Consider the following 65,841-nt stretch of genomic DNA (forward strand, 5'->3'; position numbering starts at 1 on the left):
TTTTCAGTATATTCATACCAGTCTATTCACTTTTCTGCCATTTGAAAAAAGGATCTTTAATACCTTCAAATATGGATTTAATTAACTGGAGTAGACACTTTTCTGAATTCTCCATGTGTGTAGAAAATGATCTGCTGAGAAGAATACATTCTTATATTAAGGAGTAATAAGATTTCACACCTCAAAGCTGTTTATTAAAAAAAGTTGTTATATTGTTCCAAGAAAAAAAAAATCTATTATATTTATTTCCACTTTTCCATGAGACAATTGTTAGGAAAGGAGTTAGAAATTATCTCTTGTCTTTAGGAAACAAAGAATAAATGGATCTCGAATGAGGCATAACAATTTTTCAATTCACAGAATAGTTTAAATCCAATTCATTAGCATAAGTGTTTCGAGTAAAAATATAAAAAATAATTATGTTATTACCACTCTTCATGCCACAGTTTGCAGGGATGAAAAAGAATGAATGTGTGGTATTTTCCTTCTGTTTTCCAGATGATTCTTCCTAATTATTTAACTTGGTCACCAGAGTCCACCACAACTTTGTTGTTACTACTTTGGGGTGGTTTTGTGGTATCTTTTTACTCTGAGTATCTAACAAAACTTTCCCAGACTTGCCTATAACAGCCCAAACAGTTCTTACCGACATACAGTTGATACATTTGAACTAGGGTTTTCTGTTCTGTACTATTAAAACAAAACCAGCAAGCTCATATAGAGCCTAGCCATAAAATGAGTTCAGATCAGTAGTGTAACTACATACCTGTTTATAATTTTGTTTTTTAATATCTTCTCTGTCTGACATTATACCTGATGTTATTCGTACAGACTTTGAGGATCTCAAATACCAGGTGGAGATTTAATGTTCTTAGGACAGGATTCATCTTGAAAGGAAAGGTACTTTTAAAACTGCCTTTGAAAAGCAGAACAAGTCAACACATATGTCTAAACTAAGGTCCTGAGTTGTTCTTGTATGCATGACATTGGACAGATTAATTCATAAGTGCTGCCGCTTTCCAATAGCAGATGTATGATGGGCTCTATGACAATATACTAGAGTTAACAGCAGAGAAAAGAATGTGACAAGAGGTCACAGATCAGAAGAAATCCCACAAAATAGATGTCGAGAGAATCCTCGTAGTCAGCCTCCCAGGCCACCCACCCACAGGGGTGAGCAGCAACAGGGCTGGCCCCAGCGTGGTACACTTTCCCTCCTTCCAGAAAAGCAGCTGGACACTGTTTCTCCATTCTAGGAAATCAGTGTGCTCTTTGGGACATGTGGAGCACTTACAGTCCAGAAGAGAACGTCATACCTGCCTCATAACATCAGCCAGTAAGAACTGGCCTGACACTAGTCCTGAAGACAGCTATTTCATTTTTAATTTCAGACTGGGATTTCATTTTTAGTGGAAGACTCTCCTATTGCCATGTTCTCTGACCTTCTTGCACATCTCCAGTGGCCTTCTTTTAGAATATTTTTTTTCCAAACATTCAATTGTTTTGCCTTGGTATTTCTTTCGCTTCCAATCATTTAATACTGGAAAGATCAAGAGTTAAAACATTTAATCCTGCGTTCTTCTGTTTTCTGTTTTTTCTGAAGGATGAGTCATATGAGTACGGATCGCCTTTTGTTATTCTTTAGTAAACTCAAACAAGAATATTTATTCCTCCATTAGAAAAACAATAAATCAGCAAACAGAAAAAAGTGAAACAATAATTTTTAAAAAACCTCGCTGTGTCTTGCATCCATTGTTCTTTTTTTATTTAAAAAAGACCAAAAAAAAAGTGTTCACAAAATGTGCTCGTTTGCTAGTGCTGAAGCCTAAACCTGGGAGCTTTCTATGCTGAGGTCCCATATGAACCAATAGCTGAAATACAGTACACTTGAGCCCTTCTGGGAACTACATGTACTGTCTGGAGCAATGTTGATTTGAGCAGAGACAACAGATACAGCAATTGGTCCCTGAGTAGAGCCAACAGAGTGACTGTTTGATTTGTGTGATGCACCCCCACTTTCTACACAAACCCTGTGGTAGAAAGGATAGCCTACTTTTTAAGATAATTTGTTCTTGGACTGCTCTTCTGATGGATTTAACAGGTTTTTGTTGCTTAGAGATATAGCAAAAAATTATTTTTTGTGATTATGTAAAACTAAACATAGGCACCAATTCACAATCAAGTTTATTCTTAAATTTATAAATATTTTCTGCCATTTAATGTTATTTTGATGTCCAACAACCACAAGTTGTAGAGCACAAAAGCCTTTACAAGACACTCTCCTGCCACAAAATCTCATTTCCATTTTATTAAGTACTTCCTTAGATGGATAAGAGTGTGGTATTTCTTTAAAAAGTGAATGTCTGGGTTTTTTTCAGTTGTACAGTGGAAATCTGAATTAGAGGCAAGAAGAAAGGATTCCTTGCAAAATAATTTTGACACCTCAGTGAAAAGGAGGAGCATCCTCACAAAGGCATTGGGCCAGTGTTCTAAATTAACAGATTCCATCACTGGCGACAAGAGTAGGTGCGTGTTCAGTGCAGAACCACGCCCTGGCCATAGATTTTGAATTCCCCAGAATTTGGTACACCCAAAGGTCATTAAACTAGTTTGGCTTGTGTCCCTCCTGCTGCGAAGAGAAAATGCTGTGGGTGCTGTCTGCTTCACCCGTATGCAGTCATAATGTTGGCTCTGCCTTAAGAGCCTTCACAGCTGTGCTGTAACACAGTTAGTTCCCAACATGACTCAGATGAAGGATTTTATTTAATCTGCACAGGACTTTTGCAAAAAAAGAGAATTTTTGTTTGTGAAAACTACTGAAGCTGTGTGAAGCTGAAAACAGAGCTCATGTGAACAAGAGACTGCATCTCAAAAGCTTATTTCCCATTGTCTTAGGAAATAATTTCAGTGAAAATGGAAAGATAGAAGAAGAATGAAACAATTTCATTGCCTTGGCCACCTTAATTCCTGTAATTGTCTGTTAACACATCAGTTGTAATTTGCATTACTTCTAGTTCATAAACAGCAATGTTTAAAGAAGTGCATGCAGGTTTTTTGTTTAGTGGCTCTAGATTCAGCTTTTCTTGTAGGTCAAGTGTTTTAAAAAAGTAGGCTTTAAGAGAAAAGAATGCCATAGATGCATCTTAGCAGCGTGTGTTGGTTCACTAAGTACAATTTGGAGGAAAAAAAAAAGTTTCTTTACTTGACTAAATGCAGCCTTTTTGTTTTCTTTCCCTTCCCCACCTGTGCTTTTGGTCATTATTTGCACTATTTGCAGTGTTTTATTTCTGTGAAACTATACACTCCTTTTTCAATTCCAAGATTCTTTACTATCATTAAAATCCATGCAAAACAAAAAATAAATATCTTGTTCCTGACATAGGGGTAATTCCAATGACAAAACCTGAAGATTCTCAGTTCAGATTAAGCTCTCTTGGAAACAGGGGATAGCTGCCAGCCTGTTCGACAGGTCAGAACTTTGGGAACATTTAAAGTGACACTTAGATCATTTGCTTAAGGACTGACCTTTTGGGGAGGTGGACCTGAAGTCACCTAATAAATATGTAAGAGCATGTCACTCATTTGTCATTCTGAGGCAGAATGTCACTAACCACAAGCCTCAAATATACACAAGGGTTCCCCAATTGTATGAACAGCATAAATACTCCAGTCATCTGACATAGTGGCTGGTCAGTAGTTGTGGTCTACACATCTTTCATGGTATCAGCAGTAAAACGCAAATATGTTCAACAACTTTTACAAGTAATTATTCCAGGTGCCCCCATGCAAAAATGCTCTGATTCCGATATGAGTACCTTTTTCCAGTTTAGTCCAGGTGCCAAGACATTACATCCCTCGGAAGGTGAGTGCTAACCAAGAGCTACTTACTAAATACTCCAAAACTGCCTGCAAGACTCAAGAATCAAGTCAGCTGAGTTTCCAGAGGGCCTGTTTCTGTGCAGAGGATGTGAAAAGGAAGGCTTTGATCATAAAGTGTCCATCAATGTTCAGGGAAAGTTGTTGTGCCACAGTCTGTTCAGGCCAGGTAATTAAAATAAAACAAAATGGTGAATGCCCAGTCAAAAGGAATTGACTCATGACAGCAAATGGCAACTGCCTCATGGTTTTACACTAGAATTATAAAATCAATTCTACAACCACTGTTATGTGAAGGTAGCACTAATGAGAAATTCCAGTGCAGCTGAGCATTGCCATTCATTATTTGCTGAACCACAGCAAATATACTGCAGAACTCAAGGAAGATAAGGTCCATAGGTTATTTTGTTTTTTATGGGATGTAATCATTCAGTGATATTGGTTATGCTTCTATACAGAAACCTCAGGATTCATTTCTGTACAAATTCAATAACACAGATACTCCAAGGCCTATGGGAAATAGTAGGTGTTGTGGATAAATCTGGGTTCTTAATCTAGTTAGAGACTAGTTTAATATCCAAGGTGAACAATCCAGAACTGTTCTTAGGATTTAAATTTTACTTGAACAGTCAAGTGTTGTTCTGTAAAAATTGAAGTGTTAGTGAAAATAAGGGAGTCACCAAGGATGTTCTCTTTTTTTGAAAGGATGAACTTAAGAAATATATAGAGATGTTTATTGTGGTCAAATGGGCTGAAAAATTTGTAGAATTCAGTATGAGAGTGGCTTTAAGTCAAAGACCATGATAAAATTTCTCTTCTTTTTCCCTTGGCTATTTAAATGTGAAAACCTACCATGTAACATTCATTAAGTTTCATCTAAATTAAACAATTACTGTGACAAACATATAGGCATTAATACAGAAAACAGAGTGGCAATAAAAAACTGATCTGCATGCAATTATGATAAACAGTTAGTTTAGTTTAAATCTCATAGCTGAGAATGGTTTGGATCCAGTGTTTGGTCTGTTTGTACATTTCTATTGAAAAGAGCCAGACAAATCAATCCAGGTATTGTTAGATACTGTGGCTCTAATTTACGTCCTGAGCATAAAAATTTGAAGCATTTTGTCTTACATTCTAGGATAGCTCAACAGGAGGTGGTTATCTGTTTGTTGATTGTAACTACTTGAAGTTTATAAACCAAATAACCTAACCTGTTAAGTAAAATGATACTGGATGTGAAAACCCAAACTTGCATGAAATAATTCCGCCATCCCAACTCAGACAACGTGGAAAATTGGGGGGTATTTAATTCATGCGGAAAAGTGGTGTGTAATTCCTTTTAAATGTATCAAGCCATTCATACCTTATGAGTGTATAATACACAGAAGAGACTCTCAGGGTATGTTGAAAGTGGCATCAAATTAATTAAGATCTCTTCATACTTGCTTCAACCTCTTCCACCTCAGGTGACCACAGCAGAAGAGGACTTTCCAGTTTAAGTGCAAATGTGTTTCAGATAAATAGGTTTTGAAATGAGACTGAATACCTATCAGATTAAAAGGTAATCTCAAGCTGCTCTTATTTTGTTACGCATACACAGATATGGGTCCCTTTTTTGGGATGACAGTTCATTACATTAATGAATCATTGCTGGGAAGGATGGTTTCCTGGGTCGCTGTAATCTCAGCAACACTTAAGAACAAATGAATGAGCAGTCCTGCAGTTAATGACCTGGATGAAATTAATTGACTGAGAGTAGCAATTAGTTTGGTCATTGTTTTAGCAGAGATGCACACTGTGACAACTTTCTGCATTCACTTCGGAGTCTTCCAAACTTGGACTTAAAGCTACATTCCCAGCAAAACTACATTTGTAATAAAAGCTGCCTAAGACATCTTATTTGGAAAATAAGTTTGTCTGTTCTGATCCTATTCTCAGTAAAGTTTTGCATGGAATAAATGGATTAGTAGTCTCAAGATTTTTTTTTTTCTTTTTTTTTTTGTCTGCTGTACCTTCTTGTTTGAGGAGCAAACAGTAAAGAAAAAGGTGGTGCTTGTTCTGCATTCCTTTCACATGTTGTAGTGACAGCATCAAACTGAATTATTTGAAAAGTTTTAGTTTGAGAGATTGGTGCTTCTGATTTGGGAACTTGTTTTCTTCATAATTTTTTTTTGTGTGTTTGCTTTCTCCCCAGGTCACACAAAATTATGGTCTGAGGCAGAGATGGTGAGAAAAACACTGGAACAGAACTGTTGCAATTTTCAGGTCTTCCTTTCATTAACTCTGATTGCTCATCAGCAGAAATACCCAGGTTTGCTCTTCCACTTCTGGGATTCTTTCAGTTTATGTGGCCACATCAGGTACTTACCTTTTATTTTTGTTAGGGAGCACTAAGAATTAAAAATCCTCTTTGGGCTGTACCCATTGACTCCTAATTAACATGAAAAAATGCTTTACCACAGAAGCTTTACCACAGGACTTCTTTTTTCACATGCATATATCTCACATACAGCGCACACTAACTATTCATATATAGTCTCAGTGTGCATTTTGTATGCACACAAAAGTTCCAGATGTGCTGTGTAGCTTGTTTAGTTGACTTTATTCTTCTGTAAAGCCAAGAGAAATATTAATCATTCATTTACTGTTAGGGGATGGGTCTTCTTCTCATATTTCAGTGAAGGGGGTGGAAAAGTAAAGTAAGCCAATTTTTTTCCTATTTAAGGCCAAAGCTGGGGAATGCTTGTGGCTGAGTTCTGTACATGGCCCGGTGCTGGAAGGGCAAGGAACAACCGATGTTGCTATTTTGAATAGATTTTTATTCCCCCCCCCATTTTTATTTTTGCACAGAGAGTCTCATGTCTAATATTTAGACATGATGAGCTTTGTGCAAAAAGTAACTTTGCTCATTCTTGCCGCATTTCAACCCTCAGTTATTTTGGCACAACAGGACGGTGAGTAATTCAAGCTTCTTATGATTTAATGTTTTAATTTTATTTTTATTTTCACCAATGATTTTAATAGCTTGTAAGAAATGTGTGTTCACAAATCTCACCAGAACACTTTTCCTTCACTAATTCAGCAGAGTCAGATATTTAATGCAGAAGCTGAAAGCTGCAGGAGTTTGCATTAACATCCCAAAGGTTTCTGTTTGCTTTGCTTTCTTCTGTGGTTAAAAGGACTGTACAGTGTTGTCTGCCTTAGCTGTGTTTGTTCTTGTTCTTACTTGTTTTCCTATTACAGACACCAGAGAGTTTTTTAACTATTTCTTTTAACTCTTAGAATAACATTTTAACTGTTAGCTCTGTGCTGCCTGGAAGTTACTTGTCACAAGCAGCTTTTTTATTTGGAGTTCTCCTTTGTACTTGTGTGTTTTCCACTAGCAGCGTAGGGGTTTGTTTGAACAATTTGGGTGTGGAAAACTGCCTTAAAATTCTAACCAGTTTTGATGAAACAGTTTTTAAGAGCGTTATATGAAAATATGTTGGCTTATGGGATTTTTACTTTGACATAAAGCAGGAGGGTAAATTAATTCCCTCAGCTGAAGTAGTTTGAATTGTGCATCTGCAGGCTGTTTCAGTCCCTCACGAGACTGATTAGCAGCTGATGGTATCTGGGAGTCCATGCGAGTGTGTGCGTGTTTACAAAGAGCGAGAACACCAAAAATCAAATGGGCATGGAATTTAGATGGGAAAAAAAATACTTTGTATGCAGTAATTCAACTTTGAGTGAAGATAAGTGTGGTACGAGTATTTAAGTTAAACAGATGACATTCCATGAGTACAGCTGACCTTTTTTGGATGTGCTCTGTTCCTGCTTGCCAGACATTGTAAACCAGACCTTCCTTAAGATAAAACATTTTTCTTTCTTGTAAAGATAAAAGATCTGCAATGTATTTATTCCTGCATTGAGGCAACGGATAACTTTACAAATAACTTGATAAGCAGCAGCCAAATAAACTGTAGTGCAATAAAGGAAAGGCAAATGCCTTTAAAACCACACCCTACCCTACTCTATGTGATACAAATAATGAAAACGATTACTTTAGCCATTTCATGGCAAATCTATCTGCCTCAGCGTACCTGGAAAGGCACCTCTGCCAATGGGGGGTGACTGTGAGTCCACCAGCAGGGTGTTGGCAGTGGAGCAGTTGGAGCTCAGGGGGCTCTGTGCATGAGCAAATCAGGTAACACCATCTGCAACAGCAGCATGCCCAAATACCAGCCTCCCTCACCAAGCACAGACACAGGCTAAGCCTTGTAAAGTATCTTAAGAAAACCCCAATGCGTATAAAGATGTTCTGTAGATAATAAACATAATATACTGTGAACTGATGCTTTTCTGTTTCTGCTTTTCCAGTATATAAACTATCTCTTCAATAATCTTCAGTGAAGAAAATATTATAAAATTTGAGCAATCGTATGCTTTGAGTTTTCTCTGCTTACAGCAGCAAATAATAAACATATTGCATATATTTAATATGCATTATATATATTTATATATATATATATCTTCAGAGGGATAAGGAATAAGGGAACATCCAATATAAAAAGAAGGAACATGATTTTTATTTCTCCCAATAAACAAATCCCCCCTGAGTACCAGGTCTCTTTCCCTCACTCTGGTCTTATCCCTGGACATTTCTGAGGTGCTACACATATTTGACTCAAGAAATGGTAAATTTTGGGTGGAAGAACAATATACAAATGAAGTGTGAGGGAGTATTCTCATTTCTCTGCCACATTCCTGTTTCATGTTGTAGTAACATTTCCTTACTGGGCTAACTTCCATACTACTTACAGGGATGAGGTTACACAGAGAGGCTGATAAAACACTACTTATCCCTTAAAATATCGAATTCTGTCCTCCCTGTCAAATGTTCCTTTCCACACATTTGAATATGCTTTACTCACAGAAAATAATAATTGAAGTAGTTGATTATTAGCTTCGCTAATTCATGTGCAGGGCAGCGGATGGACTAGGAAACCAAATTTTCCACGATTCAAAAGAGAATTTCCAGACATGCTAAAATGCTCTCTCTTGTCAAGAAAAATGTTTATATGGTTAGTATCAAATGTAAGTCAATATAAAATTTTCCTTGGGAAAGCCTGCCAGCGGACCAGACTTGGCAAGATTATAAGGAAACTGCTCAGTATACACTAAGTCTGGGATAGTCAGATGTACCTCTGGGCTATGTTTCTTTGTCTTGCTGTAAGAGGTAGGAATGGAGAATTGAATACAGCCTCAGGTTGAACCTCTTCAAAAGCTTGGGATCTGGGTATTGTGGAAAAAAGAATTTTCTGACTTCCATGGACAAAAGCTGTATGTCCTGATAACCCACTGGGATGCTTTTAGCCTGCAAATGAAGTCACCTTGACATAGTTCCGGTTTTCTGATGTGTGTCAAGTTAGTGTAAGGTGTTTACAAGCCCTGACCACGTTCAAGATAAAGTGCCTCCTCGTGGCTGACATGACATGAAGCTGGTGCTTCAGACATGACAGGTGATTCAGATTCCAGCAATGTATATTCAGTTCCACCATTTGAAGGCATCTTTACATCCTGCATATTAAGCTACCAAAAAGCGTAAGAACTTAGAATGTTTCTTTAGGAAAGAAATCTATCCTCTACACAGCCAGCATGATTTGTGCAAGCATTTGCCAGCCTTACAGCCTACATTCATCCCATTTATGCTGAGTTTGTAGTCAATCAAGACAGCTACTTCCAGAAGACAGCATAAATTGTAGCTAGATAGACTGGAGGTATTTGGCAGTTTCCACTGACTATGAAGGAAGCACATGGACAGCCCCACTCACATCAATGCCAAAAGGGAGGTCAGATGGATTTGGGCCTGTCTCAGCTGCATCTGAGATGGTAAAGGACATCTCAGTCACCTGGAGTGTGACACTTCTCATACATATACCCGTAGTTCTTCAGGAACTTCACTGACGTCATCAGGAAAACTCTACTGCTCTAAAAAGCAGTGTGAAAGCAGAGCCAGAAGCCCTTCATTATTATTCCAAATATTTTTTTGCTCTAATTTGTTTAGTGTTTTCCTTGTCATGTAAGTATTATCTTGGATGTTTGGTCCAGGAAGCCCATTTCTGAGGTAATGACTGAATCCTAAAATATCTCTGAGAAGACTTATTGACCTTTCATATTACTTTCAGTCACAAATTACAGTTTTAAAAATAAATAAAACAATTACATATAGGTTTCAGGAAGCACCATGCAAAGAACTTTTTATGCTGAGCACCTGCTTCTGATCCCCCAGAAAAGAAGGGTTGTATTTTGGGAAAACTTGCAAACAGCTTGGTTTAGCCATTTTGCTTTCTTTTATTAATTGGAAAGGAATAGGTAATGAAGTAGATGGGTACTGCATAGATGCAGTGTATTTGTGAGACTGCCAGACTGATATTTTTAGCACTTAACCTATATGCAACATTGCACACATGCATTTTGTTGATAAATTAGCTAGTTTAAGGGTAATGCTAATGACAGTCAGAACTATCTTTCCTCAAAGGTTTTGGTTAACACAGAAAAGCCCACCTCCAGAGTTTTGAAGGTAAAACCAGATGATGCCTGTCTGTGTGCCAATAGATAATTACACCATCATAAGTAACCTGGACTATGTGAAGGTATGAAAGATCAGGGATCTACTGCTCTTCTTCCATTTTTCCTAACTGCTTTTTACCAAGCACACGGCAGGCAAGGTTATGCCTAGGAAAATTGAAACATTCCTTTCTGGTCTGGAAAAGTCATGCTAAATGAAAGCCTGGGGAATCCACCCCCTCTAATCATTATATATATGTTCTTGGAAATATGACAAATTTCATAAACGCATTTTAGATCACACATCCCTGGAAGACATTAGCCTTAGGAAAATGAGACCATTATATATCCCTTTCATTATTTTCCAGATTTGTTTTTGATTTGAGACCAAATCTACGTAGACTGATTTTTTAAAAGAGGAGGTGGAGTTGGAAACATCCACTGCTTTATTACAGGGGGAAGAGGCAGAGGTAGAAGGGTGTTGTCTCTGGCACAAACATTACTGTTGATGCCTCAGTCAGAGTCAATACATGTGCTCCCTTCTTAGTGCTGCAGATTACAAGCAGATCTATTTCCTCTTCCAGCTTCTGCCAAAGTTTTGAGGTTTGAAATAGGCAGCCAGGTGTCACTTACAAACTCTTAGCTGATGCCAGCCTTACACAACAGCTGGGTGTTAGTTTTAATTAATGCTTTTCAAGAGAAAGGAAGGAGTGAATTACTATCTCTTTTTTGTTTCACAGACTGGCTGATAAACCAGACTGACATGGATCTATTAGTCATTGTCCCATTTATGTGCTAATATTGTTCAAACCTTGTTTTAATCAGAAATGTGCAGAAAATGGGACATACCTGGCTTCATAATTGGGAAAGCATGCTGTAGGTCAGTAACATAAATGATGCAGACTGTGAGCATTTTGGATTAAAAGCAATCTCTTCAGAGTTGAAAGGTTCAGCCTGCCAGTAGGGGGAAACAATAACAAAGCATGCTTTCCCAGGCTAGCGGGCACCATGAAAACTATATTGCTCTTGATGTTTTTACGGTAGGTTAGTAGTCTGGAGAAAAGCACAAGCCACAGCTGTTGTAACAGTTGCAAGTTTTAATTTGTTGGCTTAAAGTAATAATTTGTCAGACCCCACAAAAGTGGAAATTAGTGCAATGGTCGTGTCCATTAATACTCCAGATTATGCTGTCTTTTAGTCGTGCTTGTTTAAGAAATTAGGCAAAAGATCTCAGCCTAGAAAAGAAAAACTGTTGGCAATGGCAAAGATACATTGTTAACAGAATGGGGTTTTTTGGTCTTGAAGTAAATGGATTAGATTCACAAATCATTGCAGAAATTCGATGTGATAGAGCAAAATTCAATTTATTATTGGCAACACCCACAAAAATAAAACTCAAACTTGAAAAGGGTATAATAAAATCTTTTCTGATTCAACATGAGAACTGTTAGCTAATTCTCGTTGTTGTAGCTTGGTAAATTGTAGATTGCACAATTTCAACGTGGTTTAGAGTTCGGTACCTACCACCTGTATGTCTACAGTTTTGAGACATTCTGATTTTGGTTTTTAGCAGATGGTAAATAACCTTCAACCCAAAATGGAACAAAAATTTTAGTGTCATTATTTTACCTGCTGCAATATTTTACCAGCCTGCCCCTCCTTTGACACATCCATGATGATATACCCTGTACAGGAGGAGAACTGGGCACAGATGCAATTCTGTCTCCAGGATTGATGCAAGAAACGTTATTTTGTTTCTGTACCCTCAGGTCAGGCTGTTGAGGGGAGCATGGATGGGTGCAGAAGAATGCTGCAGCCCCTGGCCCTCAGCCTGCTGCCCATTTCCAGCCCAGGGGAACCAGTGGATTCCTCCTGGAGAGAAGGCTGTTTGGGGCTGTGCTGCTCACAGTGATGTTCTCTCTGTTACTGAGATGCTGTATGGTGACTCACTGCAGTTGGCTTCCCAGGGCCATGCTGCTACTAGATACGGGAGCCAGTGCTCTGGCTTAGTTACTGCTGCAGGACAGCTACTCCTCTGTGGATTGTCTTTCTTCCATTGAATCTTTCAATGCACAGGGTTTGTGAACCTTTACTTTCTGTCCTCTCTATGGCTTCCCTGACAATAGATGCTTTGTCCCTGAAAAAATCTATAAGGAATTCCCACAGAATTTCCTGATTTTTTCCATTCAGCACAGTCAGACACTTTGTGTTTCAGGGGAATAAGAGTCCCATATTTATGTGTAGGGGCTATGCCATTAATATTTCTGACATTGCTTTGAGACTGTATAACAATTTTAAAGATTAACCCTTACATTGCTCCTGGCTGTGGTTAATGAATTGATAATCTCCACAGGCAGTAAAAAAATTATATATTACAGGAGTCAGCAAGTCTCTTCTGTAAGCATAACAGAGAGAGAGGTGTGCTTATCCTATCTTAAATGCTGGAAGGGTGCAAGGAGCAATGAGTTCCATCATTGAGTGTAGAGCAATACATCTTTCACGCACAGGTATAGTAAATTTTATTTTTAATTTATATTTTCAAGCAGTCATCATTTTTTCTCATCTTGTATTTCATAGGAAAGGTTCTCTCCATTTTGCTTTGAGAAAACCTAACCCACTTCCAACCACTGCTTTTATTTATTTTCACTTCAGAGCCAGTCTTGTCTCCGAGTTTACAAAGTGGAAGCCTCTGCCTGTTTCATGTCAAAATGACAATGGAAAACATGATATAACCCCCTCCAACAACAACCATTTGTTGGCTTTAGTAACTTCAGCTCTGTGACTTCTGGCTTTGTTTAGTGAAAGTACAGCAGAAGAGATTCCTTTCAGATTAGCTAAGAGACTACTTCCATTTTCCCTCATTTACATCAAACCCTTAATTTAAACATGAACTATTAGAATGAGGATGAAAATGGCACCTCCTTTAACAATGTCTGCACATTTTTGTCTTGCTTTGATTCACACAAGTACTCCGTGAAGAGATGGCTGCCAGAGAGGAGAAAGCAGGAAGAATGTGATCATAATGGAAAGATACATATTTTAAGGCTGAATGTGTTTTGTTATTTTGAAAGCTTAGGCCTTCTCTTACAGCTAAAGGGGCACCCAAGTGACTCTCAAGAAATGGGGGATGTGACTTGTAGATTTAAGACTTTAGCTGAGTTGGTACCAGAATGGCCTGCAGCTTAACATAAAGCTTTCCACGGCCACAGGAGACCCATCCCTTTCTGCTGCTGGTTTTCTCTTTCAGTCACTGTGCATTCCACCCTGGAGGGTGGCACAGACACCTCTGCTCTCCTGCTAGGCAGCAAAAGATTTCCTTCCATGTGCAAAACTTCTGTGGCTTCAGGTGCTGCTTTATTCCCAGCCCCAGCACTGTGAAGGGCAGCAGAGTTGCAGGATCATCCCATGTACGTTTGCAGCAGTAGATATGAAAGGATGATCTGTGTCTGGAAAATACTTCCCACAGCAGTTCGACACTGGCAGTTCTTGGAAAACTTCTGGACATAATTAGTTCCCACTGAAATTCCCCACAATTCATGCCCAGTGACCAGTCGGTGCATTAGCAGGCTGTCTGCTGCAAATATCTGTTTTCCTCTATTCTGTCCCTTTGTGCTTCTTTTCTTTTCCTGCTTTCCATTTTCTTTTAGGAAAAGAGGCAAAAGCAAAATTGCAGCTCCTTTTTCAGACACGAGAGAAACAATTGCTCAGCCAAACACAGCTAATGGAAAATGTGGGAAGCATTGCTCATTGTTCCTTTGATGTTCAGTGTAATAGCGATGCTGAGCATCAGAGGAGAATGAACTATATCCCCCATGCTTTCCTTCAGCTATAAGCAGCGAAAATAGAATTCATATTATCTTGGAAAACACTTCTATGTTCATGAGAGGCTCTTTTAAAAAAATGTATTTTTTTTCCTGTGTGTGGCTTTAATTCTACTGTATGGTGTTTGCTTGTTTCCCTACAGAGCAGTAGTCATTCTGTGCCAGCTGTTTAAGAGAAGAATGTCCTAGTGAAAGCAAACAATAGGCTGTGTAGTGGGAATTGCAAATCTTTGAAAAGAGTAATTGAAATCTGCTCAGACATTTTGAAGATTCTTTGCACAATATTCTAAGCCTGTTGGTGGCTTAGTCATTGGCAGGGTGGTCCTCTTTGTAGATCTCTCTTTTTTGTATGAACAGAATAGCATAAATATGGGTGGGGAGCGGGGGGAGAAAAAGGAAAGAAGAGAGTCATTGAAGTCCAACTGATTATTTTCCTGTTAGAGCAACTGAAGAGAGAAAGAGCATTGTAAAGAAGTGAAGAATCAAAAAAAAGTACAAAGCGTCTTAATTTATCAGGTGTTCTCTGGCTCAGGCTCTTCCACTCATACCTTTTAAGGACTCCAGCAGATAAACTCTGGTGGATCTGGCTCTGTCTGCTGAAGATATTCTAGCCCTCCTCTGCTACAAGGCGCTGTTTATTCTCACCCTGTGCCAGCAGATGCTGTTGCTGCACAGAGCAGGGAGGGCTAAATGTATGCCAGGCTTCAGGCAGCCACTTCAACTGCAATGCTTCTGACCTCTGATATTAATAAAGTCAGCTCTGTGCTTGCAGGGTCTTCACTGCACCAGGAGTGTGGCTTTTCACCTGATGAGGGAGTTAGGAAGATCCTTAGGTCCTCATGCTTGAAAAATAAGCATAGAATTTGACACTTAAAAGTGGCCCCAAAATTAAGAAAGTTGTCTTTGGTACCCTGAGAAAACCCTCACAATACCCACTTTAGTAGCCTTAGGAAGTTGACAATAAGAATGTTGTATCCAGTGTACAAATAGCCATTTAATATCCTCTATGAGGCAGATTAAGAAGAATTTCAAATACTGCCATCTGTATCCAACAAACTGTCCAAAATGGATGTGGGGTGAATTAGTACAAACTGGAATAAGGAATGAATGAATACAAACTGTTTTGCAGATGAAACTAGGTTAATGATGGTCTATGCATTCAGAATTCCCCCTCGACCTTCTGAATTACAAATACCTTTAATTTATTGGCAGCCAAAGATATGATTCTTTTCTTTAGACAGTACACCAGAGTTCCTTAATCCATCACTGGAATATGAAATACAAGAATCAAACCCTTCATTTACTTCCAACTTCTGAAATTACGGGGAAATCAATAAAATTGTGCAGGGAGTTATGTTAGTGTAGAATTTGACCTCCTGCTGCTTTACTCATCTCTGATGTAAATTCACTATGGCCATGGAGTTATATTGGGGCTGACTTTGTCCAATGTATCTGAAAATATAAATGATGTTACCATATGTACTATACTGTATTGTAACATTTCCCATCTGTTTCAGTCTCAGGAGAGAAGCATTGAATCAAGCTGATTTCTTCCAAGGCAAACCACAGAAACAGCATTGCATGAAATTGTTAGCCCTCTCACTGAGCTAAGGGGAAAGAGAAGATCATGTCCCACTTGAAACTTTAATCACCTGATAAAAATGGTTTTAATTACAAAGTTAGGCAATGCAAAACAAAAAGCATACATTTTTCTTCCCACACAGCCTTTATGTTTTATCTTGTGAGAAGCTTGAAGTGTTCTGCATTAAGTAGTTGTAGTTCAATGTTTTATAGGAGGTGCTATGTAGAGCAAGCTGTAATGATCACCCATTTCCAATAATTCCCTTTCACTTAGCAGCTCAGAAGCTGAATCTCACTTTCCTGATGCTTTGGATCTGTCAGACTGGTTGTACAGTCTCAGAAACCTGCTTATACACAATGACTTTTCCAGTTTTTCTTTATTCTTGCCAGGACAGACCTACTGCAAGAAATGTTGCGAAGAATACTCCAATGTTATAAACTATTTCTGTTCCTAGCTAAAATCACAAATGCAGAAGTGTGTCTTTGAGATATACCTTGGGGGGTGATTTTTGTTTTGAAAGTTCTGACAGAATGTTGTGCTGGATTTTGGTAAATTTTTCCACTTAATTGATCCTAATAATGTTGAGCATGAAGCCGTTGCTGTTCTTTAGAAGTATGTTAGGCCAGCTTCTTATGGAATAAGATTGGAAATGTTCATGTGTTCAAGTGTTCAAAATTAAGATTACCTTGACACTTGGACTCTGACTGTAGAAGTCTTCATTGACTGCCCAAGGAGTGGGCAGGATGTATGTTTAAAGAAATTAATAAATCCATAAAATCATCAGTAATCACATCAGACCTTGAATTTATGTCAGTTTCTGCTTGGTTTAAGACACAAGTCTTTGTGCCATTTGGCATCATTCACTATAAAGACAAGAAGCACATTAAAATCAGATTACTGCAGAGCAGTGAGAATTTATGGCAGCACTACAACTAAATAGCCACAAATAAAGTGATTACAGCCTGCTGCTTATTTTTAGAGTGACACCAAATGACACAAAAGTGATGTGCCAAAAAACATTGTAATATAAGAACAAAGGGGATGGAAAAATCTCATAGGCGTTTTACCAATAATTGGAAGAGTGACTGAAAAATTATGCAATGGTCCCTCTAAAAGGCATTAAATGCACTGAATTAAGATTAAATTCTTGTTTATTGTGTGTCCTGCTCTAATGCAAACGCTTACCCTTATTAAAAGGTTTGATCGGTCAGGCAGTGAAGACCTTCAGTTCCCACCAGAATAATTAGAAATTTATGTTCTTTAGGTCTGATCCAAAGCCCAGTAAAATCAAGGGAGGTTCTAATCAGGCAGTGTTTACCCTTAACCAGGAATGAATGATAAACATTCTGCAGAGTATAGCAAAAGATGTTTATCTCTACTAAAAAGACAGAAGTATAAATATAATTGTCTGAGTTAGAGTCAACCTGTTGAGAGAGTACTTTGGAGAGGAAATCTCAGAATAACATGTCAATGGTCATTCAGGAATATCTTCCTCCCTTAAAAAAACAATTTAGGCCATAATGTTGTCAAGGAATAGCTAACAACAAAAAGAGTATAACCATCTCTTGCATCCATCAGATGTTTTTCTCAAAATGACTTTTATAAGTTCAGAAACAGGTATAACAATTCTCTGGGCAACACCAAAAAAGCAGCAATGTGATAGATAGACAGCAGTCTGCTCTATCCTGCCCCTTGTATGACTCAGTTTGAAATGACAGTTCTGCCAAAAAAACCCCACCAACTAAACAAACAAAAATACCCTTCTTGCACTTTGTTTTCCTATTAGTGGTTTTGAAACAAGAAAACCCTTCTGCCATTGTTTTTCATGCCGGACACCAGCAAAAGCCAGTGGGGCTGTTGTGTAACAATATCACCGATGGAATATCCTTGTCCCTATTTCAAAGCAATGCTTATGTGGCAGGATGATCTTTAGAAATTACATGAAAAACATCATTCAAGTATGTCAACATATGTGCCTGAATAGAGTAATTCGTGAAACATAAATGTTGAGACAGAATGATGTGACAGATTCAGTCATTTTAGACCACATTACCTTTGAGAAGAACAATAGCTCTCTGACGATAAAGGAGAAAAATTAGAGTTCTTAACAGAAGTCACACTTTGAAAGATTAGGAAAAAGCCAATAATCTGCAAGGAAAATAGAGGCATTTTGTGTTTTACTTGGTAGCAAATATGCCATAAGGATATTTTTTAATACTGATATTTCTAAAATTTCTAAAAGCTGTAAAAAGCTTGCAGCATTTGGAGCTTATAAAGACGAATGAAGGGAACAAGCAATGATTTGTTTAAAATGCAAATACTTGTTTGTACCAGTGCAGGCCTGGGTTTTTTTTCCATTTTGTAATCTGAAAGACAGATTGGTGGGTGGGTCTCAGAGCAAGGACAGTTTGGCGACATGACATAAGAATCCTTTGCCTGAGAATCCAGCCTCTTCTATACATTGCCAGTGAAACAGTGTGTGTCTCCTTTCAGCAATACCTCTGACAGACAAGTACAGTATTTTGATTAACGGCATTATTTTGTGCTGCTTTCCCTTTCTTGCTCTGCATCTGAGTAGGGAGGAAAATGTCTGGGACTGGCGCAGTGGCAGAACTGTTCAAATGCCAGCTTTTTTGGCAGACGAGCATCCCTACAAGTAAGAAAGCTTCGGTTTCAGTCTGAAAGCACAGGATGTAGCTGTCCTTTTTGGTGTGAAGCTTGGGAAATCTGAACCATTCATTCATACTCCTTTTCCATTCTACCCAACAGCAGTTCTTCCTCCTACAGGACATGGAGCAGGAAAGGATTTTTAACATGGAACTGCTCTGATTTTTCACAGCCTGCATTTGTTTTATCAATTGAGGTTTCAATCCTGATACCTCCCATCACGTAGTGGACAAGCCTTACAAAATATTACGTCAGTACCATTAAATCTGAAAATGTCCTAATAGGTAGGTATGCTCAAGTTGGCCCTTAAGTCCTCATGCACTGTGTGAAATGGATTCCATTAATTAGCTGGTTGTTCTAAGGCAATTCTAGCTCAGAGAATGTCTGCAGGCCTTGCAGTTGAAAAAAAAATCTTGTTAAACCATTTCTTTTCTTATATTTCCACCTCTTTTCCTGACTTCTGTGAAACAGACAATATTTCAGACTTTGCGAGTACTCAGCACTTACCTGACAGGAGAACATGCAGGCAAACCAGACCATTCTGGCTCAGCAAGCCAATTAGTTAATTATGAGAGTCCATTTGTTTCCATTACTAATCTTGGGATGGAATGAGAATGTTTGATTTTCTTATAAACGTCATCATAATACCAGACAGGGAGCCCAAACCGTTTGCTTTGAAGTAGACAGCGTGGCATTCTTTTCTGCTCGGTAGATGGAAGGCAGCAATGCTGCAGACATGGGGATGGATTCCTCCATCTACTCTACTGTAGGGGAGAATTACAGCATTTGCCATTGAAAATGAACAATATGTCTCCTTTCTACTTTGTCCTTCGGTTAAACAATGTATAAAACAGTGCTGGAATACACAAGAAATGTATTTACTATAGAGGAAACATAAAACACTTTTTGAAGTAGCCATCCTGTAAAGCAGATGACCAAAACTGAGTCGGGGTAAGGAGGGACAGGCTTTGTACAGTTAAAAGTCCATAGAAAGCAAAAGAAAGACCCTTCTTAGTGTCAGCAGACTTTGAATCTGGTCAAATTTAGAGGCAAGCCCTCCTTCATCTCAGTGCTTTAGCCTTTACCGGATTCACTTTAAATAACAGCAAAAACCTGTTTGCTTGACTCATTGTGTTTGTGATCAGATTCTCACAGATCAAAGCTCCTCAAAGTTTTGCTTCCCAAGCCATCATCGAGCGGCTGCTGGAGGATCGTGAGTCACCTCTGTGTGGACTATTGCCCTTTCTGAGGCAGAACCAGACAAGTTCAAGATGTTCTTTAATATCTAACCAATTAGTCATATCTTTGCAAATGGGATATATGAGTCTGCTACTAATACAATAGCTGGACATTTGTGTTGTCCAAAGTGGAAAAACCTGTGTTATTTGAGGAAACTATTAGGAGGTTTTTTCTTTTGCCATATAAATGTGGTTAAGTAAGTCATGATCACAGCGCTTGCACAAATACAAAGCCAAAAGCAACTACAAAACAGGTCAGCTTCTCAGGTCATAGCACTCTATAACAAATTCCCATTCACCTCACTGGAATCAGGATTATGTCCCATAGGACATCTGTCATCCTTCAGGCCTACAATGACCATGTTTGTTTTCCCCTGTACACATTAGAGCTCTTCTATGTACCACACTTACAGGTCCTCTGAGACTAAATGGTGATTTTCCTTTCAGCTTTCCCTATTGGTCTGCTTATATACAGCTGCTAGTCTGCTTAGAAAATGGGAAATAATTCAAAACCAGCATATGATGAAGATTGCGTTGCTTTTTTTTCTTTGCTTTGCTTTTTAGGCTGGCCCAGAGAAATCCTACTCACAGCAAAATCTTCAAAAATGTGAATGCACAGTAAACAGCATAAATGCAAAGTTATTCAGGCTTTCAAATATTAAACTTTGATGTTCTGTACAATGAATATGAGATTGACACAGCTTCCAACAAACCACTGCAATAACGGCCATAGGAGTGAAGTGCTGTATAGCCATCACATTTTAGGGCTTTGGGAAGAAGAATAAGATTATGCATTGCCATAGGTGAATACTGTTGAGTTCTAATATTTTTTTTAAATCTTAGGCTAATATATATGTTTAGGAATCAATAAGAAAAGCTGGCTAAGGCAAGTATGTGACTGTTTTACCACAAGTCTAGAAGTAGGCAAGTCAGCTTTTTTATAACCTTATTATTCTTATATGTTACTTGCCAGTGCTTTAGCACAAATCAGCTTTCCAAAGGATTTTGGAGCTAATGGTTAATCTTTATGAGCAATGCAAAATGCATTATGTCATAACATTCTGACACACAGATCTACATCTGAGCACAGAGGGGGTGTCTTGAACAGACTAAGTCTTCCCAGATGTAAGTTTCCTTTGGAAACCTATTTAATACTTTCATTCTGCCAAAGGCTGCAACGATTTTCATTGCAGCTCTCCTAGCTTGTTTCTTAATTCATTTAACAATGTCCAGAAAGTTAGATGCAATATGAATGTCATCATATCCACATGTCTTCGACTTTTCTCTTTTCTTTCTGTTAAATGATGCCCTCTACTGTAGAATAACTGAATGACAACCTTGTAAAAATGCAGAGAAATCTGCTTTATTTCCTTATTGCTGTAGAATTGTGTCAGTCGTTTTGTGGTACATTGTTAATTTCCATAATTGTCATCGATATTGTTCCCTAAAATATGGAAAGGTGAGTATTCTCAGTGTGAAAAAAATCAGAAAAGAGCAGCTGTCTTGAAAACAGAATCTTTTCTAACCAGCAGTGCAAAAATATGGGAAAACCAGCCCTTTTCTACTCCCCATTCAAATTCTCCTCCTCACTGTAAGGCAGCAGGATCAAATCCCTGGAAATAACAAAGCAACATACAAATCAATGAAAATGAAGTAAGGATGAAGAAAAAATTGGCATATGAAAATTCAAATTCTTGGATATGAATATACTAGTGAGTAAGAACCTTGCTGTCTTAAACACATAGTTAAAAAAAAAAAGTCGTGGTTTTGAAAGGATAAGAGTGATACTAAGAGCTGAAAATCTGAATATTAATCAAATACATCTTATGGGTACAGAAGTGTGTGTACACTATGCATTTTTTTATATGTGTATGCTGTTAATATAACCGTACATTACCTGTGCACACAGTAACAGTATTAAATTCTTTTAGATCTGTATCAGGGTATTTTTATTTAACAATTATGTATAAACTATGTTTCACTCTAAACAAAAGAAAAATCATCTCTTCCCTTCCTCATTATGTTTGTAAATGAGAAGGATGTTTTAACCTGTGGAACTGGGAAGTGCTCAAGCGGAGTGACAGCTGAGTACATCGCTCTCAGGTGAAATGGATCTATGCCCACCTGTGCTCTCTAGGGGGTATCCAGCCAGATCTTAGATGGATAACAAGCTCTAACCTCCCCCATAGCTTTGATGTTATTCTGCCTCCCACAGTATACTGCTTTTGAGGTATTCTTGTGTACAGTGAACCACTCGTACACTGAGCCACTCGGCTTTTGCCACTTTATAATTAAGGGGGGGTTGTGAGTCATAGAGAGATTATAAAGATGATTTCATTCATAACACTACACTTCTCATTTTTAAAATGCATTTCAGCCTTCTTGTTTGTCAGGGAACATTTGTCATTACTCTTGTCACGGCTAGGTAGTTTGGTTTTTTCCCAAGTGCCCACAGTGAAATCCTGGTTTGTTGAAGGAGGAAAATGTTTCTTTCAGAAACAGTCAGCAATTAATTAAGCAGAGAATCAGCTTATTTACCTGGGATCCACTGACATGATTCTGTGGTGTGAGAGCTGTGAAACCAAGCAACTGGTTTAGAAATGAAATCTAGCTTGGTAGGCTAAGGAAGGATGTCTAGATCCTCTTCAGAGGTAGTGGTTGTTAGGTGATATCCTTGGAAGCAGCATCCTCTGATGCCGTACCCTGTGTCATGGTGGGTGTGAAGAAGATGCTGTCCTGGAAATAAGCAGTTCTTCTCCACTCCTCTTCTGCAGATTGTGAAGTTTCTGGTGAGGCCCAAAAGGTGGAGAAGCAAATGGAAAAGGAAAAAGTGAATTTCTAAGTGATAGAAAATGTCTGAGGGGGATTAGTTTTCATATGCCACTGGAATGTTTTAGATTTTTAAGATTTTGTTGTTGTTGTCAAAGGAAGGCAAAATGCTGGCTCCCAGCCAAATACCAGGCAAATTAAAAATTACTGGCTTGAAAATGTCTGAAAAGTATTTTTTAAGCTTTTTGCATCTTCTTGTGGTTCTAATCAAGCTGGTGGTCAAACCCAACTCTTAACCGTAAATAGTGTCAGCCTTGACAAGTCAACGTTTTCCTGTTTTGATTCTTTTATAGTTGATGTGCAGAAATAACATAAGCTGGTGTATGCAGAAAGCCTGTGGAGGGGTTGAATAGGGAAAAGAGACCACCTGTGCCATGCTGTACCCTGCTCGGAGATCCCCACTCTGGTTCTCCACTCAAGGAGCTAGGTGGTCTTGGTTGTATTCCCCACCGCCCTTACAGAGCTCATACAAGGAGGTGGTGGATTTCATGGGGGACAGAGAGGAAAAAGGTTATTATGGACAAGGAAAAGCTGCTGAGTGAGACACTGGGAAGGGAGCAGAATCTGAAAAACTAAGCTCAGTTAAGTACATGGCAATAAAGAAGGTGAACTGTTCAGGTACAAAAGAGAGAGGATTCAGGGAAGATGAAAAGGGAAGTTACATGTTATGGGAAAGATGAAACAGAATAGAGAAAAAAAAGACTGAAGCAGAAGCATGAGAAGAGAGGAGACGCGTCCAAGTGTGTACCATGCCAAAGAGTGTGGGCATGGGCATGGAAGCAGATACCCACAAATACAGAAAGAAAAACAACAAATGTAAAGAGGAAAAAAAGAGACCAGTGTGCCAACGTCGTAGTGGAAAAGAGAAAAAACAGATGAAAGATGCCATGTGAGAAAAGAAAAAGGGACTGCATAACCCATAGGAGTGGACTGAACTATAAATCTGGACTCAGTCTCATACTACATAATCATGACCATTAGAACAATTTGATGGCATTTGGAATTTTCTTTCTGGAGCCAGCGGCAATTTTAATGTCAGAGCTTTGAATTGCATCTTCTGGCATTTTTCTTCTTTTTGAAGGGTGATGTGTAGTAGGTAACTTATTCTGATATTAAAGTTTTAAGGTACACCAGTAGCTCTTTCTCCAGAATTTTGTGTTTGTAAACTGAATTAGTGTTAATTATTCATGGAAAAAATCTTATTCCATTATTCAAAGCATTCACTGATATTTATATTTGCAATCTGAAACTTTTAATAACTTCTACAAAACTTCCAAGGAGTTTGTCTAACTTTGTGGTGTTATTTTCATATTGGTTTCTTGAATGACTGGGCTTTCTGGATCTTGTTTCTCTAAGAAAATACAACCCCAAACTTTAATGTTTGAAGCTGGTTTTCATCAGTCTCTTCAACTTCATTATCTACAACAAATTTGTTTAGTAGAATAGCTGTTGGAAGGAATTCACAAAGCCATGAATATTGCAGATGAACAATGTTTTTTCTGAAAATACAGACACCTGTAACATTTGAGCGGGCCAGATGACACTTTAATTGCAAACCATTTGGGCAATTAATTTGAACATTCTTTTAGATCTATTGCATACGTTGGCTTTCAAAAAACACTTGGAAAACACTTGGTGCTAATTATTAATGCAAGACCTTGTGCTGGACAGACGGCTTATTCTGCATCCGTGTGCAAGTGCTCGTGTTCGCACATGGGGTCAAATGATACACTTGAGAGGTTTGGCACATTTCCTTTTTAGCTGCAGCAGAGAGTTCAATTGCTAATTACACAGTAACTCAGTCTGACACTAAAATTACTCAAGATAGAAGATTTTCACAGATTTAATTGGGTTTTGGATCAGCTCCAGCAGGTTTCCATTGATGTCTATTTATAGATTCAGAGCAGACTCTGCAATTAATGTAACAGATCCTCCCAGTGTCTGAAGAGAAGTATTTAGCCCTTTACTTCACATGCATAAACCTTATTACAGTAGAAAACAAAACAGACTATCCAACAGCTTTCATGTTATTTATCTTTGATTTGGAAAACACATTTGAAATAATATTGAACACTATTTTGTCTTTCTTTCCAGTTGCAGGATGTACCCATCTTGGGCAGGTTTACGCTGACAGGGATGTTTGGAAGCCAGAGCCATGCCAAATCTGTGTGTGCGACTCGGGATCTGTTCTCTGTGATGACATCATCTGTGATGATCAGGAGCTGGACTGTCCCAACCCAGAGATTCCCTTTGGAGAGTGCTGTCCAGTTTGTCCACAAACAACACCACAACCTACAAGAGTAAGTCTGTCCTCAATGTTGTTACTTTGGTGTTGCCACCTTCTTAATCCATGTCAACCTCAATTCATTTTCTTCTAGGTGCTCTTAAACACTTTTCTTGTAAATACTAGGCTTGTCACTTTCTGACTCTAGGCAAATACTTAGGATGGGCACATTTTGCCAAATTAAATTAAATTTAAAAAAGCAGCTTGAACTTTCACAGAGTTTTATCTTTTTTGTTAAATTCAAGAATACTTCTGTACTCTATCAGATAATTGGTACCAGATCTGATAAAATAGTTGTTAGTCCTTTGAGCTATGCAGCTGAAAGCATGAGGTCCTTCAACCCAGTTTTACGTAGAGAACAGGCACAGATAAATAGTAGAAAGGGACAGAGGGCAACAAGTAGCCATTACATTTTCATTTTATGGAGAAGCATAGGAAAAATGCAAACAGCTTATTTGTTGACTGCATGTTCAATCAATATCCATGAAACTAATGCCAACACAGAGTTAAAGAAAGTTAGACAATTTTCACAGCATACTGCAAGTCTGCATTTCTTATCAACTCACAGAGTGAATTTCCTTTAGCAGAGTTTTTGCTGACTTAATGCCCTGTAAAGGAAAGGTGATTCAAACCCTACATCCCTAATATATCATCATCTTGTTTATAGACACCAACATTATCTAAACCAGTTGCAGCACCTTAACCTCAGGAAAATTGAGAATGTTAGTGCATGCCAAGTCCCCTGCCTAAACTGCTTCACTGAGCAAGCCAGCTATACGGACCTCTAAGGTTATCTCAACATTTCATCCTTGTTTAAGATCCATTTGATTCTGTTAAAGTACATAGATTTCCACAGGCACACTGAAGATTCTTATCCAGAAGATAAAAGAAGAGAGTGAAAGAGATGTGTATATGGAAGAGAAAGGGAGAAGATGTGTTTCTGCACCTCTATATTATATCTGCTTAAACATGAAATGTCATATACAAATAACATCACCTAGTGTTAGTTGCACCATGTTAGCGCAGCTGTGCTGCTTCCAGGATTACCTGACCTACTTCACTGAACAGTTTTAGAGGTGTCAATGAGTGGTACATACAAGCATGTTGGAGATTTAAGCACACCTCCCTCTCTTGCTGAGTTTAGAGACTCTTTTATCAGTTCTGTGGTTCCTGATAATAAAGGTCATGTGGATTACTTCCTCTAGCCTCTGTTTTCAATATATAAGAGTTTGGTCAGCCCACTGGAAGCTGTCCTGCTGACCTTTGATGGTGTGTAGGGAAATGCCACCTTGAAAATTCCAAGATAGTTTCAGCTCAATATTCTTTACTACCACTAGCAGCTGAACACATAAAAACTGTTCTAAACTATTAATTGAGAATCCAGATAGTAATATGTAACTGAATTATTAATTGAAAAATAAATAAATTGGAGGAGTAGATCTGAGAAATTAAAATTAGCTACATTACCACACTTAACATGCTGGACTGAGAAGGATACAAGAAAACTGTCCCTTACAGCTTTCCACAGTGGACTTCTGTCCCCATTGTACTCAATGGCAAAGCTCTACTGACTTCATTAGTGCCATGTTTTTGCTTACAGGAGAGGTGTAGCTTTATGGATGAACTGTGAAAATGCAGAGAGACTGATAATCAGGTTTGGGGTTTATTTTTATTTTCTTTCTTAATTTAATTACTTTTTCTTTTTTTCTAGACTCCTGGAATAGTCACCCAAGGGCCCAAAGGAGACCCTGTAAGTGCAGCTTTTTTTTTTTTTTTTTTCCCCAAGGAAACTAACAAAATCAAGAGCCAATTCCTGTCATGCTATATATTCCATTCAAGCTGCTGAGATATCCAGCTTTCATTGATGTCTGTACTGTCTGCAGGACTGTGCCATATAGTTATTTTGAAGTAGCCCTTTAGCTTCAACAAAACTGTCAAAAATTTAAACTGGAAAAACACACAGAGAGAGAGTTTAGTCTAAACTGTATTACATTTGTTATTTTTTGGTGGTTTTGGTATATTTCTTCCCAGTAGGAAAAAAAAAATAAAAAAAATCTATGGACTCCACTAGCAGTATTAATTTTAGATTCTGGAATTGACCTGTTTAATATTTATAGTGTGTTTGATCAAATGTCAGCTGCAATAAGGCTCCAGCAACTAAGGAGTATTTCCATGTGTGAATTTTGTCTACTGTCTATGCCATTCCTGAATGTTCAGTTGTGGCCGTAGTTATGTTTAATAGAGAAAGTTTCCTACCACAATCACAAAGACTTTCTTACGAATGGAAGGATTTATCCTGCAATGCCCTTGCAGTTGGAGGCAAGTGCAGACATCTGTATCTGCTCTGTTTGTGTCTTTGCAGGGTTCTCCTGGGCCTCCAGGCAGAAACGGTGCCCCTGGCCCTCCAGGACAGCCAGGGAGTCCTGGAGCTCCTGGCCCCCCCGGAATCTGCCAGTCATGTCCCAGTATAAATGGAGGCGTAAGTCATCATTCAGCTTCTACTTTGTTGCTCAAAGCAAGACTGTAGGCACCTATCCCTTGCAAATTCACATGTATTTTGCTTTGAATGGTGTCTGTCTCTCATTGGTGCCTTTGAAAAACACAGCTGAGTGGTAGGTGGGGTTTTGTTGTTGTTTTGGGGGTTTGTCCATAAAATTTGGCTGGAGTGCAATTAAATCTCTGCCTTATCTTATTTTTTAAAACTTTTGGAGCCAGAGCTGATGAAGGACTTACGTAACGCAGAAATAATCTGACCAGAAAGAAAGTGTGCAGGAGGAAGTACGTCCCCTCAAGCTTAATGGTTAGGGAACTCTCTTACTTTTCTATATTTTATCCAATGCATTTTTAATAAAGAAACATTCCCAGGAGACTAGACCGAAACACAGGTCCTCTGCTTGCAGGGGAGTGCCATGTAAGTACTGTTTGTCATGCTTCCTCTTTATTTCTGGCCCACTGAATCTTACATTCTCTTCTGAAGAGTTGGGCAGACTCACCAATAGAACTAAATTTAACTGAAGGTTCTGTGCAGTTGGGTTTATTAAGGGAGCTGAGCCACAGCTAGTGCTTTGTTAAGAGATGACATTGTCTCCCATGCAATCAAGCAAGCCTAGCTTTACAAGATGGGATTGCTTTAGCACAGAACTGTTAAAAATCATATGTTAAACCAGTTGCTACTTTTGAACATAGGCCACTGTCTATAGCTTCCACTTACACTTCCCACTTCCAGGTAAGCCAAAAACTGAGGAAAGATGTCTTGATATTACTTAATTCTGGAAGGGATTACATCTGAATGACTGAGGTTCTGGGAGAGATACCCATGGATCAGTTAACCAGTATCAATGGACGTGGCCAGACAATAATATATCGAGAGAGCTACTGGGTTTGAATTGGCAGATTCAGACACAAGAGAGGATGATAGGCTTAATGTCACCCATTCCAATGCTGTATCAAAGATGTGCTGTTGAATACTGACGAGAGGGTTGATATCAGTAGCACAGGAGTCGTCTTGTACCTGGCCAGCAAAGGAGCTGGTTCCACAGTGGTTTGGGTTATCAGGCAGAACACTGCATGTATTCAACCTTTCCTGCTCAACCACCTATGTGCCATTAATACATAAACTGCGTTAATGCCATATTATTCAACTAAGTTTGCGAATATCTGCATGATAAAATCAATATATGCCAATTAAGAGGTTTACATGGAAATTCCTTGAAAAACTTACTGTAGACTTTATAATTTTCTTTTTTTTAAGCAGTATTTTATGTAAATGGGTGTGTCAAAGATGCTGTCTGCTCTCAGAAAGGCCCACAGGACATGTTTTCACTTCATGCCTTGGACTGAGCTTCCATTTGTTTCAAGATAAATTGTCAAAAGCATTGAGGCTTGGCTGCTTGGGCTCAAAAGTGATGACTGTATTTGAATTATGTGGAGTGACATAGTGAACAGGAAGGGAGAAAGGGAAAGATGGAAAATGGCATTAGGGAAAAAGTGTAATACAGTTTTCTGAGATGTGTAAGTTCCCACGCGTGAGGTAAAAAGAAATTATTTGTAATTCAGGGAAGGACAGACTTACACATAGGTAAGAGATTTTTTGCTACAAGATATTCTGAAATGAGACATTCATTAGTCACAAGTAAAAGAAATTAGGAAAATAATAATAAAAACTGTTGCATTCTTTAGTGCAACAGAAAATATTTTATCAACTTCCTTGAGTGACAACTAAGCCCAACAGAAGAGACTGATAAAGAAAATGGGGGTAAAATCTTAAAAAGAGTGAAACAATTAAGAGGAGAGAGAATGGCAATTTTTTGGTTCAGCTAAGGCCTAGCTGTCAAGATGAAAACTGGATGTGCACAGCCTAGGGAGCTAACATTACCATGACCTCAAAAGAAAGATACTGGCTGGGCTTCTCTTATGGATGATTTAAATATATGGCAGCTATATGTCAAACAAGTACTAGTCATTAGATACAAATGAGTTATTTTCATACATTTGCCATACCAATGTAAGAAAATACTTATTTGATTTGTAGCAATCACCTTTATTTTTCTTTTTTTTTTCTTTTTTTTTTCTTTCTGTTTTTCTTTATTTCTTTTACAGAGTTTTTCTCCACAGTATGACTCCTATGATGTGAAGGCCGGTGGACCTGGTATCGCTTACCCACAGGCCATTGTAAGATGATATAGCCTTTTCTCTGTCCTTTTTTTTTTTAAAGAACAAATTTTCAGCTCGTAGATTATACCTTGGATGTGTGTGTATGTATCCTGATTTTAATTTAACAAGTTAAGTTTTAATTTAATTGTTGCCTGCAAGTGGAATGCGATGTAAGGCAGCAGATTTCTTGGCAATATCATTCTAGAAAGTAACTATAGATTATCTGGGGGTTTTGCCTTTTCTCTCTCTTTGTTCTTTTTCTTACCTTCTTTTTCCTAATCTCTCTCTGATCACTTTCTTAATGCTGCCTAAACATTTACCCCTTTCTCCCTTGCATACCTTCCTCATTTATCTGCTTTGGTATTCTTCTACTAATTGCTTCCCTCCCTTCCACCACTTTTTTACCTCTTCCACTGTCTCTAATCTTCCTGTACCTATTCGGCAGCATTCTGTCTTTACTCAGTATGATACTCCATACTTGTTTACTTTTCCACAACTCAAATTTGCCTGATAACAAGTGAGCAAACCCCTCTTATAATCTTTTTTTTTTTTCATCCTAGAAAGCAGTCAAAAGCTTTTCACTTTTCTTTTTACAATTACCATTTTTTTACCCACAGCTATTCAGACTGTGTACTAAGGATGCTGTCTCTGCCCGCTAGGCCAGCCCCAAGCTTTTCGCAGTTTTTTAGTGAGATAAAGCGTGGATTACCTGAAAGAGTTATGCTATGCTATGCTTCCTGTATGAAATAAATTTGAATGTTCACCTCGTGAGTTTCCTTTTAGGCACTGGGATTTAGAGATATTCACCATCGATGACATGGAGAGTTCTTGATTCAGGCAATCTGCTATATAGAGGATGTGGTGAATTGCTATTATTTGAGATTTGCTGCTGCTTCTTTAAGCATCATTATTTTCAGTCCAATGCTGCATAACAAGGTTTGGGTATCACCTGTTGTAACATATCTAGGCAGTTCCAAGTGGATGTGTTATTTCTCAGGGTTTCATCAGATCATCTTATGAAATAAATTTTACTAATCCTGGCAGCTGTTTTTCCTGAAATATAGTTCATTATTTTCTCACCTTTATTTTAATCTGTTTATTTCTACCTTGTTCATTTGCTAATATGATCATCCATGCATTGGTCTTCTTCAAGCACCAGTTTTTTGTATTTGTTTAGTCATTTATTCATATTCAGCTCCTCACAGTTTTTGCCCACAGCTTATCATATCATCTACATTTTGTTACTTGGTGTCTTAATATGGGATGTGTTGAACCAGGCAGGTAACCGAGATACCCTTCAGTTAACTATTACAGTTACTCCTCTCTATTTTGGCATTTTTCCTTGAGGTGCTTAGTGATTTCTTGTGCTCTGACCCCCGGACTTGGGTTAAAATAACCCCAAACTTAACTGGGCACCCTAGAATATCTTCAGCCAGGATTGTCTGTATACTTTCACGTCATGTGGTCTTCTATATATTGCATCATGCAATACATGACTGCAAAGTAAGTAACAGAGCAGTTGCAGGCAGATGTGTCTAAAATCGCTAGAACTAAATAATGTTTATCATTAAAATTACATAGATTAATTTATTTATTAATTTATAAATTTCATATATCAATCTTCAACTTAAACACTTGGTTTGAATAAATATCCAAACTGAAATAATTGGGAAGAGTAATAAAATAAAAAATGCCAGCTATATAGCACCAACATTTGTCCGTGGGTGGTTACCATGCCTGGTATTTGCTCAGTCACACATCTCTCCATTACTGTCTTGCCAGTGGCTTTCCACTGCTTGTAGACTGATTTTGTACTTTATATCACAGTTTCTCTTTACTTGCTCATATAACCTCCACATATTGTTGTCTTTGTCTCTTTCCACCAGTACACATGTTCTAACCAAAATATGCTCATTTGTTCACAGTCTGGAGGTGCTGGCAGCAAGCAAATGTCATACCTAACTATCAGTTTATCTCCTCAGCGTGCACCTTGAAAAAAAAGTCTTGTTTGGTTATAGCCATATGTCTAATCAATTGATTGCAATTGATGAGTTGATGGCTCTAATTCATGTTGAATCCAGATTTATTTTATACCAAATGAGTTCTAACAATTAACAGCAAGGGACTCCTCGTATTTACACATTGAAGGCAACCTGATTTACCCAGACACTAACTGCTCTGCCACTAGGTGTACTTCTTGTCCTACAAAACAGCAAATATTACAATGATTTGCTTTTTTAGACAAAAGACAATCTGTGAACTAATATTAACATGGTATATTTGTACTATAGTAGTATATCCTACTACATATACTAGCATAGTATAGCAATACTGTTCATCTTGTATTATGAAAATTAGGTTCACATAACATCTGCAATACATGACCAATTCTGACACAATATGGCAATATCCCATGAAACGCATTATGTGCAATATTAAGCTACAGAATATACTGCCAGTACTGCAGCACAGGGTGATTCTCATGTAATTCATAGACTTCAATTGTTTTGGCTCTATCAAACCCATGAAGAGTTTAATTTCACAAAACCTTTTTTTTAAAAGACCCACATATAGCTGCAGGAAACCGTTGTGCTAATATTAAAATGTTTTCTGTTTTGCAGTATCAAATGCTTTTGTGGTTGTTGCTACAGGAAGTAGAAAGATTAGCACTCTTCCCAAATTGAGAATTTCCTTAGTAATATGTTACTCCCTTTTTACCAGTTAAAATAAGGAACAGTATTACTGATTTGAGTTAAACCATATGTATATTGAGGTTTCATCCTCTAAGTCCTTTGGTTAGTGCGGACATCATTTATTTCTTATGGCTTAGTACTATTAAAGTTCAGAAAAGATTTCACTGGTGAAAATGCTTGCCTTTCTGACAGTAACAAAAATATGGCCTTAATTCAGTATACCTGTAAGTTCTAAGAAGTCTAGGGTCATAAACAGGGTTTATCATACAACCATCTTCTCATGGCTTGTATATGTATATGTAATATAGCTCCTGAATGCAGGTGAGAAATTTTAAAATTAGTTTTAGAAAGCAAAATCTGGCATCAATAGACTAGCAAGCAATTTTATCAGTACACTTTGGCTCCACCAGTGAAGATATAGTGTTAGGCTAATAAAGCTCAGTTACATGGCAGAGATGCTGAAGCTCACTTACTCTGTTTAGCAGATTAAGAGTTCCACTTATCTATTCTTCCAGTTTAGGTAGCTGAAAAGCTGAGTTGTGAGCATCCTTCTGGGGGTCTAGAGAATGGGAATAGTGACTCAAAAGAAAAAATTAGAGCTTTGAAAATATCTTTTGGAGTATGTTAGCTAAGGCTGCAAAGAGAAATATATGCAGCAATGTGTATATATACTGCTGTTTCTTTTTTACTGCACCAAATACATGTCACCTTGGATTTTTCTCTGTACTAATATGTAAACATATATTTCACAGTTATTGGTGACTATTGCAACTACATGAAGCTTTATAACTACATTACATTAACGTAATGACTATTTTTTTAATCTACACTATAGACCGGCTTCCCAGGACCCCCTGGCCCCAGTGGCCCCCCTGGCCCACCTGGTCATGCAGGTCCCCCTGTAAGTAAAATTAATCTTTTCATAATCATCTCATATTCCTTCTCCTTTTCTCTGTCATAAATGTTAGGTACATCTTCAACTGATAAATCTAGATACCATGCTGAAGAATTTTATGGATAAAAGTCATCTTCTGTTAATTGGCCTGTTCCATCTATGCACCACCAAGACCCAATGGCCGAGGGCTATATACTGTGCTTGCTTAAATCCATTTGTTCCCCTGAGCTTTCTGCAATCCTGTAGGGTGTCAGCTAATGTTGTCTTAAGACATGCCACTGCCTATCAGCCTCTGTTAACATTCCCAAATGTTTATTTATACAAAAATTTAACAGGACATAAAGGAAAGTGGGAATCCTAATACACATTCAGTGAACAGACAAACAGTCTGAGTTTTTTTTGATGTAAATCTCCTTTTAAAGGAGTAGTTTTAATTCTTTTTTCATAGAGGCATATTCTGCTTGGTTCTGCTAATTTCACCTTTAGTCCTTTGTTGACAGTTCTGACTATCATTTTCTTTACAATTATGAAATTATTATAAAATATAGTAGCACCATGGAATGATGCATGTCATTGTTCACATTTCAACTGTTTTTTTGCCACATTATAGGGCTCTGCTGGATACCAAGGTTCCCCTGGAGAACCAGGACAACCTGGCCCTCCTGTACGTATACTTTACCTATCACTATATATTAAAGGTATGACCTTACAAGCATGAATCTGTGTCATCACTGGAGTGGATTGAAATTTTACAGTTCATCCTGTCTGTTTACTATCATGCATGTCAAATGTACAAGTATTTTATGATACCTAATGCATTTTTAATTTGAAAGAGACTTAATATTTTTTATTATTACAGTTAATATTAATTATTTTTCTACAGGGACCTCCAGGCCCTGTTGGAATGATAGGCCCAGTTGGTCCACCAGGAAAAGATGTAAGTTCACTATTATTCATCCATTAATTAATAAATGGGAAGAAAGAAAATTCATTAAATGGTAAGACAGCAGATTAAATCTCAATTAATTTCTCAATTTGACAACACCACTATAATAAACTAGATTTGGCTTACATTAGGTATAACTGTCCATTCCAAAAAAGTTTCAATTTTAGCAGGCAATTTGATTGACAAAATTTTTTTAAAAAGAAAACCTAAGCATGAAATATGCTATTTTGATCTGGTGCAAAATAAATTAGCAGTTATAAAGAAAAGCAGACAATAGTGGTAGTTGCCCATTCCCTTCAAATCTTGCTTTGAGAGTTAAGGCTGTTAAAACCATCTTTTGTGTCACAGCTGGGAGTCCTAAATAGGTATAGTACAAGGTGAGACAAGCAGCTAAAGTTTTTGTCCATTTTGAGTGTTTCACCGTGAAAAATAAGTTTTCTGTGATCATCTCTTCCTAAAAGTTGGCTTGATATAAATCACATATTAACCAAAATCTTGTTAAAAATTGATTTTATAAATTCTGGCAACTGTTTTTCAGAAGGCAGTCATACAGTGAACCGTCACCCTGCTATAATTTTCCTGACTGTCTTTGGTGGAAGTTTCACCTGCTTATTCCAACCTGCCTCGATCTGCTAGGACTGGTTCTTTACCAATAACTGAAGGAACAACAAAACGGTAAAAAAAATTTACTTTCTTTCAATAGGGAGAACCAGGAAGACCAGGCAGAAATGGAGACCGTGGAATCCCTGGATTACCGGTATGGAAAAGCCCCCAGTAACAATGGTCTTCTAATCAAAGGTTTTGTTTTCCCATTTTAAGTTAGTCAAGTGAACATGACACACAATGAAGATTGGCTTGTGCCCTTCACACAGTATGTGATTTATTAAACTTTCTATATTTGTGTGTTTAGGGTCACAAGGGACACCCTGGCATGCCTGGGATGCCTGGGATGAAAGGTCAACGAGTAAGTATTGAGTATATCGAGTATAGCTGAGTCTGTTACTCCAGTCAAATTATGGTGTTGCACTGTTGTGCTCTTTCAGTCGTCAATTCCCAGCTAAAGAGACTGAATCACAGAATTAAAGGCCAATTTCTGGACAATGTAATCTGACCATCCAGAAGAAAGACTGTTAAATTTTATCTAGTTACCTCAGTTGTAGAGCTCCATCCCAAAAGCTGGGCTGAAGCATGCTTTCCAGAAAAGCATCCACTGTTAACTAATTGCTGTGGAGAAATGGAGGCTTCAGAATTTTCTTTCAAAAAGTGTTCCAATAGCTGATAGCACTCCTTATTAAAAATATGGCCCTCTATTTGAGTTTGACTTGAAGCTTAATATTTTGCCAAGAGGAATCACATTTTCCAGAATGCAAGAGGAGTACTACTCACAGATATGGTCTTCCTTTCCCACAGGGTTTTGATGGAAAAGATGGTGCCAGAGGGGACAGCGGTGCTCCTGGTCCAAAGGTAGAAAACTATAGTGTCATCTTTGTAATAGATAGAGTAATACCCTCCATCATTTGCTATATAGCTATGCTTTGCATATTACACAATTACAAAAATCCACTTAACATTAAAGAAACTCATTGAATATCTCCATGACAAGAATGAGAATCATTCCAAAGGAGTTAGACTTTCTGAACCACACCATGTCCCAGTTTTCCAGCCATTATAAAGCTGAGATTACAAAATGAAAGGACATGCCTGGATCATCTGACTTTATTGCATAATATTAAAGGACCAAGTCTTCCTGATTTTTTTTTTTCCTGTTTAAATATTTTGTTCTGGCACTTGTTTAGTCTTCTCAGACCTCACAGACCTCAGTTCATGCTGAGGAAATTCAGCACCACACAGAAAGGGGCAATGGATTAGGCAGTCTTGTTTCTATGTCTCTTCCCCTTGAATATAAAGCAAAAAATTCTCTTACCAATGTTAATTCTGTCATTGGTGTTTTCTTTCCATAACAGGGTGAAACTGGTCTTCCTGGAGCAAACGGATCACCGGGCCAACCGGTAAATACGTGTACCCTGTAGTATTTAAATGGAAGTGCCAATGGCACATCCTGGTTAAGTGAGTTACTCATCTTTCTTTTAACTTTAATTACCCCACCACATGCATTGAACAATACTGAGATATGCAAATAAGAGCAATGTCTCTTTGCTCAGCCATATTATTTTGGAAGCCATTTAACAAGTTTGTTTTCTTATGTTTTCTAGGGACCGAGAGGTCCAGCTGGCGAAAGAGGAAGACCTGGGAATCCTGGTGGCCCTGTGAGTAATTGCAGCTGTTGTTCTTATCCAGAAGCGGCACATATTTTGTTTCAGTATGTTGAGAATTCCCTGCTTCATAGATTTACCTTAAAACAGTTGTAATGCAAAGGATTAGAAAACTATATAGCATCAGTAAAATCATACATGAAAACTTTTCAGTCCCCAATTAAAGACGTAACGCTTATAACTCACATGTTCACCATCTTATTTTCTATTTCCTTTTTTTAAATGAATAGATTACACTTTGAGGGAGAGTTAGTGTTTCAGCATAAGCTCAGGTTGAGCCAAGAGCAATAGGGAGGAGGAGTGGAAGCAAAGGGCAGCAACAGAAGGTAGAGGGAAAAAATGCAATCTCAGAAGTTAAATTGCAGGAAAAAGATAAAATTACTCTTTGACTGAGATTAGGGAGTACATTCTTTGCTTTGGAGGAAGTCGTAGTTGATAGCATCCAACACAATCAACAAAGCACAGCTAAAGTATCATAACCAGCAACTTGTTCGTACAAACACTACATAACCTGAGCAGCGGACCTGGTCTAACATGTCTAAAAGACAGGCAACAGGATTTAAGTCACACCACTGTTAGAGTTTTGGAGTGAAATTTTAGTCTCTCATGTGAATTAGAAGTAACTGTTACTTTGAAATATACATCTATTGTGATCTTATTTATTTAACCTTAAGAACTGTCCACACAGATGATGCTTCGTAACTGTTATTTCCTTAAGAAATGTAATAAGAATACATTTTTGCATCTTTCTGTCTCATCATTACAGTACAAGTCATGCAAGGCATTGGATATTCCTTCACAAAATATTTAGTTAATTATTTTAGAGTTTCACAGTTGAGGAATCCTTGGGTCTCGGTCAACTAAGTGGGAATGTACAGACACAAAAAGATGGTCTGTGTGTCATGGGCTTTAAAACATGTGGGTTCTGTGTCCAGGTTAGTGCTCTGTACCCAACACCTCTCTTCTTTCTGTAGGGTGCCCATGGCAAAGACGGAACCCCAGGAGCAGCAGGCCCACCTGTAAGTTGACTTACAGATGTTTGACTTTAAGTGTTTGTGTTGCTGAAGTCTACTTACTTCTAGCAGATGTTCTGCAGTGCCAGCAAACCTGAGACTGGGGGTGCACTGATTTAAGAATGAGCATTTTATTTAATTATATTTCATAACTGTGTTGGTCAAGGTACTTGAAGCATACAGTGCAATAGGAGAGCTTTAACACTGTAAATCAGAAACTGCATAAATCCAAAGCCAGATTATTCTCTGACAACATATAGATAGATAGAATTGCTGTTTTCTATGCAGATCAAATTTTGAATGGACTTAGCAAATACATTATTTAGCTGTCTGAGGTGGACAAAAGTTTTTCTTTCCCATCTGCCTAGAAACCTGAGTGTGTCCACTTGTATGTGTAACAGCTATGTTGGCTTTTTTTTTTCTCCTACACTTTTTTATAATTGGAACAAATTTTAAACATTTTTTATAACTTAATCTTTTTAATGATAGCTTTCATGTTTTTTAAATTTACAACACAGAAATTTAGCTGAACATGTAAAAGTCAGGGTAACTAAGACGTAGGTGTGATATTTTAGGGCTAGCCAGACTTCATCTTCTGCAGCATGATGTATATTTGCTATTTTGCCAGGTGTTTCCTTACTCAGAGAAATATCCCATAATCAGACATTTTTTTTAACTTAAGATTAATTCCATATGGCTTTTACCTTTTGCATTAATAGTATTTCTTTCACTTTTAAGGGTCCCCCAGGTCCCCCTGGAACTGCAGGATTTCCAGGCTCTCCAGGTTTTAAGGTATTCAGCTAAAGATGCATACCAATATAGGATTTGGTCCTTTCTCTAGTTAGGCAGCTTATGTCACTATACATCTTTATTTTATGAGTCCTCCTTTTTCTGGCTGTTATTACATTGTTTGCAAGCCTGGAACTCATGTGTTTTCATATGCAGCATGAGACAAACCCTATCCTCATCGCCTTCATGAATACCCACCCCAAAACACCACTAAGTGGTAGACCCAATGCTTTATGTTGCATTATGGGAGGGGCTCAAGTGAACTTCCCACAACTAGAGGAGCTGTGCAGCATGTGCTGGCTGGAGTCCATGGGTAACTCGTACTTCAGCACCAGGGTCACTGTGCTTATTTGGCTCTTGCACTTAGGTGATGATGGTGGTAACCTTCTTCCCAAATCATGCAAAGATGCCACAGTAGAGGAAGAAATTATGACGCTAATACTGATTGCCCTGGAGACAAGACTCAAATGCACTCATTTCTCCCTTTACTGTTTTTCTGTAGGGTGAAGCTGGTCCTCCTGGTCCTGCTGGTTCTAGTGGTAGTCCTGGAGAGAGAGGAGAACCTGGTCCTCAGGGAAATGCTGGGCCACCCGGGCCTCAGGTACATAAATACCACATGGGAACTGAGAAATGTTGTGCCACCTGCTCTTCACAAAGCCCTACACGTCCTTTGGTTTAGTCCTAGGTTAGCAGCATTGGTTATTTATACTTTTTTTTTTTCAGGGCCCTCCTGGAAGAGCTGGAAGCCCTGGCAACAAGGGTGAAATGGTGGGTACTTTTCATATCATTGTCTATTGTTGTGCTGTGTTGGTGAAGGTCACTGTTTGGGCTGGGCAGAGTCCAACGATGCTATGCTTTCTTCATCCCTGTCTGCCATTCACTCTCTACAGGGACCTGCTGGTGTTCCTGGTGCTCCTGGTCTGCCAGGAGGCCGTGGTCTTCCTGGTCCTCCAGGTACAAGTGGAAGCCCTGGAGCAAAAGGCACTCCGGTGAGTTACTAATATGCACTACACTGGTTGTTCAAACAAATATGGTGAAAGTTGTTCTGATACCATTAAAAAAACCCCGTTGAATTCATCCTATTCACTTGAGATGGTCTAAAAAATTATTTTATAATAACAATGGGCAATTATTTTTCTAAATATATATTTACCTTTCACACATTTATATATTGTTATATATAAAAATATACACAAATATGATAATATTTATTTGCTTTCCTAAATTATCTATCAATTCAGAAACACCCAACAAAAAATAATAGCTTGTTGAAAATGGCTACATTAGACAAAATCTGTTGTTTTGAAATCCTAATTTCACCTGTTTAAATTCCCACGGGCTGAGTCCACAGTCCACTGCATGTAGGGAGTTGTAGCTATTCTTATACTGTCATTTACCCCAGCAGGATCTTTCCTGGCAGCCTTACACCACACGTAGTTCTTTGCCAGAGAAAATACTCAGGGACTTCAAGCAAAAGTCTCAATGATGTCTGAAATAGCTCAGAAACAGATGTAAAATTTTACTCGGTGATGTTTAAGATTGTATCACTTCTTTCTGTTACTGGATTTTTAAGGAGCCCCATGCATTCCACATCCAGGTTCAACCAGTGCATGCTAATTCCTTTGCAGAATGTAAAATAATAAAAATGAGTCAGTAATTTGAAAGTTACAATGTCTACTTCTTAATATTTTAGTACATCTGATAGCTCTAGAATAATACCCTGTTGCAACCCATGATTTTAAAGGGATTTTCTCCTGTTTAGGGAGAACCTGGTAAGAATGGTGCAAAAGGAGAGCCAGGCCCAAAAGGCGAGCGTGTAAGTAATTTTAAAATGCATTCAGAGGCTTCTTCCAAGGAAGTCTGAACCCTGAATCATTCCCCATACAAAACTCAGTGGAGGTTTTTTTCGAGACTTCTAACTTCACTGGCGGGCTTTTTTGTTGTTGTTGTCAGGGTGAAAACGGCACCCCAGGAGCTCCTGGACCTCCTGGTGAGGAAGGCAAAAGAGGTGCAAATGGTGAACCTGGCCAGAATGGTGTACCTGGTACCCCTGGAGAAAGGGTAAGCTGCTGTAGATGACCATGCACTCGAGGTACATTTTGAGTTCATATAGAGACAGCAAAATCTGGTGTTCAAAATATTTTGAGGAGAAATTTGGCTCCATATCTGTTCTCAGCAAATTCCAGATGTGAAACTGGATTACAAAACTGGGGAGAATTCTTATCTAGTTCCTCATCTGAATTGCAGCACTTGAATCTATCTCAGTCTGAAAAAAAATAATTTCTTTCATTTTTTGATACTGAAGAAGCACTGATCTTATATACCTGGAAGTTTTATCAAAAAGTTTGTGCTGAAAAGCAACGAAAAACTGTGAGAACTACATGGCGGGAAAAAAAAAAATAAAAATACAAATTTCAAAATTACTTCTCAGTTAACAAAAATGAACGATCAATCACAAATTTCAGCTCTGGAAAGTGAGATTAACACCAATTCTTCTACATTCAGGATATGTCTTTATGTCAACATCTTTATTGTCAATAGATCTTAAATGTTAATAAAAACAATGTTGTCAGGATGTCTTCTATGGTAAAATATCTTTACGGCCAACAGGTTTTTTGGCTAGCAGATTCGATAACTTTCCAAAGAGCATTCTTACAAAGAAATTCCTGAATTGATATTTTTCAACAAAATAAATAGCAACATACTTAGATATTTCAGATTTCTATTCCTATCTGAACCAAAGGAAATTGTGCTCATCTATTTATAACTCCTAATTTAATAATTGATTGCAGTATTTGCTGAAGCTATGAGGAAACCAAAGATGCACAGTGAACAAATGAATCATATTAAATATATAAATGGGGCTGCAAATTAAATTTTAAAATTCAAATTTCTTGTAAGTAATGAAGATAGTAGTAAATATAAATATTACAACAATACAATAGAGCTCTTCTCAGTATTGAATTAGAAGAAATAATTATTCAAGACTGAATGTGTTGTTTTATTTTTGATATGAATTTAGAAAACTCATAAATAAAGTAACTAATGCAGGGCTGGTTAAAAATAATGGAGGACAGGCTATGATTTCAACAGCAGGGTTATATCCAAAGAGAAAATAATTCTGTAGACTTCCTTGCTACAGTGAAATGTCATTTCCATCTATTTCTTTCCTTAATTTTCATAATAATATGTCTAATGGTAAGTAGTTTAGAAAAAAATCATACAATTGCCATTACCTAAGTCATATTGCCTACGATCCATATTTTGTTCTTTTATTTGGCAGGGCTCCCCCGGTTTCCGTGGCTTACCCGGTAGCAATGGACTTCCAGGTGAAAAGGTATAAGTCTTCCTCTAAAAAAGACCCCAAACTTCTGGAGCATCCATGTGAACTTGAATGGACAATTTCAGATTCATTATGATGCTGATTCCCTTGCTCTGAATTTCAACATCTCTTTTTTAGGGTCCTGCAGGCGAACGTGGTAGTCCAGGTCCTCCTGGCCCCAGCGGACCCGCAGGAGAGCGTGGACAAGATGGAGGCCCAGGTCTTCCCGGAATGAGAGTAAGACAGGACGTTTCCAAGAAAATGTGATAAACTCTGCTAGAGATGCCTCATCTGAGCTGATACAACAGAGGAGTCCACTTAGAAAATTTTTCTATTAATTCCTTAAAGTAAAGTAGACTACATATATTCATAGTGCAATAGATAACGGTGCAGAGACACGGGGCATTTAGAGAACATCTGTCACAAGAGAGTGAGGAAACTTGGATGAAGCTGAACATGCTCCCCAGTTCTCAGAGTTTGCCATGCACTGCCATGAGATGCAGCTTTAATGTGAATTAGCATCGGATGATTTTCTGTATTATCTATTTACATTTTAGCAGATTTTATAATTTATTATAAAATGCACTGTTTATTATCTTTAAGATGTATTTGGGTTATTGTATTTAAATAGATTTATATTTAAATTATTACTTAAACAGGCTTAAATTTAACATTTAAATAATTAAATTGTACATTAATTTAAATATTTCAATATACTTAAATATTGTATTTATTACTTATTATTTCCAATTACAACAGATAGGCTGTTGGTCAGATTTTCATAGCACATATCAAGAAGATTTTCAGAGATAAACTATTGCGTAATATGTACAGGATGTAACAACATTCTGAGAGCTGTATTAAGAACTAGCAACTGCCAACAACAAATGCCTTGAAGTTCAAAAGTCAGCCTGACTGCAGGCTTCTGGGAGCTAAACAAGATTTTATTGGAAATGAAAATGAATTACTTAAAATATAACAAAAATAATGTTTAAAAATATAGAACAAATTAACTAAAATATGTTATAAAGATACTTAGTCAAAATTGTTTCATTCCTTGATTTTTATGATCTGAAATTAGTTTTCTTCCCAAATAATGAAAGAATACAATTTTTGTGCACATTGATTAATGTTCAATGCCTCTCAGAGAAAGCAATAAGCTCCTAACAAAATAATTTGTTAGCTTTCTCTGATTTTTCCCCTTAATGGGATGGGGGGAAATGGGAGGAGTTTTAATCTTTATTAAAGAGGGTAAAATCAAGCAAGTAGTTTAAAATGTATTTGTATATATTTATATTTATGTACATGTCATGATTTAATCCCAGCTGGCAACTAAGCCCCACACAGCTGCTCGCTCAGTCCCCCCTGGTGGGATGAGGGAGAGAATCAGAGGAGTAAAAGTAAGAAAACTCGTGGGTTGAGATTAAAACAGTTTAATAGGTAAAGCAAAAGCCGTGCACGCAAGCAAAGCAAAACAAGGAATTCATTCACCACTTCCCATGGGCAGGCAGGTGTTCAGCCATCTCCAGGAAAGCAGGGCTCCATCACGGGTAATTGTTATTTGGGAAGACAAACACCATCACTCTGAACATCCCCCCACCTCCTTCTTCTTCTTCTTTTTCCCCCAGCTTTATATGCTGAGCATGACATCATATGGTCTGGGATACCCCTTTGGCCAGTTTGGGTCAGCTGTCCCAGCTGTGTCCCCTCCCAACTCCTTGTGCCCCTCCAGCCTTCTTGCTGGCTGGGCATGAGAAGCTGAAAAATCCTTGACTTAGTCTAAACACTACTGAGCAACAACTGAAAACATCAGTGTGTTACCAACATTCTTCTCATACTGAACCCAAGACATAACACTGTACCAGCTACCAGGAAGACAATTAACTCTATCCCAGCTGAAACCAGGACAGTATTGCAACTTAATACTACACATTTTAAACTGAAGAATAACGTTTTTTTTTTTTCCTTCGATTGCAGGGTTTGCCTGGAATTCCAGGAAGCCCTGGAAGTGACGGGAAACCTGGCCCTCCAGTATGTACATTGTGCAGATACTTTATACTAGTCCTCCTACTGACCTTACCCTCATCCCACAGTATCTACATGACAGGTTGTTATCACAGTCTGATTAATTGTCTCCTTTTTGTTTGTTTTATTTACCAGAGCACTTGATATCCTGTCTCATTGTAATAACATTCTGTAAATCTTGTAATTTATTTAAAATACAGATTATACAGAAGCTTAGTTGAAATACAAAACACGTAATAAATTTTGAATGATAATGTCTCTAGCCCTCACTATTTAATAGTCATGGATATTCATTTATTTCACCTAACAGATGCCATGTCTTCATTTCTTTTTTGCTTATTCCAGGGAAGTCAGGGTGAATCTGGCCGCTCTGGTCCACCTGGCCCTCCAGGCCCACGTGGTCAACCAGGTGTAATGGGTTTCCCTGGTCCTAAGGGCAATGAGGTGAGTGGGGTTTCTCCACCTCTCCTGTGCTTATGCTTGATCATTCAAATGTTAAAATAAATTGCTCTGTAGTGGGGCTATCTCATGCTGCAGCTTTAGGTTATTGTATACTGATCAGAACAAGTATTCTAAATGTGATCTTTCTCTTTTGTAAGGGTGCACCAGGCAAGAATGGAGAAAGAGGCCCTGGTGGACCACCTGGAACACCTGTAAGTTTCATTAACATTTTGTTTTATAATATAATAATGACATAATTAATAATAACTTGGTGAGTCATGTAAAAATTATATCAACTCATAACCATACCCTAATTTTGTCTTTGTATAGGGTCCTGCTGGGAAGAACGGTGATGTTGGCCTCCCAGGTCCTCCTGGACCTACTGTAAGTGTGGTAGTCCCATAAGAGGCAATTATCGATTATTGCCGAGATGGTCTGGCATCTACAGATAGAGACTGTGAATTTAGGGGAAGGAAAATATTTTTAATGATATAAAGAAAAGAAATCTCCTTTTATGAAGACAAATAAAAGAGCTAATCTTTGCCATTATTTTAATAAATTAATACTCAAAACTTTGTTAGGAGAGATCTGAGTTGGGTAGACCTGGTATAAGTTGAAATGAAAAGTCAATTTAGAGCTCTTGGGGACCTACCACCTTTTCAAATTGAAGCATATTACTGCTCCCTTTATAGCATGTCAGACTAGCATCAAGTATAAATGTGTCTGCTGAATCTAACACAGTGAGTGAAAAGAACAAATACCAGAACACCAAGATACATTAGTCTTTGGGGTTGTGCAGTATTGTCATCTGATGACAATAAGGAGGCATAGATTAGAGGTGATGTGGAGGTGTTTATACACTGAAATGATCTCGGACAATTTTTTTTTTTTTCTCTTTTGTTTGATTCTAGGGTGCTTCTGGGGAGAGAGGAGAACCAGGACCATCAGGTCCACCCGGCCTCCAGGTGCTGTGTGTTTATTGTTTATTGGTTTCTGCTTCTTCTTAATAGACTAACACACACAGACAAAAAGGAGGCATCTAAATGTTTTCATTAGGGTGCATGTCATCATATTTTGAAGTAAGACAGATCAACTGCTTGACAAAAGTTACTGCTTTATATTTCATAATTGCAAACCAGATGGCTAGCCCAGTAGATTCTGTCACATAAAACCTGTAACTATCAAATTAGCACCTCCTCCTTTGTAAAGGATTGGAATGAGTTGAGTACACATCTTTGTGTCAAAAAAATTTGCTAGATAGGAAAATGCATAGTTTATCTACAAAACATGGATGATAATACTGTTCCTTCATGCAGGGATTGCCTGGTGGACCAGGACCAGCTGGAGAGAATGGAAAGCCTGGAGAACCAGTAAGTAGTAATTCCTTTTTTTTTTTTTTAAGTAACAAAAAATACATGAGTTCTTCCTAGATTACATTTCCAAATTCAGACAGCTATCAGCACTCTGCAGAGCAGAGAAGTCTGATTTTAGGGATTACACGTGAGAGAAACAGAGTGCCAACCACAATGCAGATTTACTAAGTAAAATGCATGGATAACTTGCATTTATTTTCTCATAAACAGGGGCCAAAAGGTGATATTGGAGGACCTGGATTCCCAGGCCCTAAGGTAAATCATACAGCAACATTTCTATAATGACATGAATGAATTAACAACTATGAACCTGAAAACAAAGAATAACGTGGTTTTTTGTCACAGGGTGAAAATGGTATCCCAGGTGAACGTGGTGCACCAGGTCCTCCAGGACCTCCTGGAGCAAGAGGTGGGCCAGGTCCTGCTGGCTCAGAAGGTGCTAAGGTACCCACAGACCTGCTTGCTTTCCTGCTTTTATGTCTACCATTCAGGTTAATTTTTTTTTTCTTTTCTAATTAGTTTTTGTTACTGTTTAGGGTCCTCCTGGACCACCTGGTGCAGCTGGAGGCACAGGGCTGCCTGGCTTACAGGGAATGCCAGGAGAAAGAGGAGCTTCTGGAAGTCCTGGACCAAAAGGGGATAAGGTAACACACCCACACTCTGCCAATTTTATGCTAATTTAGTGGTAGCTTCCCACAAGGCACTGGGTTTGTTCATGTCTTCACTTTTGGCCTGATTTCAGAGGTGCTGACTGTGTAGCAGTAGCATTGATTTAGCTGTGTGATACGGGTCCTATATGTAAAAACATACAGGATTTTTCACCTGGTTTAATATATGCTAGATATTTTGCTGTGCTAGATCTCTTGGGGAAGGGGTACATCAAAGCAGTTCTAGTGAAGCTAATAAACAATGAGAATAGTTCATTACCATGGGCAAACACTTTGGCATAGACTCCATTTTGAGTTAATTTGGGGTTTTTTTCCATCAAAGCGTTCAGTATCTGATGCTGAATACTGGGCAGAATGTCATCCCCAGTTTTAGATTTATATTATAACAATAAGGAAATCTGGTTATTGAGAGACCCTCAGTATGAGATCCTCTCCTCAGTAATGTTTTAATTCTTCTTTCCGCCCTGCCTTATGCTTGTCTAATGCTTGATTTTTGCTTATGCTTTTTATTTCTTATGCTTGCTAGGGAGAACCTGGTGGCAAAGGTGCTGATGGCATTCCTGGTGCAAGAGGAGAGAGAGTGAGTCGTCTTTAAACATCTAGCAGTTTATCAGTTAGCTTCACATAGTCTACACTTGGAACATAAGTAAACTTACACTGAATAAGTACTGTCTAGGAGACGTGAAGTAGTAATCCCATTGTATTTCATTCCAGCAATGCAAATCTGGTTTCATAATCTAAATTAGACTTATACTAGTTTTTGTGATTACAGCTGCTTGGGTAGATGGAATAGAATTTTTTTGCAAGTAGAAGATTACAATTAATTGGGAAAATGTTTTTGAGGGAAAGCACCAGTACAAAACTAGAGAAAATGTTACTAGCTTCCTAAATCTAGCTGACTGATGAGAAAAATGCTGGTTATAATGAAGCACAAAAAGACATTATGATAGTAAGTGTTCTCATACACATTACTTCTACAGATACTATATATAATATATTTATATATCTATATAGCATATACACATAAAACAGACACTTGAAATATACATGTGTATCTAATGAGTACATCCAAGCAGTATATACATCAAAATAACAAGGGATGACAAATACAAAAAATGCAGCTTGTGTAAGTTGGAGGAAGTGTAAAAAACGTATTTCAAACCATTAGATACACATTAAATTCTCAAGAAAGAAAAAAGTCAGGGAGCTAGTCAAGAGATGGTGGACATATACTGAAGAAATGTGGACCAATTATTTATATGAAAAAAGTTAGGGCAATAGATAACTTTGATTGTCTACCATTGAAAGAGACCTATTAACTTCATGTGGTTTTGGATTAAGTTTAGATGGTGGGGGGAAAAAAATAAAGAGGATCAATCAATTGGAAATCTCTCATGTCAGAAAATGGTGTGATCTCAGTGTCACTCCAAAAAGTAGTGTGCAACAACACACTGGCATTGTAGACTTACTTCCACTTAAGTATCTTTAGCAACCTGTTTACACTGAAACATAGATGCTACTGCTCAAAATAGAGGAATTAACATTGTCATATTTTGATACAAAATATATTATTTTCTAATTCTTCAGGGTAATGTAGGTCCCATTGGTCCTCCTGGTCCTGCCGGCCCACCTGGAGATAAGGTAAAGCATCCGCCGTAATGATGTTTGATACTGTAAAGAGTCACGCCAGTGGCTGTCTCATGGGAAGAAAAACACCTAGTAATCATTCTTGTTCCTTACAGGGAGAGACTGGTCCAGCAGGTGCCCCAGGTCCAATGGGTTCCCGTGGTGGTCCTGTAAGTGATAGTACTTTTCTCCCAGTATAACTTTTACCATGGCTCCTCTAGCCTAGTATAGACATCAGTGTTGCACCTACCTGATCAGGAACACAGGTGGCTTGAATTCAAAATAAACTAAGCACATTCTGCTCCTGTTGATTCTTGGGATTTACAGGTGCTAAGGACTTCAGAAAATCAGTGCTTTTAACACTGTAAAGGGATCAGAGAGCTATGGCAACAGTTCAGGGCAAGAGTGTGAGCAATAGTTGTTTCCATCTTGTCTTACAGTTAAGTAAACTTTTATTAGTACTTTTATTCTTATATTTACTTTTTAGATTGATAAAACAGCACATTTGGATCTCAGTTGGATCTGGGGAACACCATGGATTTTGCTCAGGGTTTATACAGATGTAACTGAGATTAGTTTGTCACACTTCAGATAATTATCAGATAATTCCTGAACCGTTATTTTTAGTGCTCAGGAGCAACTATTGTTTCCGGTTTGGGTTGGGGTTTTTTTCCCCTCCAAAGGCTGATAAGACAAAGAAACTTCAGCAGTATTCATGGGAGTGTTCTCTAACTTGTAAAGTGAAGCCTATTTTTCTAACATCTTCCATTGCTAATGTTGTTTTCTACAGGGTGAACGAGGAGAACAAGGTCTTCCTGGACCTGCTGGCTTCCCTGGAGCTCCAGTAAGTATAAATACTTAAAAGCAATTGAATGTGATTATCAGTTTTTAGATTCTCTAAGTTCATCCACATTCAGAAAGGCTTGCTGTAACCCCTTTAATATACATACCTGCTACATACATTTGATTCATTTGCTACTCTTTCTGTACTTAGTCACACACAGAGCAACATTTCTTTATTCTTCCCTTCCTGTACTGTAGACCAATAGAGTTCAACTGCATTCACATTTAATTGAATGTTTAAATTCCCTTCAGAAGAGTATCTGGATAACGTTTTTCATTTTGAGTCCTTATATAACATAATTTTTCTACAGGGCCAAAATGGGGAACCTGGTGGGAAAGGAGAAAGAGGCCCACCTGGTCTGAGAGGAGAGGCTGGACCCCCTGGAGCTGCAGGTCCACAGGGTGGTCCTGGTGCACCAGTAAGTTTTTGCTGTTCCTTATTGCTACAAAGAGAGGTTTCTTCAGTTCTCCCTCAGCCTCAAGGTGGCGGGGCCCAAGTGCAAGCATTTGAACTGCTGGAAACTTAATGACACTTCCTATAATTTTAATCTATTTATCAAATCACTGTATCTATTTCCTTCCATGTAGGGTCCACCTGGTCCCCAAGGAACAAAAGGAGAACGTGGATCTCCTGGAGGCCCCGTGAGTATCTCATTGACTTAGTCACTGATAAATGACTTTATCTATTACAACAAACATGATGTAAATGAAAAATGAGACCTTCAGTGACTTCAATATCTGCAGTTCAAGAATAATTAAAGTGTTCCAGAAGGAGTAATTAAAGTTGAGGTGTTTAGTGATCTGGACTACATTGATTTTAATATAAGTAAGGGGCCAAAATAGCTTTTGGCACAATGACCCAAATCTATAAAATGGCTTATCTCAACAATTATTAGATTTACATGCCATCTTTGCCAAGTTTCTCAGAGCCCATTTGTTACCCTTTGAGGAACATACAGGACCTTTGCTTGCAAAAAATAGAAAATAAAAAAAATTTTAAAATTGTGAACTTCTTGTTCAGTTACAGGACATTTAGTTCAGGTTTTAAGTGAAACAGCTAAATATAATTCAAAGTCAGCTGTTGTACAAAAATCAATTTGTTCGTGTTTTTCCAGCCTGCAGAAAATGACAACTAAAAGTATCGATCTCTCATAGGGTGCTGCTGGTTTCCCTGGTGCTCGTGGTCTACCTGGTCCCCCTGGTAGCAATGTAAGTTGTCTTATCCCCCTTTTCTTTTATTCTTACCTTGTGGATCTGTTTAGACATATATTAATATATTAAACTATATTAAGCTGTGTGTACCTTGACATGAATATAACATAAGCAAAAGCATTCTGAATATGATGTTTGGACTTAGGGGAAAAATTCTGCAAAAGAGAGTTTACTCTCCTCTTTCTTGTGTTATATGGAATAGCAATTCATTCGCTTATTGTCTTTGGTATTCCTTCTTCTATTATGGTTTGCTTTCCAAAGCCCATCAGAGTTAGTGGAGTCCTTCTCCTGGATCAGGTCCTTGAGTATTTCTGTTGGTGGCAGACATCTTGTTTTCTCTCTTGCTCTTCTATGATGCAAGAAATATTCAGTTCAGGATCTTGAAATGGTATGCATTTTCAAAACTACATTTCGTAGATCCCTGTTGAGAATTTTTTTTAGTTGCCTGTAGAATGGAATGGCATAAGATTTAATTATCTCAGGAAAGAGAAGTTTGGAAAGATTCTTGTGGCAAAGTTTCACTCTTGTGATATGGCCTACATCTGACGTTTAATCCACCAGTCTGCAGTGTCCTATTATAAATAGGTATGCTGGTGTATCAGCTAATTCCAATATTTTATACAATATCTGTGTGTGAAGAAAAGCTGTTTCATAATATCCTTGCATGTTCAACAAGCACCTATTTTTGACTCACATAGTCAAAATTAGATTCTGATTTTTGATTGTTTAAAAATTAAGAAAATACAAAGAATACAATGGATTTACCCATTTTAAAATCAAAACTATAAATTATCCTTTCTTGTATGGTAACTGAGATATAAAGTAAGAAATTTTTTTTTATATTTGAATAAACAGATTTTTATTTTCTGTTTTATAGTTACAGACAGATGCAAATTAGAATATTGCTGAATAAAAAGAAAAAAAGTAGGATTTTATTTAAAGTACCATTAAAGTCAAGGTAATTCTTTCCATTGATTGGTTAAGAGTTTTAATGAAAGACATTTCATGCTGCACATATCCAGGACACCACCTTAAAGATATCTGGCATGAGCAATGCAAGAAATCAGCAGGTCTGCTACTATTTCAAATTTCTGTGGCAGAGCCATGGGTGAGGAATGTGTATCCTGTGTTGGATGCATTACAACCACTGGGCATCCAAAACACGCAAGTGTTGCATTATGCAAACTGTATGTCCAGACAGTAGGGAGAAAAAAGTATCAGTTTTGAAAATGGTAGGCAAATGGATTCTCTTTATAAGACCAGATCAGATTTGGGTGCATAGGGGTTGGACCCTAAATCTGCCTTCAGGCAATGACTCGAGTCAGGTTGGCTTTCATGAAGGAAGATCAATGCCATTAAGTGTGTGCTACTGTTTCAGATAACACAGCTCACACTCTTCTTTTTAAAATTCTTTTTAGGGTAGTCCAGGTCCCCCTGGTAACGCAGGGCCTGCAGGCAAGGATGGGCCTCCTGGACCCCCCGGTAGTGCCGGTTCTCCTGGCAGTCCAGGACCTGCTGGAACAAGAGGTGAGCCCGGCTCACCAGGTGAAAAAGGGCCACCAGGAGCACGAGGAGAAAGGGTAAGTACACGTCCAGCCAGGGACTGTTACACCAATAGGGAGGGATTCTGTCCCTCAAGAAGAAGAAGCCCCCTCTTGAATGTTAAAGGTGCTCAGTATTGACTGATCTGACCTTTTTCTAAACAGGGGCCACCAGGTGAAACAGGTCCTCAAGGCATTGTCGGTGGCCGGGGTAACACAGGTTTGCCAGGTCTACGTGGCCCAAGTGGTCCACCCGGTATGGCAGGTGCCAAGGTGAGAGTGCATTCACTGCAGCAGTAGCCTCAAAGCTAACCCAACAACTGTAATCCAGCTGCTAAAAATAGCTTAGAGATACAAAAAGTAATGAATGTGTTGTGGGGGTTTTTTTAAATGCTTTTTAGTCCAGAGACCACAGAATTTAGTTATTTGTGTTTACATCTGTAAGATCAGGCTTTAAAATGTCCAGTAACCAGCAGCTGTGGCATGTGAGGCTGTCTTTAACCTCTATTACCAAGAGTTCTGGATCACATTGTCTAGAAGTATATAACCACCTTCACACACTTAAGGAGGGTCATGGGCTATAAACTCTTCTTGAGACAAGATTTGAGTCATAGCTTTGCCTACAGCAAGTTTTTTATCTTTCCTTAATTCTCAGTATGTTTCTTGATAAATATTATGACCCAAACAGAAAAGTACTTTCACCTCCCTCCAGAAAAGGGGGTGTGAGGCTTGGTTTGTATTTTATCACTAATATAGCGATAGACTGACATTTTTTTGTTAACTGATTTGGCTATTGCTTTGGGGCACATAAGAAGTGACATACCCATTTATTATTTCTTAGTTGACAAAACCATAAGGAACATTCCTTGGGTTCAGTGACCTTGCATGAATATTACCAGCAATGAAAAGAAACCAGTTTGGCCAAGTCTTTCTCTTTCTTATTTTGAGTATTCACAATCACCAAAGTCACACTGGCCCTTTGCTTTATTAGGTGTCCTTCATAATCACTGCATCTTTAATTAAAGATGTATAACGTGATGGTATTTCCTAAGTACATTATCTGCAACTAAAGCCTTTCCCTTTTTGTTCAGGGTGAAGATGGTAAACCAGGCACCAATGGTGTCCCAGGAGAACGCGGTGCTCCTGGTCCGCAAGGTCCTATTGGACAAAGAGGCTTACCTGGGGAGCCTGGCCGAGATGTGAGTGGATGCGTTAGACCTTCCTGCTAGCTTGTGAGTTACAAACGGGAGACTCTGGGAGTCGATATGCTTTAAGGTTCACAAAGCCTCACTCAAGTGCCTGATGCACAGGGGCCTGGGCAGATTACGTTCTCATGTAAGGCAGTGTAGCCTACTGTCTCTGCTATACCTTTTACTGCCTGTGGACCACATCTCTGTCTCACTTGGAACTGAACTGATGGCACTGCCCACACACCTACAAAATAATACAGGTCTTGCAGATCTTTTATGGCCCACTCCACCTCCAGAACTCTTCTTTCTTGAAAACTCTCTCTTTGAGCATTATTTCAGCTTACTGGAAAACAAGCTGTCTATTTGTTGTCCAGTCTATGAACAAACTGTACCACTCTTTTTTCCAGGGTAACCCTGGCTCAGATGGCTTGCCTGGACGTGATGGATCCCCAGGAGGCAAAGTAAGGAATCACCATTATCTTCAGATTGCCAAATAAATGTTGTGTAGAGATGACAATATACGTAGTTCTGTGCTATGTAACTTGTTCCTTGAACCTCCTATGCTCCACTGAATATACTCCTTACATTGTAGTTCTGTAAATGTTTAAATTTATTATCCTGTCACCTGTTACTATCTGCAGGGTGACCGTGGTGAAAGTGGCTCTCCTGGCCCTCCAGGACCTCCTGGTCACCCTGGGCCTGCAGGTAGCAACGGTGCACCTGGAAAAGCTGGTGAAAGAGGATTTCAGGTAAGACCAAAGTAAATAGCTTACTGCTTATTTACATACCTTTCCTATACAAAATCCATTTCATGCAGTAATAAAGTGGAAGTTTGGAAGAGTTGTATATTTGTTACTGTTATAGTTTCTTGGCATTGAGGACCTCTTTTATAAGAATATTGAGGGGAAAGACATCACAGTTTATGTTCCTGATAACTGTATATAAACTAAGCTCAAAATCCATGTACTTCTTAGGATGCCAAAAAGCACATCATCCCACCAGGCCCTATCTTAATTTCCATCCCATCTGGTGCTCATGCAGCACAAGTGATGTTATTTATTTAAACGAAGGGAGTAACTTTGGAAGTCTTCAAGTTATTTGTGAGAAGTGCTGACACCAGCACAGCTTGAGCACTGAGCACCTCACAAAATGAAGGAGGGGTCTAGTGCACGTGGTATGTATCAGTGCCTACAAGCAGTTGAGTAAGACTAACATGGTAGAAAAAGGAACTGGCTAGAATTCTTGCTGATTATGGTGTGTGTGTGTGTGTATAGCTTCCCCTTGTTTTCAAACAGCTGCTGGCTTTGAACATACTGCTTATCTGGAAATAAAGTAGGGGTCTATTCAACTCCAAGTGATCCATACCACCTTATTCTTATTGTGTCATAGGGTCCACCTGGCCCTCCTGGCTCTGCTGGTCCTGCTGGTGCTCGTGGTCCTGCTGTAAGTCATATTTAAAGTATTTCTGATATCATACATTCACTATTCCCTGTTATTTGGGCATTTCTCTTATTTCTTTTTATATTCCTTTTATTGCAAACATGCTCTTGAAGGGTCCTCAAGGTCCTCGTGGTGATAAAGGTGAAACTGGTGAACGAGGCAGCAATGGCATAAAGGGTCATAGAGGATTTCCTGGTAGCCCTGGTCTCCCTGGTCCTCCTGTGAGTATTTTGTATTGGATTGGGAATTATGGCTGATGTTAGTTTCTGTGGTGTAGGTCCCAGGTAACTAGTTAGCTTTAACTAATTTACTGAGGAAAGAAAAAAATTATAAAGAACCTGTGTGATTTGATTGTCAGATGTGTTCAAAAGTCCAGATTCCCTGAATCAACCTGAAATAAGTATTAATAAAGAGCTGGGAGAAGCTGCTAGGAGCTAAAGCTGTGTTTGCTATAATCCCTTTCAGTTATGTGTCTGCCTGTGTCGGGAACAAACTCTTTGCATTCATTTATATAGGCTATTCCTGATTAAATTATAAAAGGTAGAAATAGGGGTTGAAATATCCATGTCTATTAGAAATCTATGCTAGACAGACAACTAAATCCATGAAAAAGCTACTCCGAGTCCAAATACCTCCCTTCTGTCACTCATCTTTTGCAGTAATTAATATTAGGGCAAAATGGGCATGAAATTGTAAACTACTGAACTGTAAACATGCATTACCGTTTTGAACAGTTCTTAATAGCTAAAAGAATTGAAGGGTAATAGACAGGCATGCCGTAGGTATTTATGACAAGTAACAATTTAAAAAGGGATTTACACTGAAAAGAACTATTACTAGCACTCATGATACAAATGAGAATCAAGAAACTAACTTAATTAATGTACCAATGGTGGCAAAAAGATGGGAGTGTTAACTATAAAATGCCACCAATACCAACCTATTTAACAACACAATATAACCTGTTGTCTAACATATAACACAAGTAAAAAACCCCAAACTGATAAATTCTCATTTACACTATGACAGCGAGATGATCAATAATTTTTAAACATATGGCTTAGTTCTTTGTGGTGCATAAATAGAGTAAGTTTTTAATGCATATGAAAACATGACTGTTTGTCAAATTATTTAAATAAATTTACTGGTAATATGATTAAAACTGCAGCATTTTGAGCCTATAGCTATGTATTCTTATGAATACAAGATTTCATCCAAACCTCATTGATGTTGGTTGGCTTGCTTGCATTTCGGGTATCACATCACTAAGATTTTTTCATATAGACAGCATTTGATATTATTTTCTGGTTAAAGAATGGCAACCATTCTCTCTCATACCTGACATATTCTATTTATAAGAATGTGTTTCATATAATCTTAAAAATGTTTTCAATGCCTTTACTTAAGGTACATCCAGCTAGTTGCAAAGTATTACTGAGAGGTGTATGACTGAATTACTTTTCTTCATAGGGTCCCCTGGGTCCACAAGGTGCAATTGGAAGTCCAGGAGCTTCAGGTGCAAGGGTAAGAAAAACCCCTTACTGAACATAACTGGAAGGAAGATTCAGACTGTTTGTTTAACAAAAAAAAATAAAAAAATAAATTGGCCTTCTTAACAGGCAACAGCTGAAGAAAGAGAAAACACCTGATAAATTGTACAGAAATGTTTGAAATATCTCACAAAGTATTTCTGGATTTGAGCTTATCTGGTAAACAATTTTGACCATATTATCTGTGTTCAACATTGTTTAGGGTCCCCCAGGACCAGCCGGGCCACCTGGAAAAGATGGTAGAAGTGGCTATGCAGGTCCAATTGGTCCTCCTGGCCCCCGCGGTAACAGAGGTGAAAGTGGCCCTGCAGTAAGTAAATTGTGCTCATTCAAACAAACAAATCTGTAGGGATTATTCATGAAACATAGGGTGCTCTCCCATTTAAATATCTCCCTCAGAAAATTCTGTATTTCATGGACAGAGTTTGTGGTAGGAGGTATCTAGCTATCAAGGCTAAATTAAAAAAAATACAGATTACTTGTAGTTCAGTGTAACTATTGATACCCTAGGCATTGTGTTAGTCTCAGGTAACCATTGACTTTTCTGCATACAAGGGGAAGCAGGATCTCCTCTTCACTTCAGAGCACAGACTCCCTTTGTCTTGGAAGCTATGAAGTGGGTTTCCTAGACTCCTCTAGAGGGACCAGTGCTGCAAAGGTCACTAGCATAGTCACTTCTAAAGCCAAGAAATGGTTATTCTCTGGATTTTGGTGGAGAGGGTTCCTTCTCCTGCTCAAAGCCCAGACAGAAAAAGGACAGTCACAACTTGACAAAATTAGGAAAAGAAAATTCCAAGTTTAGGAAAATAAAGGCCCAAAAAGTCTAACAGATGTTTATAGCAAGTGCCATTATTTAATGAATATGTAAATTAAATGTTTATGTGAGAATTCTCATTTTTTTAGGATTAGGGCCCACATGGACTTTTAGTTGTAACCTGTGATCTCTACTTAGCACTATGTTTGCTATTTTTTTTAGGGTCCACCAGGCCAGCCTGGTCTTCCCGGTCCTTCTGGTCCTCCTGGTCCATGTTGTGGTGCTGTGTCTCCCCTGGTCGGTGCTGAAAAAGGTCCAGGGGGCTATGGGTATGAATATCGAGATGAGCCAAAAGAAAATGAAATCAATCTGGGTGACATCATATCTTCAATGAAATCAATTAACAACCAGATTGAAAACATCATTAGTCCTGATGGGTCACGGAAGAATCCGGCTCGTAACTGCAGAGATCTGAAATTCTGCCATCCTGAGCTCAAGAGTGGTATGTTAGGTTTTTATTTTTAACAATGGTAGCGGATCTTGATTTTTTTTTTTTTTTCCCATGAATGCTATTGTCTCTGAGTATTTAAATGCAGAGATCTGCTATAAGAATTTGGGTTTTTAAACAAATGTCATGATAAAGATGATAAATGTAATAATAATTTTACACTTTAATTTACTGTGCATTTACATAGTATATACACTGACTTCAACTCCACTCCTTACACGCTTATAAGTGAACATTTTTTTTTTCAATAATTTTATGGGAAAAAAACATGACAAGTATAAGTTCTATATTTATTTCTAATGTCAGTCATATAACAGTATTCTCATGAACTCAGTATATTTTATATCATCTTATTTTCTGTGTGGCATCTCTTATGTCAAAACTAATATGCTTCCTAATTTGGCTCAGGAATCTGGTATAGAAATAAGCTTCTCTCTCATGCAGTCAGATTCTTCTCCAAATATATTAAGCCCCCTAACGCTTGCTTTTTTTTTTTTTTTTTTTTTTTTTTTTTTACCTCTAGGAGAGTACTGGGTTGATCCTAACCAAGGCTGCAAGATGGATGCTATTAAAGTGTACTGTAATATGGAAACTGGTGAGACATGCCTCAATGCTAACCCCAGCACTGTGCCAAGGAAAAGATGGTGGACCAGTGAAAGCAGTGGAAACAAACACGTTTGGTTTGGAGAATCTATGAATGGAGGCTTCCAGGTAAGAAATTACCACAGTTAACAGCCCAAAAGGTAGTACACATATTGTACTCACATACATCACAATGTACTAAAAAATAATCCTGAAATTAAACTAAGCTAAACATTTCATGGGTGAAATAAAACTATATGGACTGTCCCTAGACATGATTAAACAAAACCTGTTGCTTATGTGTTGTGCTCTGCAGTTCAGCTACGGTGATCCTGAGCTTCCAGAGGATGTCTCAGAAGTTCAGCTGGCCTTCCTCCGCATCCTCTCCAGCCGTGCCTCCCAGAACATCACCTACTACTGCAAGAACAGCATTGCCTACATGGATGAAGCCAGTGGAAATGTTAAAAAAGCTCTGAAACTGATGAGCTCTGTGGAGAGTGAGATCAAGGCAGAAGGAAACAGCAAATTCACATATGCTGTTCTGGAAGATGGCTGTACTGTAAGTAAACAAGACTTTAGTATGGTAGTTTACTAAATAATTCCCTCTTAAGGACTAGACCTGTAATAAAGGAAGAGAGTCCTTTGCATGACCTGGGTAAGGAAAGGACACAGCTGCACCTAACTGGGGAAACTTCCATTCTGTACACCAGAAGTGTCACTCCTGTAGAAAGTGAGGTGCACTCCCATTTAAATCTGGGCTTTACAGGTATCTCCTTGCTTTAGCGTCAAAGTCAGGGAAGTCATGGTGACCAAGTTCTGATCTATCTCATGTCAACTCTAAAACTAAGAGCATGAGCAGCCATGGGCAATGGGAAGGGGCAAATACAGTCACTTCGCAGACGCACCATTGCTTCACTGTGCCTTGCTTGCTGCAGCAGGAAGTACTGGAGAGTAGTGGTAACATCAATGAGCATGCTCGTCTATGAGCATCTGCAGCCTTTTCAGTAACAAATAAATACAGAACACCGTGACACCATCCACAATTTGTCTCCTGCTGTGTTTAAAGTCCCAAAAGCCCAACAAACACTGATGTGTCTGGCAAACCTGCCTTTTAAGGATGCATGAACACATCTACTTTGCAGCCATTTCTTCATGAACGTGAAGAGCTACCTCATTACTGCTCTTGCTTTCTCTTGAGGCCAAAACCACTTTCCAGAGTAGCCATTTGTACCATCTTCCAGCATGCAGACCACATTTCAGTCCTAAGTCAGGGCACAGGCACCACTCCAGAGCACCCTAGTGTCCATCAGGGATCCCACCCCTTCTGAGCCACAAGGTCTACAACCCCACAAGACCACACATAAAAGGACCAGAAATTAAGAATGTCTATCTATCTACATGTTCATTTCTACAGAGACTGCAACCAGTTTTCATGGTGTTGAGAGACACACATTAATATTGAATTAGAAAGTAGTAAATCCAGTAAACTGTAGGATAACTTTCACATAGCCCAACACTGATTTCTCTAACATGTTCTCCTTTTCTTTTTAACTTCACAGAAACACACTGGTGAATGGGGTAAAACAGTCTTTGAATACAGAACGCGCAAGACAATGAGATTGCCTGTGGTTGATATTGCACCCATAGATATTGGTGGTCCTGATCAGGAATTTGGCGTGGACATTGGCCCGGTCTGCTTCTTATAAATCAAAGACCCTGCTCTTTCTGAAACCCCAGCAAACAGATTCACACTCCAACTGTGCTCCTTTGTTTTAGCCTTGTCAGCTAGTACAGCTGACCATCTGTATCCCAGTTATTTATTAACAAAATTTCTGGGGGAAAAATCGATTTGATATTAAGGGTTATTTTTTTTTGCTATTACACAAACTACAATAAAAATGCTTTTTTTGCTCTATTTTTTTTACAAAATTCCATCTTCAAAACATGTCTCCGTGGTGCTATAATACAGCTTCAACACTTAATAAAACAACACTGTGTTCTATTAGTTGAATGTTAGCCAATTTACAAAGCACTGATTGCTCCCAGTACCAAAGTTTACCCTTCTTTCTAAGATGCAGTCCATAAAGCTAGAAAGACCTCCCTGTTTCAACTACCTCAACATGGACAGAAACTGGGATGTGTCTGATGAGTCAAACCAAAACTCAATCAAAACCCATTGGTCAATTCAGTGGAATCATTTGGTACAAAATTGTCTATTTCTGTACTGATTAGCTGTGAAAAAGTACAGTGTATTTTAAGAGTTTAATACCTTAATGTCAGTAGTCACCATAATTTTATTGTTGGATTGTATTCTGTTATCAAAGGTGCTTCTCTACTTTCCTGTCATTGCTGGTCAAGACCACTAAAATTAGGGAAGTGTAAAAGACTAATATGATGGTGCTAATGTATTTTTCACTCCTAACTCTGCAAGTCAGGGTTATTGACTTGCTTAAAAAAAAAAAAAAAAAAAGTAAAGGATTTAATGCAATTGTAAATGTCTCCTGTCAAAGATCGTCATTGGCATGTCATAGTTGAGAACTTTCTCCCTTCACTCTGTAACAGTCAGTAAAGATGCAAAATTGTGAACTACTTCTGTCACGTTAACACATTTATAGTGTTGAAGGTTAACCATCTTTGTAAGCTTTTATATGGTTGTTGGTCTATTCCTTACAGAGACACATAATAAAATATCTTAATAAAACTCCTTGTTGTTTCATAAAACTGAGGTTTTTTTGTTATTTTAATATTTATATCTCTCTCTTCAAACAAATTAATATGGCAGGACACAACTCCGGTACCAGTTTAACTGATTTTTTTCTAAAATAATTTTTTGCAGGAAAACTTGGTAATCCTAAGGGATGCAGTTTATGGCATCATACTATGATATTTTCTTTCTTACTTTTTCCACTCCACCCAGTGGCTCATTTTTTTCAAGCACAGGGAGCTGCTCTGGCTATCAGCATGGATTCAGGCTACTCAGTCTTTCCCATGAAGGAAGGCACAGAGCCTGCTTCGACATCATTACCACACCACAACACGTTGCTCCACAGCTCAGGATCATTAAGAATCCTCTACAACAAGGTCAGAAGACAAAAATTAGGGAGAAAAAAATTCAGGTTCTTAAAGGTTCTCACTGATGATTATGGATCATGCATCCTCAGAATACTTTCTGGATTAGACCAAGCAGGGAAAATGGGCAGAGAAATGGTGTTTAAGAAACTCACCAGATTTGGGTATAAACCAAGACATGGCCCTGCTCTGGCATCACAGAATTCAGACATGCCCACACAGAAACAAAATAGTAAGGGTCTGGGGAGACCTTAACAGCACAAATGCAGTATCAAAACAGGCATAACTGTGCTTAATGCTGCATAAAAGAATAGTGCCAACAATTCATAAAAAATACTGGCTGTTGCAGGAAACCTCCTCATTTTATGGTGAAAATACCTACCATTTACAGAAGATGAGAATTACATGTATGTAATAATATTAATCTGAGATAAATTACATGGTAGGAAGTCTTTTGATGGGAGTTGAAATTTTATGAAAGCAGCTGGTAAGAAGTCTGACTGGTGGAAAAATGCATTGGAAAAACCTGTTCTTAATCACCACAGCAGAAAAGAAAAGCCTCTATAATCTCCAGTACTACTGCTGCTGAGTGAATGGCTGGTAACAATTATTACTCAACCTTAAAACTGAAGGTTTGGGGGGCTTTTTTTCTAAAGGAAACATATAGTCATCAAGTTTTTGATTAATAATTTCTACTAATGAAAGATGATTACTGGAACTTTTGTAGAAAACACAAAGAAATAGCCAAGACCACCATAAAATGATAAATCCAACTACCTTCATTTTTTTCAGAGGATCACTTATTAAGCCTACTTTTTTTAAATTCTGATTTAATGTGTCAGCCTGCAAAAGGCTCTAGCTTTTATTTCACATGGGAAATATAATTTTAAAAAAAAACAAACCACACAAAAACTTACCTGACTCTTTCAGGCTAGCAGCACTATTACTCACCTTTACAGAGCAGCACATCAAGTTCATATAGACCACATCTAGGAATAACCCCCTTTCATGCAGGTAACTAATAAAGGTCTTTCAAGGCTGTCTGGAAGCACCAACACCTGCTTTCAAGCTCTAAGATAAGTTGATTTTTAAGCACATATATACAAGTTTATCTTCCTTTGGCATTTAAATTTAAAGTTGTATTGGATAAAAGAAAAAAAAAAGCAGTCTACATACCTAGTTGAAAGAGAGGCATGAAGTCAAATGAGAGGCATTAAAAAAAAAACAAGGAAAGAAGTTACCCACACAGTAATAAGAAGACTGATAATAAGAAATTTCTCATTCTGATCCACAGCTTCTTACTCAGTCATGTGTTACACCAGTTGATATTCATATGCTTCATAGCACCATATTACTATGGCTCTTTGGGGAAAACAAGAAAAGAAACAAAACCCCCTGCCTTAAAGTTTCCCAGATCATACCAACAGCTTAAAGATATCACTAATTTAGGTTTTAGTATTTCCTAGGAACTTCACCTTTCACAATTAATTATCACCTAAAAGGTGGAGCCCTTTTTCAGGACACCAGAGCTTTTTTTCTGGTGAATGTGGACTCCCTGACTATTGTTTGTGGCATAGGGACTATTTCAACACCTCCTTTCTACATTCTTTATGGAAATTATGTTTAAAAACCCCAAAACACAACAACAATCCAGCAAACCCTTCTCTAACAGAAAAACTTGGCTATCTGATTAAGCCCTAATTTTAAACAATTCCTAACACCTGCAACTCACTTACTTACACAGTCTTGCCTCCCTCTGAGTGATAGGTAATGCATTCTCTGCAGCTGTCATATCTAGCAGCTGCATGGCTCCAGGCACTGCTTTAAAAACCCCACAAGACCCCTTTCACAGCCCTTAGTTGGTGCAGCCTGAGACATCACTGTGGAAGCAGCTTGGCCTCAGCAATCCTCCCCACTGGAGAGAACTGCTGTGGGACAGCTACTGGCAAGAGGTGAGTTGTTCTGTGAGTTTGTGTCTCTGCAGCTCTTCACCTCAGCAGTACGTTTACAGCTAGAACCAGGCCAGGGCAAACAACTGCTTATAATGGGGTTGTGATGGTTTCTGAATTTGAATGGTTGCTAGGAATTTTTTCTGAAAGCTGGTGAATTATCGACCACTTTCCCTGCTAAAAAAAAAAAAAAAAAAAAAAAAAGGCTAGACATTTAAATAAGCAGCAGTGTAATTTGTAACCCTTGCTTTGCTGTGATATCAGCCAAATAATCTTAAGCCTCTATTTGCAGGCAGTAACTTGGAGGAAGAGCTCTTGATAAGAATTTTGAATTCATAAAGGAGAAAGTTCTTCCCAACACATGCTTTGCCATGCTATGGCTGTCCTGATAGCTTTAGTAGAGATATCAAATTTCTAGCATTCTTGTCAGCTGCATATTATTTATATAAGCTGGGAAATGTGTTATTTTGGACGACTGGTTATTAGTTATGACAGTAACACTGCTTCATTGTAGTCACCGAATTAGAATATATTTCTTATTACAGGTAACGTACCCATTTCAACCAAGACCAAAACCCTAATAGTGATTTGAAAAATCATATCCATTTGTTTTCACCAGGAAAGAGGTTGGGTCTGGCAGGCTATGATTTTTTAAACCAAATGCTTCTCTTCTGGAAATGTGAGTAATGAGGCACTTGTTGCACAAATCTTAAGCTACAGTAATTTATGAAATATTTTTATTATGATTTAGCATTTTAATTCAATGTGTGCTTGTAATCAAACATCCTTGATTATATCTTATTATGCTCGTAAAGAAAAATCTGTAGAAACCTAGATTTAAAATACTAGAAGAGAATGATATTTTGCAGGAGATTTTAGGAGGTTTTAGGATGTGTGTCTGCCTACCTGCTCACAGGGAGGAGGTGAGTTGTAGTTCACCCTACACTGAGGGATTGCTGTTCCAGGATTAATAAAGTCCACCAGAACAAAACCCTGGTGGTCTTGTCTTCTCACCTGCTTTTTGTCCCACAATAGCTTGAGCCTAGAGGATGTCTCCCAGAAGCATTGACTGTAACCTACACTGCGGCTTTCCCGTCATAGCAGCCGCTCCTGCTTGTGACATCTCCTTCCTAGAAGGCCATCGGTCATCATCTTTTTTTCTCCCTCTTTAATTTTTTTTTTTTTGCCATAAGTTGTACTTGGTAAAGCTATGCTTAACCAAAATTCCTCTCTGACAGAGGAGGTTCATGAGAAAAACTGCATGACCTCCTTTCAGTATACCATTAGCCATGGACATGTCTGGATTAAAGGCCAAAACTTAAGTATTTTGCTGAATCCATGTCCACATCCACTGAAAACATAGTCATTAAAAGATCATTCTTGGAAGTGCTGGAGAGGTTCCAGTTTCAGTGGTGTTTTGTGAGTGTTCCGATCATAACTCACATTTCAGCTTCACTATGTTTGTTATGGTAATTCCAAGGTACCTGCAAAAAAAGGCTACTCATTCCTCCTTTCAGTTTGGTAGCATCTGCAAAGCAGAGATTAAGATTCCTGTCAGGAAATGGCTGAATTGATATGGCAGCAGGAAATGCTTTTGACTTACTCTGATTTTTGTGTAGAATCACACAGCATGTTCTTTAGAGGGCAGGGGCTCCTAAATTACAATGATGGCTCCTACAGTTGTCACAATCTTTTGTCAATGTTGTGTTTCTGTGTTGCAGGGAAGACTGCTCCCTACCAAACATGTAAAAATATTTTGCTGAAGTTTCTAGAATTGTAATAATGTTATTTTGTTATAATTGGTTGCTTTTGTATCGGATTTTTCACTTGGTTGACTAAGGCCAAAAAGCAGTTCTGTGATGCTTTGTCAGATGTGAACTTGAATGGTTTTTTTCTGCACAAACACTCCTAAATAAGGCTGCAGTCTTCCCTGGGGGATAGATAGTAATACCTCAATTGAGGAACTAATTTTGCAATAGAAACATTTGGTAGTGCATTGTTCTCTGATACCGAGAACACCACAGATCATAATGATTATGAAATATTATTTAGAAAAAACTTAAACCAGAGCTTATAGAAAGACGGCTTCTTACTCTCACGGCAAGGAAATAAAAATGTGCAAGAAATTAATGTGGGGGATGGAGAAACAATTGACTCTTCTAGCATCCTGCTCAAGCTAGAGTGTTGACTGATACCTTAATACTTTTCCAGACCTTCCTCCAGCAAACCATACAACATATAATACTGATAGCACAATACATTATCAATCAAGCTCTCCAAGTTTTTCCTATCTAGCATAAACCTATAAAGCATTTCAGTTTTAATCTTTGCATCACTCTGCTCAGGTTCTCCTGAACACTGTCCAATCCATTTTCTCGACTACTGCACATCCCGTTTCTCATCACTGACATTGTGTCCTTTCTTCTTTGGCTTGTGGAAAAAGCAGATTTCTTTTACTGTTCCTACAGATATTGTCCAATAGTCACCTCACAGGTATGAGCAGCAACTTCACAAGAAAGCTGGTCTTTTGTACCTAGGTTTCCCTTTGTGACCTTGGGACAGACAGGGTTTAACGCAGATTATTCTCTATTGTAATTCATCATATTCTTCATAATGGTTCTTACCATCACTATTTGATACGTTAATAAGCATTACCTCTGATATCAACACAAGCTAAACTTCTGAATAGCAGGACCACAGGTAAAATAGGCTGGCTAAAAACATTCTACCTCTTAAGAAACTGAATCTAACTCTCTAGTACCACTCTAGCAATTTTGCCCAAGAAGGCTCCTTTATGGATTTTCTGAACTCTGCAGAATGTGCTTGAAATCACACACTTCAACAAAATCTTTAAACTCCTAGCAAGCAAACTGTAATCCACTGCACACAATAATCCAAAATCAAAATGATGTATTTTTTCCTAGCATAAACACAGTTTGGCCAACTGGGTCTATGGGTCCACAGTTTCTTTGACATTTCTATTTCAGCTATTGAACTGCTGATTTTATTTTACCTTTTGTGATGAATTTTTTTTATGATGATACCACCATTGCCTAATACTGTCATTTTTACCTTGTTTTCTCTATGGTATTTGCCTACTTGCAGGGAATCTTTTTTTCTTCCATTTGCACTTAGTTCTGCTTTTCCTTTTGCAATTGTTTTACTCTCTCTTCCTGGAATCCTGTTCTTTTTATAATTATCCTCTCTCAGTGAGACCAACTGCCTAGTAAGTATTACATCTTCAGTATAGCCTCCGCTTCCTGAAAAAAAAATTTCAAAAGATCCATAGATTATGAGACTGTTTACCAGCCCAATAACTACTTTGCTCAATCTCAGGCAGCTACAGGAGATAAAAGAAACCTAGGGGCTCGTACCCTACAGCAATAAGAAGAATAATGCTTTTTACTCTTAACACATTTTTAGACTCTTTACTTCTCTTCGTAGAGGGGAAAAAAAAAAATCTTCCTCATTCTCCTCTATTTGCTTGCTATGTTTTGTAGACTTTGGTTGTATTGTTTCTAGCTATTATGCAGTGGCACTTTCCTTCTTACATTTCTGTGTTGCCTGATGCATTATTCTACTGAATGTAGTACTCCTGGTACTCTACAGAATGTTTTTAGTATTAAAAACTTGGAGC

General features: G+C 38.2%; 1 protein-coding gene across 1 annotated transcript; it reads left to right on the forward strand.

Moving 5' to 3' along the window:
* Positions 1 to 6,598: 6,598 nt before the first annotated feature.
* COL3A1 (collagen type III alpha 1 chain) lies at positions 6,599 to 59,907 on the forward strand. The gene is made up of 51 exons (XM_075027973.1): positions 6,599 to 6,833; positions 24,660 to 24,865; positions 26,561 to 26,599; positions 27,212 to 27,328; positions 29,449 to 29,520; positions 33,031 to 33,096; positions 33,701 to 33,754; positions 33,974 to 34,027; positions 34,740 to 34,793; positions 34,947 to 35,000; positions 35,447 to 35,500; positions 36,001 to 36,045; positions 36,250 to 36,303; positions 37,284 to 37,328; positions 38,061 to 38,114; positions 38,614 to 38,712; positions 38,835 to 38,879; positions 39,002 to 39,100; positions 39,874 to 39,927; positions 40,065 to 40,172; positions 41,395 to 41,448; positions 41,572 to 41,670; positions 43,411 to 43,464; positions 43,804 to 43,902; positions 44,058 to 44,111; positions 44,230 to 44,283; positions 44,811 to 44,864; positions 45,216 to 45,269; positions 45,483 to 45,527; positions 45,618 to 45,716; positions 45,809 to 45,916; positions 46,467 to 46,520; positions 47,528 to 47,581; positions 47,683 to 47,736; positions 48,357 to 48,410; positions 48,721 to 48,828; positions 48,998 to 49,051; positions 49,565 to 49,618; positions 51,040 to 51,201; positions 51,328 to 51,435; positions 52,254 to 52,361; positions 52,760 to 52,813; positions 52,994 to 53,101; positions 53,742 to 53,795; positions 53,906 to 54,013; positions 55,263 to 55,316; positions 55,545 to 55,652; positions 56,319 to 56,598; positions 57,128 to 57,315; positions 57,503 to 57,745; positions 58,746 to 59,907. The coding sequence occupies exons 1-51, from the start codon at positions 6,755 to 6,757 to the stop codon at positions 58,890 to 58,892; spliced, it is 4,380 nt and encodes a 1,459-aa protein (XP_074884074.1). The 5' UTR covers positions 6,599 to 6,754; the 3' UTR covers positions 58,893 to 59,907.
* Positions 59,908 to 65,841: the final 5,934 nt, after the last annotated feature.

This window comes from Buteo buteo, chromosome 5 (assembly GCF_964188355.1).
Source record: "Buteo buteo chromosome 5, bButBut1.hap1.1, whole genome shotgun sequence".
Classification (NCBI taxonomy): Eukaryota; Metazoa; Chordata; class Aves; order Accipitriformes; family Accipitridae; genus Buteo; species Buteo buteo.

Bases quoted from the DNA above. Each gene is read 5' to 3' on its own strand.
- COL3A1 (XM_075027973.1), top strand. From the start codon at position 6,755: ATGATGAGCTTTGTGCAAAAAGTAACTTTGCTCATTCTTGCCGCATTT. The intron at 54,014-55,262 runs GTGAGTATTTTG...TTTTCTTCATAG, and splicing joins CTGGTCTCCCTGGTCCTCCT to GGTCCCCTGGGTCCACAAGG. The intron at 57,316-57,502 runs GTAAGAAATTAC...TGTGCTCTGCAG, and splicing joins CTATGAATGGAGGCTTCCAG to TTCAGCTACGGTGATCCTGA.